We start from the raw sequence: 72089 nt of genomic DNA, 5'->3' as shown, positions 1-72089 counted from the left end.
TGACACTTCAGAGGATGCTAGGGGCTCTCCCAGAGACTGACAACAACACTTCAGAGGATGCTAGGGGCTCACCCAGAGACTGACAACAACACTTCAGAGAATGCTAAGGGCTCACCCAGAGACTGACAGTGACACTTCAGAGGATGCTAGGGGCTCACCCAGAGACTGACAGCGACACACTTCAGTGGATGCTAAGGGCTCACCCAGAGACTGACAATGACACTTCAGAGGATGCTAGGGGCTCACCCAGAGACTGACAGCGACACACTTCAGAGGATGCTAAGGGCTCTCCCAGAGACTGATGGTGACACTTCAGAGGATGCTAGGGGCTCTCCCACAGACTGACAACAACACTTCAGAGGATGCTTCGGGCTCACCCAGAGACTGACAGCGACACTTCAGGGGATGTTAAGGGCTTACCCAGAGACTGACAGCGACACTTCAGAGGATGCTAGGGGCTCACCCAGAGACTGAAAACGACACATCAGAGGATGCTAGGGGCTCCTCAGAGACTGACAGCGACACCTCAGAGGATGCTAGGGGCTCACCCAGAGACTGACAACAACCCTTTAGAGGATGCTAAGGGCTCTTCCAGAGACTGACAACGACACTCTTCAGAAGATGCTAAGGGTTCACCCAGAGTCTGACAGCGACACACTTCAGAAGATGCTAAGGGCTCACCCAGAGTCAGACGACGACACACTTCAGAGTATGCTAGGGGCTCTCCCAGAGACTGACAACAACCCTTCAGAGGATGCTAAGGTCTAACCCAGAGACTGACAGTGACACTTCAGGGGATGTTAAGGGCTTACCCAGAGACTGACAGCGACACTTCAGAGGATGCTAGGGGCTCTCCCAGAGACTGACAGTGACACTTCAGAGGATGCTAGGGGCTCACCCAGAGACTGACAGCGACACACTTCAGTGGATGCTAAGGGCTCACCCAGAGACTGACAGTGACACTTCAGAGGATGCTAGGGGCTCACCCAGAGACTGACAGCGACACACTTCAGAGGATGCTAAGGGCTCTCCCAGAGACTGATAGTGACACTTCAGAGGATGCTAGGGGCTCTCCCACAGACTGACAATAACACTTCAGAGGATGCTTCGGGCTCACCCAGAGACTGACAGCGACACTTCAGAGGATGCTTTTGGCTCACCCAGAGACTGACAACGACACATCAGAGGATGCTAAGGGCTTTCCCAGAGACTGACAACAACCCTTCAGAGGATGCTAAGGGCTCACCTAGAGACTGACAGCGACACTTCAGAGGATGCTAGTGGCTCACCCAGAGACTGACAACAACACACTTCAGAGGATGCTAAGGGCTCACCCAGAGGCTGACAGTGACACACTTCAGGGGATGCTAAGGGCTCAACCAGAGACTGACAGCGACACTTCAGAGGATGCTAGGGGCTCTCCCAGAGACTGATAACAACCCTTCAGAGGATGGTAAGGGCTCACCCAGAGACTGACAACAACACTTCAGAGGATGCCAACGGCTCACCCAGAGACTGACAACAACACACTTCAGAGAATGCTAGGGGCTCACCCAGAGGCTGACAACAACACTTCAGAGGATGCTAAGGGCTCACCCAGAGACTGACAGAGACACTTCAGAGGATGCTAGGGGCTCTCCCAGAGACTGACAGCGACACACTTCAGGGTATGCTAAGGGCTCACCCAGAGACTGACAGTGACACTTCAGAGGATGCTATGGGCTCACCCAGAGACTGACAACAACCCTTCAGAGGATGCTAAGGGCTCTCCCAGAGACTGACAACGACACACTTCAGAAGATGCTAAGGGTTCACCCAGAGTCTGACAGCGACACACTTAAGAAGATGCTAAGGGCTCACCCAGAGTCTGACGGCGACAAACTTCAGAGGATGCTTGGGGCTCTCCCAGAGACTGACAACAACCCTTCAGAGGATGCTAAGGGGCTAAACCCAGAGACTGACAACAACCCTTCAGAGGATGCTAAGGGCTCACCCAGAGACTGACAGTGACACTTCAGGGGATGTTAAGGGCTCACCCAGAGACTGACAGCGACACTTCAGAGGATGCTAGGGGCTCTCCCAGAGACTGACAACAACACTTCAGAGGATGCTAGGGGCTCTCCCAGAGACTGACAACAACACTTCAGAGGACGCTAAGGGCTCACCCAGAGACTGACAGCGACACACTTCAGAGGATGCTAAGGGCTCACCCAGAGACTGACAATGACACTTCAGAGGATGCTAGGGGCTCACCCAGAGACTGACAGCGACACACTTCAGTAGATGCTAAGGGCTTACCCAGAGACTGACAGTGACACTTCAGAGGATGCTAGGGGCTCCCCCAGAGACTGACAGCAACACACTTCAGAGGATGCTAAGGGTTCTCCCAGAGACTGACAGTGACACTTCAGAGGATGCTAGGGGCGCTCCCAGAGACTGACAACAACACTTCAGAGGATGCTAGGGGCTCACCCAGAGACTGACAACGACACTTCAGGGGATGCTAAGGGCTCACCCAGAGACTGATAGTGACACTTCAGAGGATGCTAGGTGCTCTCCCAGAGACTGACAACAACCCTTCAGAGAATGCTAGGGGCTCACCCAGAGACTGACAGCGACACACTTCAGAGGATGCCGAGGGCTCACCCAGAGACTGAGAGCGACACACTTCAGAGGATGCTAAAGGCTCACCCAGAGACTGACAACAACACACTTCAAAGAATGCTAAGGGCTCACCCAGAGACTGACAGCGACACACTTCAGGGGATGCTAAGGGATCACCCAGAGACTGACAGAGACACTTCAGAGGATGCTAGGGGCTCTCCCAGAGACTGACAACAACACTTCAGAGGATGCTAGGGGCTCACCCAGAGACTGACAGCGACACACTTCAGAGGATGCTAAGGGCTCACCCAGAGACTGACAGAGACACTTCAGAGGATGCTAGGGGCTCTCCCAGAGACTGACAACAACACTTCAGAGGATGCTAGGGGCTCTCTCAGAGACTAACAACAACACTTCAGAGGATGCTAAGGGCTCACCCAGAGACTGACAGCGACACTCTTCAGAGGATGCTAAGGGCTCACCCAGAGACTGACAGTGACACTTCAGAGGATGCTAGGGGCTCACCCAGCGACTGACAGCGACACACTTCAGAGGATGCTATGGGCTCTCCCAGAGACTGACAGTGACACTTCAGAGGATGCTAGGGGCTCTCCCAGAGACTGACAACAACACTTCAGAGGATGCTATGGGCTCGCCCAGAGACTGACAGCGACACTTCAGAGGATGCTAGGGGCTCACCCAGAGACTGAAAACGACACATCGGAGGATGCTAGGGGCTCCTCAGAGACTGACAGCGACACTTCAGAGGATGCTAGGGGCTCACCCAGAGACTGACAACAACCCTTTAGAGGATGCTAAGGGCTCTTCCAGAGACTGACAACGACACACTTCAGAAGATGCTAAGGGTTCACCCAGAGTCTGACAGCGACACACTTCAGAAGATGCTAAGGGCTCACCCAGAGTCAGACGACGACACACTTCAGAGTATGCTAGGGGCTCTCCCAGAGACTGACAACAACCCTTCAGAGGATGCTAAGGTCTAACCCAGAGACTGACAGTGACACTTCAGGGGATGTTAAGGGCTTACCCAGAGACTGACAGCGACACTTCAGAGGATGCTAGGGGCTCACCCAGAGACTGACAGCGACACACTTCAGAGGATGCTAAGGGCTCACCCAGAGACTGACAGTGACACTTCAGAGGATGCTAGAGGCTCACCCAGAGACTGACAGCGACACGCTTCAGTAGATGCTAAGGGCTTACCCAGAGACTGACAGTGACACTTCAGAGGATGCTAGGGGCTCACCCAGAGACTGACAGCGACACACTTCAGAGGATGCTAAGGGTTCTCCCAGAGACTGACAGTGACACTTCAGAGGATGCTAGGGGCGCTCCCAGAGATTGACAACAACACTTCAGAGGATGCTAGGGGCTCACCCAGAGACTGACAACGACAATTCAGAGGATGCTAAGGGCTCTCCCAGAGACTGACAGTGACACTTCAGAGGATGCTAGGGGCTCTCCCAGAGACTGACGACAACACTTCAGAGGATGCTAAGGGGCTCACCCAGAGACTAACAGCGACACACTTCAGAGGATGCTACGGGCTCTCCCAGAGACTGACAGCAACGCTTCAGAGGATGCTAAGGGCTCACCCAGAGACTGACAACAACACTTCGGAGGATGCCAAGGGCTCACCAAGAGACTGACAACAACACACTTCAGAGGATGCTAAGGGCTCACCCAGAGACTGACAACAACACTTCAGGGGATGCTAAGGGCTCAAACAGAGACTGATAGTGACACTTCAGAGGATGCTAGGGGCTCTCCCAGAGACTGACAACAACCCTTCAGAGGATGCTAGGTGCTCACCCAGAGACTGACACCGACACATTTCAGAGGATGCCGAGGGCTCACCCAGAGACTGACAGCGACACACTTCAGGGGATGCTAAGGGCTCAAGCAGAGACTGACAGCGACACTTCAGAGGATGCTAGGGGCTCTCCCAGAGACTGACAACAACACTTCAGAGGATGCTAGGGGCTCTCCCAGAGACTGACAACAACACTTCAGAGGACGCTAAGGGCTCACCCAGAGACTGACAGCTACACACTTCAGAGGATGCTAAGGGCTCACCCAGAGACTGACAGTGACACTTCAGAGGATGCTAGGGGCTCAACCAGAGACTGACAGCGACACACTTCAGTGGATGCTAAGGGCTTACCCAGAGACTGACAGTGACACTTCAGAGGATGCTAGGGGCTCATCCAGAGACTGACAGCGACACACTTCAGAGGATGCTAAGGGCTTACCCAGAGACTGACAGTGACACTTCAGAGGATGCTAGCGGCTCACCCAGAGACTGACAGCGACACACTTCAGAGGATGCTAAGGGCTCACCCAGAGACTGCCAGTGACACGTCAGAGGATGCTAGGGCCTCACCCAGAGACTGACAGTGACACCCTTCAGTGGATGCTAAACGCTCACCCAGAGACTGACAGTGACACTTCAGAGGATGTTAGGGGCTCCCCCAGAGACTGACAGCGACTCACTTCAGAGGATGCTAAGGGCTCTCCCAGAGACTGACAGTGACACTTCAGAGGATGCTAGGGGCTCTCCCAGAGACTGACAACAACACTTCAGAGGATGCTAGGGGCTCACCCAGAGACTGACAGCGACACTTCAGAGAATTCTAAGGGCTCTCCCAGGGACTGACAGTGACTCTTCAGAGGAGGCTAGGGGCTCTCCCAGAGACTGACAACAACACTTCAGAGGATGCTAAGGGGCTCACCCAGAGACTGACAGCGACACACTTCAGAGGATGATATGGGCTCACCCAGAGACTGACAGTGATACTTCAGAGGATGCTAGGGGCTCTCCCAGAGACTGACAACAACACTTCAGAGGATGCTACGGGCTCTCCCAGAGACTGACAACAACACTTCAGAGAATGCTAAGGGCTCACCCAGAGACTGACAGTGACACTTCAGAGGATGCTAGGGGCTCACCCAGAGACTGACAGCGACACACTTCAGTGGATGCTAAGGGCTCACCCAGAGACTGACAGTGACACTTCAGAGGATGCTAGGAGCTCACCCAGAGACTGACAGCGACACACTTCAGAGGATGCTAAGGGCTCTCCCAGAGACTGATAGTGACACTTCAGAGGATGCTAGGGGCTCTCCCACAGACTGACAACAACACTTCAGAGGATGCTTCGGGCTCACCCAGAGACTGACAGCGACACTTCAGAGGATGCTTTGGGCTCACCCAGAGACTGACAACGACACATCAGAGGATGCTAAGGGCTTTCCCAGAGACTGACAACAACCCTTCAGAGGATGCTAAGGGCTCACCCAGAGACTGACAGCGACACTTCAGAGGATGCTAGTGGCTCACCCAGAGACTGACAACAACACACTTCAGAGGATGCTAAGGGCTCACCCAGAGGCTGACAGTGGCACACTTCAGGGGATGCTAAGGGCTCACCCAGAGACTGACAGTGACACTTCAGAGGATGCTAGGGGCTCTCCCAGAGACTGATAACAACCCTTCAGAGGATGGTAAGGGCTCACCCAGAGACTGACAACAACACTTCAGAGGATGCCAACGGCTCACCCAGAGACTGACAACAACACACTTCAGAGGATGCTAAGGGCTCACCCAGAGGCTGACAACAACACTTCAGAGGATGCTAAAGGCTCACCCAGAGACTGACAGAGACACTTCAGAGGATGCTAGGGGCTCTCCCAGAGACTGACAACAACACTTCAGAGGATGCTAAGGGCTCACCCAGAGACTGACAGCGACATACTTCAGGGTATGCTAAGGGCTCACCCAGATACTGACAGTGACACTTCAGAGGATGCTATGGGCTCACCCAGAGACTGACAACAACCCTTCAGAGGATGCTAAGGGCTCTCCCAGAGACTGACAACGACACACTTCAGAAGATGCTAAGGGTTCACCCAGAGTCTGACAGCGACACACTTAAGAAGATGCTAAGGGCTCACACAGAGTCTGACGGCGACAAACTTTAGAGGATGCTTGGGGCTCTCCCAGAGACTGACAACAACCCTTCAGAGGATGCTAAGGGGCTAAACCCAGAGACTGACAACAACCCTTCAGAGGATGCTAAGGGCTCACCCAGAGACTGACAGTGACACTTCAGGGGATGTTAAGGGCTCACCCAGAGACTGACAGCGACACTTCAGAGGATGCTAGGGGCTCTCCCAGAGACTGACAACAACACTTCAGAGGATGCTAGGGGCTCTCCCAGAGACTGACAACAACACTTCAGAGGACGCTAAGAGCTCACCCAGAGACTGACAGCGACACACTTCAGAGGATGCTAAAGGCTCACCCAGAGACTGACAGTGATACTTCAGAGGATGCTAGGGGCTCACCCAGAGACTGACAGCGACACACTTCAGAGGATGCTGCGGGCTCTCCCAGACACTGACAACAACCCTTCAGAGGATGCTAAGGGCTCACCCAGAGACTGACAACAACACTTCGGAGGATGCCAAGGGCTCACCAAGAGACTGACAACAACACACTTCAGAGGATGCTAAGGGCTCACCCAGAGACTGACAGCAACACTTCAGGGGATGCTAAGGGCTCACCCAGAGACTGATAGTGACACTTCAGAGGATGCTAGGGGCTCTCCCAGAGACTGACAACAACCCTTCAGAGGATGCTAGGTGGTCACCTAGAGACTGACACTGACACATTTCAGAGGATGCCGAGGGCTCACCCAGAGACTGACAGCGACACACTTCAGGGGATGCTAAGGGCTCAAGCAGAGACTGACAGCTACACTTCAGAGGATGCTAGGGGCTCTCACAGAGACTGACAACAACACTTCAGAGGATGCTAGGGGCTCTCCCAGAGACTGACAACAACACTTCAGAGGACGCTAAGGGCTCACCCAGAGACTGACAGCTACACACTTCAGAGGATGCTAAGGGCTCACCCAGAGACTGACAGTGACACTTCAGAGGATGCTAGGGGCTCACCCAGAGACTGACAGCGACACACTTCAGTGGATGCTAAGGGCTTACCCAGAGACTGACAGTGACACTTCAGAGGATGCTAGGGGCTCATCCAGAGACTGACAGCGACACACTTCAGAGGATGCTAAGGGCTTACTCAGAGACTGACAGTGACACTTCAGAGGATGCTAGCGGCTCACCCAGAGACTGACAGCGACACACTTCAGATGATGCTAAGGGCTCACCCAGAGACTGACAGTGACACGTCAGAGGATGCTAGGGGCTCACCCAGAGACTGACAGTGACACCCTTCAGTGGATGCTAAACGATCACCCAGAGACTGACAGTGACACTTCAGAGGATGTTAGGGGCTCCCCCAGAGACTGACAGCGACTCACTTCAGAGGATGCTAAGGGCTCTCCCAGAGACTGACAGTGACACTTCAGAGGATGCTAGGGGCTCTCCCAGAGACTGACAACAACACTTCAGAGGATGCTAGGGGCTCACCCAGAGACTGACAGCGACACTTCAGAGAATTCTAAGGGCTCGCCCAGGGACTGACAGTGACTCTTCAGAGGAGGCTAGGGGCTCTCCCAGAGACTGACAACAACACTTCAGAGGATGTTAAGGGGCTCACCCAGAGACTGACAGCGACACACTTCAGAGGATGATATGGGCTCACCCAGAGACTGACAGTGACACTTCAGAGGATGCTAGGGGCTCTCCCAGAGACTGACAACAACACTTCAGAGGATGCTACGGGCTCTCCCAGAGACTGACAACAACACTTCAGAGAATGCTAAGGGCTCACCCAGAGACTGACAGTGACACTTCAGAGGATGCTAGGGGCTCACCCAGAGACTGACAGCGACACACTTCAGTGGATGCTAAGGGCTCACCCAGAGACTGACAGTGACACTTCAGAGGATGCTAGGGGCTCACCCAGAGACTGACAGCGACACACTTCAGAGGATGCTAAGGGCTCTCCCAGAGACTGATAGTGACACTTCAGAGGATGCTAGGGGCTCTCCCACAGACTGACAACGACACATCAGAGGATGCTAAGGCTTTCCCAGAGACTGACAACAACCCTTCAGAGGATGCTAAGGGCTCACCCAGAGACTGACAGCGACACTTCAGAGGATGCTAGTGGCTCACCCAGAGACTGACAACAACACACTTCAGAGGATGCTATAGGCTCTCCCAGAGACTGACAGTGACACTTCAGAGGATGCTAGGGGCTCTCCCAGAGACTGACAACAACACTTCAGAGGATGCTAGGGGCTCGCCCAGAGACTGACAGCGACACTTCAGAGGATGCTAGGGGCTCACCCAGAGACTGAAAACGACACATCAGAGGATGCTAGGGGATCCTCAGAGACGGAGAGCGACACTTCAGAGGATGCTACGGGCTCTTCCAGAGACTGACAACGACACACTTCAGAAGATGCTAAGGGTTCACCCAGAGTCTGACAGCGACACACTTCAGAAGATGCTAAGGGCTCACCCAGAGTCAGACGACGACACACTTCAGAGTATGCTAGGGGCTCTCCCAGAGACTGACAACAACCCTTCAAAGGATGCTAAGGTCTAACCCAGAGACTGACAGTGACACTTCAGGGGATGTTAAGGGCTTACCCAGAGACTGACAGCGACACTTCAGAGGATGCTAGGGGCTCTCCCAGAGACTGACAACAACACTTCAGAGGATGCTAGGGGCTCTCCCACAGACTGACAACAACACTTCAGAGGACGCTAAGGGCTCACCCAGAGACTGACAGCGACACACTTCAGAGGATGCTAAGGGCTCACCCAGAGACTGACAGTGACACTTCAGAGGATGCTAGGGGCTCACCCAAAGACTGACAGCGACACACTTCAGTGGATGCTAAGGACTCACCCAGAGACTGACAGTGACTCTTCAGAGGATGCTAGGGGCTCACCCAGACACTGACAGCGACACACTTCAGAGGATGCTAAGGGCTCTACCAGAGACTGACAGTGACACTTCAGCGTATGCTAGGGGCTCTCCCACAGACTGACAACAACACTTCAGAGGATGCTTCGGGCTCACCCAGAGACTGACAGCGACACTTCAGAGGATGCTAGGGGCTCACCCAGAGACTGACAACAACACTTCAGAGGACGCTAAGGGCTCACCCAGAGACTGACGACAACACTTCAGAGGATGCTAAGGGGCTCACCCAGAAACTGACAGCGACACACTTCAGAGGATGCTAAGGGCTCACCCAGAGACTGACAGTGACACTTCAGAGGATGCTAGGGGCTCTCCCAGAAACTGACAACAACACTTCAGAGGATGCTACGGGCTCTCCCAGAGACTGACACCAACCCTTCAGAGGATGCTAAGGGCTCACCCAGAGACTGACAACAACCCTTCAGAGGATGCTAAGGGCTCACCCAGAGACTGACAGCGACACTTCAGAGGATGCTAGGGGCTCTCCCAGAGACTGACAACAACACTTCAGAGGACGCTAAGGGCTCACCCAGAGACTGACAGCGACACACTTCAGAGGATGCTAAGGGCTCACCCTGAGACTGACAGTGACACTTCAGAGGATGCTAGGGGCTCACCCAGAGACTGACAGCGACACACTTCAGTGGATGCTAAGGGCTTACCCAGAGACTGACAACAACCCTTCAGAGGATGCTAAGGGCTCACCCAGAGACTGACAACAACACTTCGGAGGATGCCAAGGGCTCACCAAGAGACTGACAACAACACACTTCAGAGGATGCTAAGGGCTCACCCAGAGACTGACAACAACACTTCAGGGGATGCTAAGGGCTCAAGCAGAGACTGACAGCTACACTTCAGAGGATGCTAGGGGCTCTCACAGAGACTGACAACAACACTTCAGAGGATGCTAGGGGCTCTCCCAGAGACTGACAACAACACTTCAGAGGACGCTAAGGGCTCACCCAGAGACTGACAGCTACACACTTCAGAGGATGCTAAGGGCTCACCCAGAGACTGACAGTGACACTTCAGAGGATGCTAGGGGCTCACCCAGAGACTGACAGCGACACACTTCAGTGGATGCTAAGGGCTTACCCAGAGACTGACAGTGACACTTCAGAGGATGCTAGGGGCTCATCCAGAGACTGACAGCGACACACTTCAGAGGATGCTAAGGGCTTACTCAGAGACTGACAGTGACACTTCAGAGGATGCTAGCGGCTCACCCAGAGACTGACAGCGACACACTTCAGATGATGCTAAGGGCTCACCCAGAGACTGACAGTGACACGTCAGAGGATGCTAGGGGCTCACCCAGAGACTGACAGTGACACCCTTCAGTGGATGCTAAACGATCACCCAGAGACTGACAGTGACACTTCAGAGGATGTTAGGGGCTCCCCCAGAGACTGACAGCGACTCACTTCAGAGGATGCTAAGGGCTCTCCCAGAGACTGACAGTGACACTTCAGAGGATGCTAGGGGCTCTCCCAGAGACTGACAACAACACTTCAGAGGATGCTAGGGGCTCACCCAGAGACTGACAACAACACTTCAGAGAATGCTAAGGGCTCACCCAGAGACTGACAGTGACACTTCAGAGGATGCTAGGGGCTCACCCAGAGACTGACAGCGACACACTTCAGTGGATGCTAAGGGCTCACCCAGAGACTGACAGTGACACTTCAGAGGATGCTAGGGGCTCACCCAGAGACTGACAGTGACACACTTCAGAGGATGCTAAGGGCTCTCCCAGAGACTGATAGTGACACTTCAGAGGATGCTAGGGGCTCTCCCACAGACTGACAACAACACTTCAGAGGATGCTTCGGGCTCACCCAGAGACTGACAGCGACACTTCAGGGGATGTTAAGGGCTTACCCAGAGACTGACAGCGACACTTCAGAGGATGCTAGGGGCTCACCCAGAGACTGAAAACGACACATCAGAGGATGCTAGGGGCTCCTCAGAGACTGACAGCGACACCTCAGAGGATGCTAGGGGCTCACCCAGAGACTGACAACAACCCTTTAGAGGATGCTAAGGGCTCTTCCAGAGACTGACAACGACACTCTTCAGAAGATGCTAAGGGTTCACCCAGAGTCTGACAGCGACACACTTCAGAAGATGCTAAGGGCTCACCCAGAGTCAGACGACGACACACTTCAGAGTATGCTAGTGGCTCTCCCAGAGACTGACAACAACCCTTCAGAGGATGCTAAGGTCTAACCCAGAGACTGACAGTGACACTTCAGGGGATGTTAAGGGCTTACCCAGAGACTGACAGCGACACTTCAGAGGATGCTAGGGGCTCTCCCAGAGACTGACAGTGACACTTCAGAGGATGCTAGGGGCTCACCCAGAGACTGACAGCGACACACTTCAGTGGATGCTAAGGGCTCACCCAGAGACTGACAGTGACACTTCAGAGGATGCTAGGGGCTCACCCAGAGACTGACAGCGACACACTTCAGAGGATGCTAAGGGCTCTCCCAGAGACTGATAGTGACACTTCAGAGGATGCTAGGGGCTCTCCCACAGACTGACAACAACACTTCAGAGGATGCTTCGGGCTCACCCAGAGACTGACAGCGACACTTCAGAGGATGCTTTTGGCTCACCCAGAGACTGACAACGACACATCAGAGGATGCTAAGGGCTTTCCCAGAGACTGACAACAACCCTTCAGAGGATGCTAAGGGCTCACCCAGAGACTGACAGCGACACTTCAGAGGATGCTAGTGGCTCACCCAGAGACTGACAACAACACACTTCAGAGGATGCTAAGGGCTCACCCAGAGGCTGACAGTGACACACTTCAGGGGATGCTAAGGGCTCACCCAGAGACTGACAGCGACACTTCAGAGGATGCTAAGGGCTCTCCCAGAGACTGATAACAACCCTTCAGAGGATGGTAAGGGCTCACCCAGAGACTGACAACAACACTTCAGAGGATGCCAACGGCTCACCCAGAGACTGACAACAACACACTTCAGAGAATGCTAGGGGCTCACCCAGAGGCTGACAACAACACTTCAGAGGATGCTAAGGGCTCACCCAGAGACTGACAGAGACACTTCAGAGGATGCTAGGGGCTCTCCCAGAGACTGACAGCGACACACTTCAGGGTATGCTAAGGGCTCACCCAGAGACTGACAGTGACACTTCAGAGGATGCTATGGGCTCACCCAGAGACTGACAACAACCCTTCAGAGGATGCTAAGGGCTCTCCCAGAGACTGACAACGACACACTTCAGAAGATGCTAAGGGTTCACCCAGAGTCTGACAGCGACACACTTAAGAAGATGCTAAGGGCTCACCCAGAGTCTGACGGCGACAAACTTCAGAGGATGCTTGGGGCTCTCCCAGAGACTGACAACAACCCTTCAGAGGATGCTAAGGGGCTAAACCCAGAGACTGACAACAACCCTTCAGAGGATGCTAAGGGCTCACCCAGAGACTGACAGTGACACTTCAGGGGATGTTAAGGGCTCACCCAGAGACTGACAGCGACACTTCAGAGGATGCTAGGGGCTCTCCCAGAGACTGACAACAACACTTCGGAGGATGCTAGGGGCTCTCCCAGAGACTGACAACAACACTTCAGAGGACGCTAAGGGCTCACCCAGAGACTGACAGCGACACACTTCAGAGGATGCTAAGGGCTCACCCAGAGACTGACAATGACACTTCAGAGGATGCTAGGGGCTCACCCAGAGACTGACAGCGACACACTTCAGTAGATGCTAAGGGCTTACCCAGAGACTGACAGTGACACTTCAGAGGATGCTAGGGGCTCCCCCAGAGACTGACAGCAACACACTTCAGAGGATGCTAAGGGTTCTCCCAGAGACTGACAGTGACACTTCAGAGGATGCTAGGGGCGCTCCCAGAGACTGACAACAACACTTCAGAGGATGCTAGGGGCTCACCCAGAGACTGACAACGACACTTCAGGGGATGCTAAGGGCTCACCCAGAGACTGACAGTGACACTTCAGAGGATGCTAGGTGCTCTCCCAGAGACTGACAACAACCCTTCAGAGAATGCTAGGGGCTCACCCAGAGACTGACAGCGACACACTTCAGAGGATGCCGAGGGCTCACCCAGAGACTGAGAGCGACACACTTCAGAGGATGCTAAAGGCTCACCCAGAGACTGACAACAACACACTTCAAAGAATGCTAAGGGCTCACCCAGAGACTGACAGCGACACACTTCAGGGGATGCTAAGGGATCACCCAGAGACTGACAGAGACACTTCAGAGGATGCTAGGGGCTCTCCCAGAGACTGACAACAACACTTCAGAGGATGCTAGGGGCTCACCCAGAGACTGACAGCGACACACTTCAGAGGATGCTAAGGGCTCACCCAGAGACTGACAGAGACACTTCAGAGGATGCTAGGGGCTCTCCCAGAGACTGACAACAACACTTCAGAGGATGCTAGGGGCTCTCTCAGAGACTAACAACAACACTTCAGAGGATGCTAAGGGCTCACCCAGAGACTGACAGCGACACTCTTCAGAGGATGCTAAGGGCTCACCCAGAGACTGACAGTGACACTTCAGAGGATGCTAGGGGCTCACCCAGCGACTGACAGCGACACACTTCAGAGGATGCTATGGGCTCTCCCAGAGACTGACAGTGACACTTCAGAGGATGCTAGGGGCTCTCCCAGAGACTGACAACAACACTTCAGAGGATGCTATGGGCTCGCCCAGAGACTGACAGCGACACTTCAGAGGATGCTAGGGGCTCACCCAGAGACTGAAAACGACACATCGGAGGATGCTAGGGGCTCCTCAGAGACTGACAGCGACACTTCAGAGGATGCTAGGGGCTCACCCAGAGACTGACAACAACCCTTTAGAGGATGCTAAGGGCTCTTCCAGAGACTGACAACGACACACTTCAGAAGATGCTAAGGGTTCACCCAGAGTCTGACAGCGACACACTTCAGAAGATGCTAAGGGCTCACCCAGAGTCAGACGACGACACACTTCAGAGTATGCTAGGGGCTCTCCCAGAGACTGACAACAACCCTTCAGAGGATGCTAAGGTCTAACCCAGAGACTGACAGTGACACTTCAGGGGATGTTAAGGGCTTACCCAGAGACTGACAGCGACACTTCAGAGGATGCTAGGGGCTCTCCCAGAGACTGACAGTGACACTTCAGAGGATGCTAGGGGCTCACCCAGAGACTGACAGCGACACACTTCAGTGGATGCTAAGGGCTCACCCAGAGACTGACAGTGACACTTCAGAGGATGCTAGGGGCTCACCCAGAGACTGACAGCGACACACTTCAGAGGATGCTAAGGGCTCTCCCAGAGACTGATAGTGACACTTCAGAGGATGCTAGGGGCTCTCCCACAGACTGACAACAACACTTCAGAGGATGCTTCGGGCTCACCCAGAGACTGACAGCGACACTTCAGAGGATGCTTTTGGCTCACCCAGAGACTGACAACGACACATCAGAGGATGCTAAGGGCTTTCCCAGAGACTGACAACAACCCTTCAGAGGATGCTAAGGGCTCACCCAGAGACTGACAGCGACACTTCAGAGGATGCTAGTGGCTCACCCAGAGACTGACAACAACACACTTCAGAGGATGCTAAGGGCTCACCCAGAGGCTGACAGTGACACACTTCAGGGGATGCTAAGGGCTCACCCAGAGACTGACAGCGACACTTCAGAGGATGCTAAGGGCTCTCCCAGAGACTGATAACAACCCTTCAGAGGATGGTAAGGGCTCACCCAGAGACTGACAACAACACTTCAGAGGATGCCAACGGCTCACCCAGAGACTGACAACAACACACTTCAGAGAATGCTAGGGGCTCACCCAGAGGCTGACAACAACACTTCAGAGGATGCTAAGGGCTCACCCAGAGACTGACAGAGACACTTCAGAGGATGCTAGGGGCTCTCCCAGAGACTGACAGCGACACACTTCAGGGTATGCTAAGGGCTCACCCAGAGACTGACAGTGACACTTCAGAGGATGCTATGGGCTCACCCAGAGACTGACAACAACCCTTCAGAGGATGCTAAGGGCTCTCCCAGAGACTGACAACGACACACTTCAGAAGATGCTAAGGGTTCACCCAGAGTCTGACAGCGACACACTTAAGAAGATGCTAAGGGCTCACCCAGAGTCTGACGGCGACAAACTTCAGAGGATGCTTGGGGCTCTCCCAGAGACTGACAACAACCCTTCAGAGGATGCTAAGGGGCTAAACCCAGAGACTGACAACAACCCTTCAGAGGATGCTAAGGGCTCACCCAGAGACTGACAGTGACACTTCAGGGGATGTTAAGGGCTCACCCAGAGACTGACAGCGACACTTCAGAGGATGCTAGGGGCTCTCCCAGAGACTGACAACAACACTTCGGAGGATGCTAGGGGCTCTCCCAGAGACTGACAACAACACTTCAGAGGACGCTAAGGGCTCACCCAGAGACTGACAGCGACACACTTCAGAGGATGCTAAGGGCTCACCCAGAGACTGACAATGACACTTCAGAGGATGCTAGGGGCTCACCCAGAGACTGACAGCGACACACTTCAGTAGATGCTAAGGGCTTACCCAGAGACTGACAGTGACACTTCAGAGGATGCTAGGGGCTCCCCCAGAGACTGACAGCAACACACTTCAGAGGATGCTAAGGGTTCTCCCAGAGACTGACAGTGACACTTCAGAGGATGCTAGGGGCGCTCCCAGAGACTGACAACAACACTTCAGAGGATGCTAGGGGCTCACCCAGAGACTGACAACGACACTTCAGGGGATGCTAAGGGCTCACCCAGAGACTGACAGTGACACTTCAGAGGATGCTAGGTGCTCTCCCAGAGACTGACAACAACCCTTCAGAGAATGCTAGGGGCTCACCCAGAGACTGACAGCGACACACTTCAGAGGATGCCGAGGGCTCACCCAGAGACTGAGAGCGACACACTTCAGAGGATGCTAAAGGCTCACCCAGAGACTGACAACAACACACTTCAAAGAATGCTAAGGGCTCACCCAGAGACTGACAGCGACACACTTCAGGGGATGCTAAGGGATCACCCAGAGACTGACAGAGACACTTCAGAGGATGCTAGGGGCTCTCCCAGAGACTGACAACAACACTTCAGAGGATGCTAGGGGCTCACCCAGAGACTGACAGCGACACACTTCAGAGGATGCTAAGGGCTCACCCAGAGACTGACAGAGACACTTCAGAGGATGCTAGGGGCTCTCCCAGAGACTGACAACAACACTTCAGAGGATGCTAGGGGCTCTCTCAGAGACTAACAACAACACTTCAGAGGATGCTAAGGGCTCACCCAGAGACTGACAGCGACACTCTTCAGAGGATGCTAAGGGCTCACCCAGAGACTGACAGTGACACTTCAGAGGATGCTAGGGGCTCACCCAGCGACTGACAGCGACACACTTCAGAGGATGCTATGGGCTCTCCCAGAGACTGACAGTGACACTTCAGAGGATGCTAGGGGCTCTCCCAGAGACTGACAACAACACTTCAGAGGATGCTATGGGCTCGCCCAGAGACTGACAGCGACACTTCAGAGGATGCTAGGGGCTCACCCAGAGACTGAAAACGACACATCGGAGGATGCTAGGGGCTCCTCAGAGACTGACAGCGACACTTCAGAGGATGCTAGGGGCTCACCCAGAGACTGACAACAACCCTTTAGAGGATGCTAAGGGCTCTTCCAGAGACTGACAACGACACACTTCAGAAGATGCTAAGGGTTCACCCAGAGTCTGACAGCGACACACTTCAGAAGATGCTAAGGGCTCACCCAGAGTCAGACGACGACACACTTCAGAGTATGCTAGGGGCTCTCCCAGAGACTGACAACAACCCTTCAGAGGATGCTAAGGTCTAACCCAGAGACTGACAGTGACACTTCAGGGGATGTTAAGGGCTTACCCAGAGACTGACAGCGACACTTCAGAGGATGCTAGGGGCTCACCCAGAGACTGACAGCGACACACTTCAGAGGATGCTAAGGGCTCACCCAGAGACTGACAGTGACACTTCAGAGGATGCTAGAGGCTCACCCAGAGACTGACAGCGACACGCTTCAGTAGATGCTAAGGGCTTACCCAGAGACTGACAGTGACACTTCAGAGGATGCTAGGGGCTCACCCAGAGACTGACAGCGACACACTTCAGAGGATGCTAAGGGTTCTCCCAGAGACTGACAGTGACACTTCAGAGGATGCTAGGGGCGCTCCCAGAGATTGACAACAACACTTCAGAGGATGCTAGGGGCTCACCCAGAGACTGACAACGACAATTCAGAGGATGCTAAGGGCTCTCCCAGAGACTGACAGTGACACTTCAGAGGATGCTAGGGGCTCTCCCAGAGACTGACGACAACACTTCAGAGGATGCTAAGGGGCTCACCCAGAGACTAACAGCGACACACTTCAGAGGATGCTACGGGCTCTCCCAGAGACTGACAACAACCCTTCAGAGGATGCTAAGGGCTCACCCAGAGACTGACAACAACACTTCGGAGGATGCCAAGGGCTCACCAAGAGACTGACAACAACACACTTCAGAGGATGCTAAGGGCTCACCCAGAGACTGACAACAACACTTCAGGGGATGCTAAGGGCTCAAACAGAGACTGATAGTGACACTTCAGAGGATGCTAGGGGCTCTCCCAGAGACTGACAACAACGCTTCAGAGGATGCTAGGTGCTCACCCAGAGACTGACACCGACACATTTCAGAGGATGCCGAGGGCTCACCCAGAGACTGACAGCGACACACTTCAGGGGATGCTAAGGGCTCAAGCAGAGACTAACAGCGACACTTCAGAGGATGCTAGGGGCTCTCCCAGAGACTGACAACAACACTTCAGAGGATGCTAGGGGCTCTCCCAGAGACTGACAACAACACTTCAGAGGACGCTAAGGGCTCACCCAGAGACTGACAGCTACACACTTCAGAGGATGCTAAGGGCTCACCCAGAGACTGACAGTGACACTTCAGAGGATGCTAGGGGCTCAACCAGAGACTGACAGCGACACACTTCAGTGGATGCTAAGGGCTTACCCAGAGACTGACAGTGACACTTCAGAGGATGCTAGGGGCTCATCCAGAGACTGACAGCGACACACTTCAGAGGATGCTAAGGGCTTACCCAGAGACTGACAGTGACACTTCAGAGGATGCTAGCGGCTCACCCAGAGACTGACAGCGACACACTTCAGAGGATGCTAAGGGCTCACCCAGAGACTGCCAGTGACACGTCAGAGGATGCTAGGGCCTCACCCAGAGACTGACAGTGACACCCTTCAGTGGATGCTAAACGCTCACCCAGAGACTGACAGTGACACTTCAGAGGATGTTAGGGGCTCCCCCAGAGACTGACAGCGACTCACTTCAGAGGATGCTAAGGGCTCTCCCAGAGACTGACAGTGACACTTCAGAGGATGCTAGGGGCTCTCCCAGAGACTGACAACAACACTTCAGAGGATGCTAGGGGCTCACCCAGAGACTGACAGCGACACTTCAGAGAATTCTAAGGGCTCTCCCAGGGACTGACAGTGACTCTTCAGAGGAGGCTAGGGGCTCTCCCAGAGACTGACAACAACACTTCAGAGGATGCTAAGGGGCTCACCCAGAGACTGACAGCGACACACTTCAGAGGATGATATGGGCTCACCCAGAGACTGACAGTGATACTTCAGAGGATGCTAGGGGCTCTCCCAGAGACTGACAACAACACTTCAGAGGATGCTACGGGCTCTCCCAGAGACTGACAACAACACTTCAGAGAATGCTAAGGGCTCACCCAGAGACTGACAGTGACACTTCAGAGGATGCTAGGGGCTCACCCAGAGACTGACAGCGACACACTTCAGTGGATGCTAAGGGCTCACCCAGAGACTGACAGTGACACTTCAGAGGATGCTAGGGGCTCACCCAGAGACTGACAGCGACACACTTCAGAGGATGCTAAGGGCTCTCCCAGAGACTGATAGTGACACTTCAGAGGATGCTAGGGGCTCTCCCACAGACTGACAACAACACTTCAGAGGATGCTTCGGGCTCACCCAGAGACTGACAGCGACACTTCAGAGGATGCTTTGGGCTCACCCAGAGACTGACAACGACATATCAGAGGATGCTAAGGGCTTTCCCAGAGACTGACAACAACCCTTCAGAGGATGCTAAGGGCTCACCCAGAGACTGACAGCGACACTTCAGAGGATGCTAGTGGCTCACCCAGAGACTGACAACAACACACTTCAGAGGATGCTAAGGGCTCACCCAGAGGCTGACAGTGGCACACTTCAGGGGATGCTAAGGGCTCACCCAGAGACTGACAGTGACACTTCAGAGGATGCTAGGGGCTCTCCCAGAGACTGATAACAACCCTTCAGAGGATGGTAAGGGCTCACCCAGAGACTGACAACAACACTTCAGAAGATGCCAACGGCTCACCCAGAGACTGACAACAACACACTTCAGAGGATGCTAAGGGCTCACCCAGAGGCTGACAACAACACTTCAGAGGATGCTAAAGGCTCACCCAGAGACTGACAGAGACACTTCAGAGGATGCTAGGGGCTCTCCCAGAGACTGACAACAACACTTCAGAGGATGCTAAGGGCTCACCCAGAGACTGACAGCGACATACTTCAGGGTATGCTAAGGGCTCACCCAGAGACTGACAGTGACACTTCAGAGGATGCTATGGGCTCACCCAGAGACTGACAACAACCCTTCAGAGGATGCTAAGGGCTCTCCCAGAGACTGACAACGACACACTTCAGAAGATGCTAAGGGTTCACCCAGAGTCTGACAGCGACACACTTAAGAAGATGCTAAGGGCTCACACAGAGTCTGACGGCGACAAACTTTAGAGGATGCTTGGGGCTCTCCCAGAGACTGACAACAACCGTTCAGAGGATGCTAAGGGGCTAAACCCAGAGACTGACAACAACCCTTCAGAGGATGCTAAGGGCTCACCCAGAGACTGACAGTGACACTTCAGGGGATGTTAAGGGCTCACCCAGAGACTGACAGCGACACACTTCAGAGGATGCTGCGGGCTCTCCCAGACACTGACAACAACCCTTCAGAGGATGCTAAGGGCTCACCCAGAGACTGACAACAACACTTCGGAGGATGCCAAGGGCTCACCAAGAGACTGACAACAACACACTTCAGAGGATGCTAAGGGCTCACCCAGAGACTGACAGCAACACTTCAGGGGATGCTAAGGGCTCACCCAGAGACTGATAGTGACACTTCAGAGGATGCTAGGGGCTCTCCCAGAGACTGACAACAACCCTTCAGAGGATGCTAGGTGGTCACCTAGAGACTGACACTGACACATTTCAGAGGATGCCGAGGGCTCACCCAGAGACTGACAGCGACACACTTCAGGGGATGCTAAGGGCTCAAGCAGAGACTGACAGCTACACTTCAGAGGATGCTAGGGGCTCTCACAGAGACTGACAACAACACTTCAGAGGATGCTAGGGGCTCTCCCAGAGACTGACAACAACACTTCAGAGGACGCTAAGGGCTCACCCAGAGACTGACAGCTACACACTTCAGAGGATGCTAAGGGCTCACCCAGAGACTGACAGTGACACTTCAGAGGATGCTAGGGGCTCACCCAGAGACTGACAGCGACACACTTCAGTGGATGCTAAGGGCTTACCCAGAGACTGACAGTGACACTTCAGAGGATGCTAGGGGCTCATCCAGAGACTGACAGCGACACACTTCAGAGGATGCTAAGGGCTTACTCAGAGACTGACAGTGACACTTCAGAGGATGCTAGCGGCTCACCCAGAGACTGACAGCGACACACTTCAGATGATGCTAAGGGCTCACCCAGAGACTGACAGTGACACGTCAGAGGATGCTAGGGGCTCACCCAGAGACTGACAGTGACACCCTTCAGTGGATGCTAAACGATCACCCAGAGACTGACAGTGACACTTCAGAGGATGTTAGGGGCTCCCCCAGAGACTGACAGCGACTCACTTCAGAGGATGCTAAGGGCTCTCCCAGAGACTGACAGTGACACTTCAGAGGATGCTAGGGGCTCTCCCAGAGACTGACAACAACACTTCAGAGGATGCTAGGGGCTCACCCAGAGACTGACAGCGACACTTCAGAGAATTCTAAGGGCTCGCCCAGGGACTGACAGTGACTCTTCAGAGGAGGCTAGGGGCTCTCCCAGAGACTGACAACAACACTTCAGAGGATGCTAAGGGGCTCACCCAGAGACTGACAGCGACACACTTCAGAGGATGATATGGGCTCACCCAGAGACTGACAGTGACACTTCAGAGGATGCTAGGGGCTCTCCCAGAGACTGACAACAACACTTCAGAGGATGCTACGGGCTCTCCCAGAGACTGACAACAACACTTCAGAGAATGCTAAGGGCTCACCCAGAGACTGACAGTGACACTTCAGAGGATGCTAGGGGCTCACCCAGAGACTGACAGCGACACACTTCAGTGGATGCTAAGGGCTCACCCAGAGACTGACAGTGACACTTCAGAGGATGCTAGGGGCTCACCCAGAGACTGACAGCGACACACTTCAGAGGATGCTAAGGGCTCTCCCAGAGACTGATAGTGACACTTCAGAGGATGCTAGGGGCTCTCCCACAGACTGACAACGACACATCAGAGGATGCTAAGGCTTTCCCAGAGACTGACAACAACCCTTCAGAGGATGCTAAGGGCTCACCCAGAGACTGACAGCGACACTTCAGAGGATGCTAGTGGCTCACCCAGAGACTGACAACAACACACTTCAGAGGATGCTATAGGCTCTCCCAGAGACTGACAGTGACACTTCAGAGGATGCTAGGGGCTCTCCCAGAGACTGACAACAACACTTCAGAGGATGCTAGGGGCTCGCCCAGAGACTGACAGCGACACTTCAGAGGATGCTAGGGGCTCACCCAGAGACTGAAAACGACACATCAGAGGATGCTAGGGGATCCTCAGAGACTGAGAGCGACACTTCAGAGGATGCTACGGGCTCTTCCAGAGACTGACAACGACACACTTCAGAAGATGCTAAGGGTTCACCCAGAGTCTGACAGCGACACACTTCAGAAGATGCTAAGGGCTCACCCAGAGTCAGACGACGACACACTTCAGAGTATGCTAGGGGCTCTCCCAGAGACTGACAACAACCCTTCAAAGGATGCTAAGGTCTAACCCAGAGACTGACAGTGACACTTCAGGGGATGTTAAGGGCTTACCCAGAGACTGACAGCGACACTTCAGAGGATGCTAGGGGCTCTCCCAGAGACTGACAACAACACTTCAGAGGATGCTAGGGGCTCTCCCACAGACTGACAACAACACTTCAGAGGACGCTAAGGGCTCACCCAGAGACTGACAGCGACACACTTCAGAGGATGCTAAGGGCTCACCCAGAGACTGACACTGACACTTCAGAGGATGCTAGGGGCTCACCCAAAGACTGACAGCGACACACTTCAGTGGATGCTAAGGGCTCACCCAGAGACTGACAGTGACTCTTCAGAGGATGCTAGGGGCTCACCCAGACACTGACAGCGACACACTTCAGAGGATGCTAAGGGCTCTACCAGAGACTGACAGTGACACTTCAGCGTATGCTAGGGGCTCTCCCACAGACTGACAACAACACTTCAGAGGATGCTTCGGGCTCACCCAGAGACTGACAGCGACACTTCAGAGGATGCTAGGGGCTCACCCAGAGACTGACAACAACACTTCAGAGGACGCTAAGGGCTCACCCAGAGACTGACGACAACACTTCAGAGGATGCTAAGGGGCTCACCCAGAAACTGACAGCGACACACTTCAGAGGATGCTAAGGGCTCACCCAGAGACTGACAGTGACACTTCAGAGGATGCTAGGGGCTCTCCCAGAAACTGACAACAACACTTCAGAGGATGCTACGGGCTCTCCCAGAGACTGACACCAACCCTTCAGAGGATGCTAAGGGCTCAACCAGAGACTGACAACAACCCTTCAGAGGATGCTAAGGGCTCACCCAGAGACTGACAGCGACACTTCAGAGGATGCTAGGGGCTCTCCCAGAGACTGACAACAACACTTCAGAGGACGCTAAGGGCTCACCCAGAGACTGACAGCGACACACTTCAGAGGATGCTAAGGGCTCACCCTGAGACTGACAGTGACACTTCAGAGGATGCTAGGGGCTCACCCAGAGACTGACAGCGACACACTTCAGTGGATGCTAAGGGCTTACCCAGAGACTGACAGTGACACTTCAGAGGATGCTAAGGGCTCACCCAGAGACTGACAGCGACACACTTCAGAGGATGCTGCGGGCTCTCCCAGAGACTGACAACAACCCTTCAGAGGATGCTAAGGGCTCACCCAGAGACTGACAACAACACTTCGGAGGATGCCAAGGGCTCACCAAGAGACTGACAACAACACACTTCAGAGGATGCTAAGGGCTCACCCAGAGACTGACAACAACACTTCAGGGGATGCTAAGGGCTCACCCAGAGACTGATAGTAACACTTCAGAGGATGCTAGGGGCTCTCCCAGAGACTGACAACAACCCTTCAGAGGATGCTAGGTGGTCACCCAGAGACTGACACCGACACATTTCAGAGGATGCCGAGGGCTCACCCAGAGACTGACAGCGACACACTTCAGGGGATGCTAAGGGCTCAAGCAGAGACTGACAGCTACACTTCAAAGGATGCTAGGGGCTCTCACAGAGACTGACAACAACACTTCAGAGGATGCTAGGGGCTCTCCCAGAGACTGACAACAACACTTCAGAGGACGCTAAGGGCTCACCCAGAGACTGACAGCTACACACTTCAGAGGATGCTAAGGGCTCACCCAGAGACTGACAGTGACACTTCAGAGGATGCTAGGGGCTCACCCAGAGACTGACAGCGACACACTTCAGTGGATGCTAAGGGCTTACCCAGAGACTGACAGTGACACTTCAGAGGATGCTAGGGGCTCATCCAGAGACTGACAGCGACACACTTCAGAGGATGCTAAGGGCTTACTCAGAGACTGACAGTGACACTTCAGAGGATGCTAGCGGCTCACCCAGAGACTGACAGCGACACACTTCAGATGATGCTAAGGGCTCACCCAGAGACTGACAGTGACACGTCAGAGGATGCTAGGGGCTCACCCAGAGACTGACAGTGACACCCTTCAGTGGATGCTAAACGATCACCCAGAGACTGACAGTGACACTTCAGAGGATGTTAGGGGCTCCCCCAGAGACTGACAGCGACTCACTTCAGAGGATGCTAAGGGCTCTCCCAGAGACTGACAGTGACACTTCAGAGGATGCTAGGGGCTCTCCCAGAGACTGACAACAACACTTCAGAGGATGCTAGGGGCTCACCCAGAGACTGACAACAACACTTCAGAGAATGCTAAGGGCTCACCCAGAGACTGACAGTGACACTTCAGAGGATGCTAGGGGCTCACCCAGAGACTGACAGCGACACACTTCAGTGGATGCTAAGGGCTCACCCAGAGACTGACAGTGACACTTCAGAGGATGCTAGGGGCTCACCCAGAGACTGACAGCGACACACTTCAGAGGATGCTAAGGGCTCTCCCAGAGACTGATAGTGACACTTCAGAGGATGCTAGGGGCTCTCCCACAGACTGACAACAACACTTCAGAGGATGCTTCGGGCTCACCCAGAGACTGACAGCGACACTTCAGAGGATGCTTTGGGCTCACCCAGAGACTGACAACGACACATCAGAGGATGCTAAGGCTTTCCCAGAGACTGACAACAACCCTTCAGAGGATGCTAAGGGCTCACCCAGAGACTGACAGCGACACTTCAGAGGATGCTAGTGGCTCACCCAGAGACTGACAACAACACACTTCAGAGGATGCTATAGGCTCTCCCAGAGACTGACAGTGACACTTCAGAGGATGCTAGGGGCTCTCCCAGAGACTGACAACAACACTTCAGAGGATGCTAGGGGCTCGCCCAGAGACTGACAGCGACACTTCAGAGGATGCTAGGGGCTCACCCAGAGACTGAAAACGACACATCAGAGGATGCTAGGGGCTCCTCAGAGACTGACAGCGACACTTCAGAGGATGCTAGGGGCTCACCCAGAGACTGACAACAACCCTTTAGAGGATGCTACGGGCTCTTCCAGAGACTGACAACGACACACTTCAGAAGATGCTAAGGGTTCACCCAGAGTCTGACAGCGACACACTTCAGAAGATGCTAAGGGCTCACCCAGAGTCAGACGACGACACACTTCAGAGTATGCTAGGGGCTCTCCCAGAGACTGACAACAACCCTTCAAAGGATGCTAAGGTCTAACCCAGAGACTGATAGTGACACTTCAGGGGATGTTAAGGGCTTACCCAGAGACTGACAGCGACACTTCAGAGGATGCTAGTGGCTCTCCCAGAGACTGACAACAACACTTCAGAGGATGCTAGGGGCTCTCCCACAGACTGACAACAACACTTCAGAGGACGCTAAGGGCTCACCCAGAGACTGACAGCGACACACTTCAGAGGATGCTAAGGGCTCACCCAGAGACTGACAGTGACACTTCAGAGGATGCTAGGGGCTCACCCAAAGACTGACAGCGACACACTTCAGTGGATGCTAAGGGCTCACCCAGAGACTGACAGTGACTCTTCAGAGGATGCTAGGGGCTCACCCAGACACTGACAGCGACACACTTCAGAGGATGCTAAGGGCTCTCCCAGAGACTGACAGTGACACTTCAGCGTATGCTAGGGGCTCTCCCACAGACTGACAACAACACTTCAGAGGATGCTTCGGGCTCACCCAGAGACTGACAGCGACACTTCAGAGGATGCTAGGGGCTCACCCAGAGACTGACAACAACACTTCAGAGGACGCTAAGGGCTCACCCAGAGACTGACGACAACACTTCACAGGATGCTAAGGGGCTCACCCAGAAACTGACAGCGACACACTTCAGAGGATGCTAAGGGCTCACCCAGAGACTGACAGTGACACTTCAGAGGATGCTAGGGGCTCTCCCAGAAACTGACAACAACACTTCAGAGGATGCTACGGGCTCTCCCAGAGACTGACACCAACCCTTCAGAGGATGCTAAGGGCTCACCCAGAGACTGACAACAACCCTTCAGAGGATGCTAAGGGCTCACCCAGAGACTGACAGCGACACTTCAGAGGATGCTAGGGGCTCTCCCAGAGACTGACAACAACACTTCAGAGGACGCTAAGGGCTCACCCAGAGACTGACAGCGACACACTTCAGAGGATGCTAAGGGCTCACCCTGAGACTGACAGTGACACTTCAGAGGATGCTAGGGCCTCACCCAGAGACTGACAGCGACACACTTCAGTGGATGCTAAGGGCTTACCCAGAGACTGACAGTGACACTTCAGAGGATGCTAAGGGCTCACCCAGAGACTGACAGCGACACACTTCAGAGGATGCTGCGGGCTCTCCCAGAGACTGACAACAACCCTTCAGAGGATGCTAAGGGCTCACCCAGAGACTGACAACAACACTTCGGAGGATGCCAAGGGCTCACCAAGAGACTGACAACAACACACTTCAGAGGATGCTAAGGGCTCACCCAGAGACTGACAACAACACTTCAGGGGATGCTAAGGGCTCACCCAGAGACTGATAGTAACACTTCAGAGGATGCTAGGGGCTCTCCCAGAGACTGACAACAACCCTTCAGAGGATGCTAGGTGGTCACCCAGAGACTGACACCGACACATTTCAGAGGATGCCGAGGGCTCACCCAGAGACTGACAGCGACACACTTCAGGGGATGCTAAGGGCTCAAGCAGAGACTGACAGCTACACTTCAGAGGATGCTAGGGGCTCTCACAGAGACTGACAACAACACTTCAGAGGATGCTAGGGGCTCTCCCAGAGACTGACAACAACACTTCAGAGGACGCTAAGGGCTCACCCAGAGACTGACAGCTACACACTTCAGAGGATGCTAAGGGCTCACCCAGAGACTGACAGTGACACTTCAGAGGATGCTAGGGGCTCACCCAGAGACTGACAGCGACACACTTCAGTGGATGCTAAGGGCTTACCCAGAGACTGACAGTGACACTTCAGAGGATGCTAGGGGCTCATCCAGAGACTGACAGCGACACACTTCAGAGGATGCTAAGGGCTTACTCAGAGACTGACAGTGACACTTCAGAGGATGCTAGCGGCTCACCCAGAGACTGACAGCGACACACTTCAGATGATGCTAAGGGCTCACCCAGAGACTGACAGTGACACGTCAGAGGATGCTAGGGGCTCACCCAGAGACTGACAGTGACACCCTTCAGTGGATGCTAAACGATCACCCAGAGACTGACAGTGACACTTCAGAGGATGTTAGGGGCTCCCCCAGAGACTGACAGCGACTCACTTCAGAGGATGCTAAGGGCTCTCCCAGAGACTGACAGTGACACTTCAGAGGATGCTAGGGGCTCTCCCAGAGACTGACAACAACACTTCAGAGGATGCTAGGGGCTCACCCAGAGACTGACAGCGACACTTCAGAGAATTCTAAGGGCTCTCCCAGGGACTGACAGTGACTCTTCAGAGGAGGCTAGGGGCTCTCCCAGAGACTGACAACAACACTTCAGAGGATGCTAAGGGGCTCACCCAGAGACTGACAGCGACACACTTCAGAGGATGATATGGGCTCACCCAGAGACTGACAGTGACACTTCTGAGGATGCTAGGGGCTCTCCCAGAGACTGACAACAACACTTCAAAGGATGCTACGGGCTCTCCCAGAGACTGACAACAACACTTCAGAGAATGCTAAGGGCTCACCCAGAGACTGACAGTGACACTTCAGAGGATGCAAGGGGCTCACCCAGAGACTGACAGCGACACACTTCAGTGGATGCTAAGGGCTCACCCAGAGACTGACAGTGACACTTCAGAGGATGCTAGGGGCTCACCCAGAGACTGACAGCGACACACTTCAGAGGATGCTAAGGGCTCTCCCAGAGACTGATAGTGACACTTCAGAGGATGCTAGGGGCTCTCCCACAGACTGACAACAACACTTCAGAGGATGCTTCGGGCTCACCCAGAGACTGACAGCGACACTTCAGAGGATGCTTTGGGCTCACCCAGAGACTGACAACGACACATCAGAGGATGCTAAGGGCTTTCCCAGAGACTGACAACAACCCTTCAGAGGATGCTAAGGGCTCACCCAGAGACTGACAGCGACACTTCAGAGGATGCTAGTGGCTCACCCAGAGACTGACAACAACACACTTCAGAGGATGCTATAGGCTCTCCCAGAGACTGACAGTGACACTTCAGAGGATGCTAGGGGCTCTCCCAGAGACTGACAACAACACTTCAGAGGATGCTAGGGGCTCGCCCAGAGACTGACAGCGACACTTCAGAGGATGCTAGGGGCTCACCCAGAGACTGAAAACGACACATCAGAGGATGCTAGGGGCTCCTCAGAGACTGACAGCGACACTTCAGAGGATGCTAGGGGCTCACCCAGAGACTGACAACAAACCTTTAGAGGATGCTACGGGCTCTTCCAGAGACTGACAACGACACACTTCAGAAGATGCTAAGGGTTCACCCAGAGTCTGACAGCGACACACTTCAGAAGATGCTAAGGGCTCACCCAGAGTCAGACGACGACACACTTCAGAGTATGCTAGGGGCTCTCCCAGAGACTGACAACAACCCTTCAAAGGATGCTAAGGTCTAACCCAGAGACTGACAGTGACACTTCAGGGGATGTTAAGGGCTTACCCAGAGACTGACAGCGACACTTCAGAGGATGCTAGGGGCTCTCCCAGAGACTGACAACAACACTTCAGAGGATGCTAGGGGCTCTCCCACAGACTGACAACAACACTTCAGAGGACGCTAAGGGCTGACACAGAGACTGACAGCGACACACTTCAGAGGATGCTAAGGGCTCACCCAGAGACTGACAGTGACACTTCAGAGGATGCTAGGGGCTCACCCAGAGACTGACAGCGACACACTTCAGTGGATGCTAAGGGCTCACCCAGAGACTGACAGTGACTCTTCAGAGGATGCTAGGGGCTCACCCAGACACTGACAGCGACACACTTCAGAGGATGCTAAGGGCTCTCCCAGAGACTGACAGTGACACTTCAGCGTATGCTAGGGGCTCTCCCACAGACTGACAACAACACTTCAGAGGATGCTTCGGGCTCACCCAGAGACTGACAGCGACACTTCAGAGGATGCTAGGGGCTCACCCAGAGACTGACAACAACACTTCAGAGGACGCTAAGGGCTCACCCAGAGACTGACGACAACACTTCAGAGGATGCTAAGGGGCTCACCCAGAAACTGACAGCGACACACTTTAGAGGATGCTAAGGGCTCACCCAGAGACTGACAGTGACACTTCAGAGGATGCTAGGGGCTCTCCCAGAAACTGACAACAACACTTCAGAGGATGCTACGGGCTCTCCCAGAGACTGACACCAACCCTTCAGAGGATGCTAAGGGCTCACCCAGAGACTGACAACAACCCTTCAGAGGATGCTAAGGGCTCACCCAGAGACTGACAGCAACACTTCAGAGGATGCTAGGGGCTCTCCCAGAGACTGACAACAACACTTCAGAGGACGCTAAGGGCTCACCCAGAGACTGACAGCGACACACTTCAGAGGATGCTAAGGGCTCACCCTGAGACTGACAGTGACACTTCAGAGGATGCTAGGGGCTCACCCAGAGACTGACAGCGACACACTTCAGTGGATGCTAAGGGCTTACCCAGAGACTGACAGTGACACTTCAGAGGATGCTAGGGGCTCACCCAGAGACTGACAGCGACACACTTCAGAGGATGCTAAGGGCTTACCCAGAGACTGACAGTGACACTTCAGAGGATGCTAGCGGCTCACCCAGACACTGACAGCGACACACTTCAGAGGATGCCGAGGGCTCACCCAGAGACTGAGAGCGACACACTTCAGAGGATGCTAAAGGCTCACCCAGAGACTGACAACAACACACTTCAAAGGATGCTAAGGGCTCACCCAGAGACTGACAGCGACACACTTCAGGGGATGCTAAGGGCTCAAGCAGAGACTGACAGCGACACTTCAGAGGATGCTAGGGGCTCTCCCAGAGACTGACAACAACACTTCAGAGGATGCTAGGGGCTCTCCCAGAGACTGACAGCGACACACTTCAGTGGATGCTAAGGGCTTACCCAGAGACTGACAGTGACACTTCAGAGGATGCTAGCGGCTCACCCAGAGACTGACAGAGACACACTTCAGAGGATGCTAAGGGTTCTCCCAGAGACTGACAGTGACACTTCAGAGGATGCTAGCGGCGCTCCCAGAGACTGACAACAACAATTCAGAGGATGCTAGGGGCTCACCCAGAGACTGACAGCGACACACTTCAGAGGATGCTAAGGGCTCACCCAGAGACTGACAGTGACACTTCAGAGGATGCTAGGGGCTCACCCAGAGACTGACAGCGACACACTTCAGTGGATGCTAAGGGCTTACCCAGAGACTGACAGTGACACTTCAGAGGATGCTAGGGGCTCACCCAGAGACTGACAGCGACACACTTCAGAGGATGCTAAGGGCTTACCCAGAGACTGACAGTGACACTTCAGAGGATGCTAGCGGCTCACCCAGAGACTGACAGAGACACACTTCAGAGGATGCTAAGGGTTCTCCCAGAGACTGACAGTGACACTTCAGAGGATGCTAGCGGCGCTCCCAGAGACTGACAACAACACTTCAGAGGATGCTAGGGGCTCACCCAGAGACTGACAACGACACTTCAGAGGATGCTAAGGGCTCTCCCAGAGACTGACAGTGACACTTCAGAGGATGCTAGGGGCTCTCCCAGAGACTGACAACAACACTTCAGAGGATGATGAGGGGCTCACCCAGAGACTGACAGCGACACACTTCAGAGGATGCTAAGGGCTCACCCAGAGACTGACAGTGACACTTCAGAGGATGCTAGGGGCTCTCCCAGAAACTGACAACAACACTTCAGAGGATGCTACGGGCTCTCCCAGAGACTGACAACAACCCTTCAGAGGATGCTAAGGGGTCACCCAGAGACTGACAACAACACTTCGGAGGATGCCAAGGGCTCACCAAGAGACTGACAACAACACACTTCAGAGGATGCTAAGGGCTCACCCAGAGACTGACAACAACACTTCAGAGGATGCTAAGGGCTCACCCAGATACTGATAACAACACACTTCAGAGGATGCTAAGGGCTCACCCAGAGACTGACAACGACACACTTCAGGGGATGCTAAGGGATCACCCAGAGACTGACAGCGACACACTTCAGAGGATGCTAAGGGCTCACCCAGAGACTGACAGTGACACTTCAGAGGATGCTAGGGGCTCACCCAGAGACTGACAGCGACACACTTCAGTTGGTGCTAAGGGCTCACCCAGAGACTGACAGTGACACTTCAGAGGATGCTAGGGGCTCACCCAGCGACTGACAGCGACACACTTCAGAGGATGCTAAGGGCTCTCCCAGAGACTGACAGTGACACTTCAGAGGATGCTAGGGGCTCTCCCAGAGACTGACTACAACACTTCAGAGGATGCTAGGGGCTCGCCCAGAGACTGACACCGACACTTCAGAGGATGCTAGCGGCTCACCCAGAGACTGAAAACGACACATCAGAGGATGCTAGGGGCTCCCCAGAGACTGACAGCGACACTTCAGAGGATGCTAGGGGCTCACCCAGAGACTGACAACAACCCTTTAGAGGATGCTAAGGGCTCTCCCAGAGACTGACAACGACACACTTCAGAAGATGCTAAGGGTTCACCCAGAGTCTGACAGCGACACACTTCAGAAGATGCTAAGGGCCCACCCAGAGTCAGACGACGACACACTTCAGAGTATGCTAGGGGCTCTCCCAGAGACTGACAACAACCCTTCAGAGGATGCTAAGGTCTCACACAGAGACTGACAGTGACACTTCAGGGGATGTTAAGGGCTCACCCAGAGACTGACAGTGACACTTCAGAGGATGCTAGGGGCTCTCCCAGAGACTGACAACAACACTTCAGAGGATGCTAGGGGCTCTCCCAGAGACTGACAGCGACACACTTTAGAGGATGCTAAGGGCTCACCCAGAGACTGACAGTGACACTTCAGAGGATGCTAGGGGCTCACCCAGAGACTGACAGCGACACACTTCAGTGGATGCTAAGGGCTTACCCAGAGACTGACAGTGACACTTCAGAGGATGCTAGGGGCTCACCCAGAAACTGACAGCGACACACTTCAGAGGATGCTAAGGGCTCTCCCAGAGACTGACAGTGACACTTCAGAGGATGCTATGGGCTCACCCAGAGACTGACAACAACCCTTCAGAGGATGCTAAGGGCTCTCCCAGAGACTGACAACGACACACTTCAGAAGATGCTAAGGGTTCACCCAGAGTCTGACAGCGACGCACTTAAGAAGATGCTAAGGGCTCACCCAGAGTCTGACGGCGACAAACTTCAGAGGATGCTTGGGGCTCTCCCAGAGACTGACAACAACCCCTCAGAGGATGCTAAGGGGCTAAACCCAGAGACTGACAACAACCCTTCAGAGGATGCTAAGGGCTCACCCAGAGACTGACAGCGACACACTTCAGAGGATGCAGCGGGCTCTCCCAGAGACTGACAACAACCCTTCAGAGGATGCTAAGGGCTCACCCAGAGACTGACAACAACACTTCGGAGGATGCCAAGGGCTCACCAAGAGACTGACAACAACACACTTCAGAGGATGCTAAGGGCTCACCCAGAGACTGACAACAACACTTCAGGGGATGCTAAGGGCTCACCCAGAGACTGATAGTAACACTTCAGAGGATGCTAGGGGCTCTCCCAGAGACTGACAGTGACACTTCCGAGGATGTTAGGGGCTCCCCCAGAGACTGACAGCGACTCACTTCAGAGGATGCTAAGGGCTCTCCCAGAGACTGACAGTGACACTTCAGAGGATGCTAGGGGCTCTCCCAGAGACTGACAACAACACTTCAGAGGATGCTAGGGGCTCACCCAGAGACTGACAGCGACACTTCAGAGAATTCTAAGGGCTCTCCCAGGGACTGACAGTGACTCTTCAGAGGAGGCTAGGGGCTCTCCCAGAGACTGACAACAACACTTCAGAGGATGCTAAGGGGCTCACCCAGAGACTGACAGCGACACACTTCAGAGGATGATATGGGCTCACCCAGAGACTGACAGTGACACTTCAGAGGATGCTAGGGGCTCTCCCAGAGACTGACAACAACACTTCAAAGGATGCTACGGGCTCTCCCAGAGACTGACAACAACACTTCAGAGAATGCTAAGGGCTCACCCAGAGACTGACAGTGACACTTCAGAGGATGCAAGGGGCTCACCCAGAGACTGACAGCGACACACTTCAGTGGATGCTAAGGGCTCACCCAGAGACTGACAGTGACACTTCAGAGGATGCTAGGGGCTCACCCAGAGACTGACAGCGACACACTTCAGAGGATGCTAAGGGCTCTCCCAGAGACTGATAGTGACACTTCAGAGGATGCTAGGGGCTCTCCCACAGACTGACAACAACACTTCAGAGGATGCTTCGGGCTCACCCAGAGACTGACAGCGACACTTCAGAGGATGCTTTGGGCTCACCCAGAGACTGACAACGACACATCAGAGGATGCTAAGGGCTTTCCCAGAGACTGACAACAACCCTTCAGAGGATGCTAAGGGCTCACCCAGAGACTGACAGCGACACTTCAGAGGATGCTAGTGGCTCACCCAGAGACTGACAACAACACACTTCAGAGGATGCTATAGGCTCTCCCAGAGACTGACAGTGACACTTCAGAGGATGCTAGGGGCTCTCCCAGAGACTGACAACAACACTTCAGAGGATGCTAGGGGCTCGCCCAGAGACTGACAGCGACACTTCAGAGGATGCTAGGGGCCCACCCAGAGACTGAAAACGACACATCAGAGGATGCTAGGGGCTCCTCAGAGACTGACAGCGACACTTCAGAGGATGCTAGGGGCTCACCCAGAGACTGACAACAAACCTTTAGAGGATGCTACGGGCTCTTCCAGAGACTGACAACGACACACTTCAGAAGATGCTAAGGGTTCACCGAGAGTCTGACAGCGACACACTTCAGAAGATGCTAAGGGCTCACCCAGAGTCAGACGACGACACACTTCAGAGTATGCTAGGGGCTCTCCCAGAGACTGACAACAACCCTTCAAAGGATGCTAAGGTCTAACCCAGAGACTGACAGTGACACTTCAGGGGATGTTAAGGGCTTACCCAGAGACTGACAGCGACACTTCAGAGGATGCTAGGGGCTCTCCCAGAGACTGACAACAACACTTCAGAGGATGCTAGGGGCTCTCCCACAGACTGACAACAACACTTCAGAGGACGCTAAGGGCTCACCCAGAGACTGACAGCGACACACTTCAGAGGATGCTAAGGGCTCACCCAGAGACTGACAGTGACACTTCAGAGGATGCTAGGGGCTCACCCAGAGACTGACAGCGACACACTTCAGTGGATGCTAAGGGCTCACCCAGAGACTGACAGTGACTCTTCAGAGGATGCTAGGGGCTCACCCAGACACTGACAGCGACACACTTCAGAGGATGCTAAGGGCTCTCCCAGAGACTGACAGTGACACTTCAGCGTATGCTAGGGGCTCTCCCACAGACTGACAACAACACTTCAGAGGATGCTTCGGGCTCACCCAGAGACTGACAGCGACACTTCAGAGGATGCTAGGGGCTCACCCAGAGACTGACAACAACACTTCAGAGGACGCTAAGGGCTCACCCAGAGACTGACGACAACACTTCAGAGGATGCTAAGGGGCTCACCCAGAAACTGACAGCGACACACTTCAGAGGATGCTAAGGGCTCACCCAGAGACTGACAGTGACACTTCAGAGGATGCTAGGGGCTCTCCCAGAAACTGACAACAACACTTCAGAGGATGCTACGGGCTCTCCCAGAGACTGACACCAACCCTTCAGAGGATGCTAAGGGCTCACCCAGAGACTGACAACAACCCTTCAGAGGATGCTAAGGGCTCACCCAGAGACTGACAGCGACACTTCAGAGGATGCTAGTGGCTCACCCAGAGACTGACAACAACACACTTCAGAGGATGCTATAGGCTCTCCCAGAGACTGACAGTGACACTTCAGAGGATGCTAGGGGCTCTCCCAGAGACTGACAACAACACTTCAGAGGATGCTAGGGGCTCGCCCAGAGACTGACAGCGACACTTCAGAGGATGCTAGGGGCCCACCTAGAGACTGAAAACGACACATCAGAGGATGCTAGGGGCTCCTCAGAGACTGACAGCGACACTTCAGAGGATGCTAGGGGCTCACCCAGAGACTGACAACAAACCTTTAGAGGATGCTACGGGCTCTTCCAGAGACTGACAACGACACACTTCAGAAGATGCTAAGGGTTCACCCAGAGTCTGACAGCGACACACTTCAGAAGATGCTAAGGGCTCACCCAGAGTCAGACGACGACACACTTCAGAGTATGCTAGGTGCTCTCCCAGAGACTGACAACAACCCTTCAAAGGATGCTAAGGTCTAACCCAGAGACTGACAGTGACACTTCAGGGGATGTTAAGGGCTTACCCAGAGACTGACAGCGACACTTCAGAGGATGCTAGGGGCTCTCCCAGAGACTGACAACAACACTTCAGAGGATGCTAGGGGCTCTCCCACAGACTGACAACAACACTTCAGAGGACGCTAAGGGCTCACCCAGAGACTGACAGCGACACACTTCAGAGGATGCTAAGGGCTCACCCAGAGACTGACAGTGACACTTCAGAGGATGCTAGGGGCTCACCCAGAGACTGACAGCGACACACTTCAGTGGATGCTAAGGGCTCACCCAGAGACTGACAGTGACTCTTCAGAGGATGCTAGGAGCTCACCCAGACACTGACAGTGACACACTTCAGAGGATGCTAAGGGCTCTCCCAGAGACTGACAGTGACACTTCAGCGTATGCTAGGGGCTCTCCCACAGACTGACAACAACACTTCAGAGGATGCTTCGGGCTCACCCAGAGACTGACAGCGACACTTCAGAGGATGCTAGGGGCTCACCCAGAGACTGACAACAACACTTCAGAGGACGCTAAGGGCTCACCCAGAGACTGACGACAACACTTCAGAGGATGCTAAGGGGCTCACCCAGAAACTGACAGCGACACACTTCAGAGGATGCTAAGGGCTCACCCAGAGACTGACAGTTACACTTCAGAGGATGCTAGGGGCTCTCCCAGAAACTGACAACAACACTTCAGAGGATGCTACGGGCTCTCCCAGAGACTGACACCAACCCTTCAGAGGATGCTAAGGGCTCACCCAGAGACTGACAACAACCCTTCAGAGGATGCTAAGGGCTCACCCAGAGACTGACAGCGACACTTCAGAGGATGCTAGGGGCTCTCCCAGAGACTGACAACAACACTTCAGAGGACGCTAAGGGCTCACCCAGAGACTGACAGCGACACACTTCAGAGGATGCTAAGGGCTCACCCTGAGACTGACAGTGACACTTCAGAGGATGCTAGGGGCTCACCCAGAGACTGACAGCGACACACTTCAGTGGATGCTAAGGGCTTACCCAGAGACTGACAGTGACACTTCAGAGGATGCTAGGGGCTCACCCAGAGACTGACAGCGACACACTTCAGAGGATGCTAAGGGCTTACCCAGAGACTGACAGTGACACTTCAGAGGATGCTAGCGGCTCACCCAGACACTGACAGCGACACACTTCAGAGGATGCCGAGGGCTCACCCAGAGACTGAGAGCGACACACTTCAGAGGATGCTAAAGGCTCACCCAGAGACTGACAACAACACACTTCAAAGGATGCTAAGGGCTCACCCAGAGACTGACAGCGACACACTTCAGGGGATGCTAAGGGCTCAAGCAGAGACTGACAGCGACACTTCAGAGGATGCTAGGGGCTCTCCCAGAGACTGACAACAACACTTCAGAGGATGCTAGGGGCTCTCCCAGAGACTGACAGCGACACACTTCAGTGGATGCTAAGGGCTTACCCAGAGACTGACAGTGACACTTCAGAGGATGCTAGCGGCTCACCCAGAGACTGACAGAGACACACTTCAGAGGATGCTAAGGGTTCTCCCAGAGACTGACAGTGACACTTCAGAGGATGCTAGCGGCGCTCCCAGAGACTGACAACAACACTTCAGAGGATGCTAGGGGCTCACCCAGAGACTGACAGCGACACACTTCAGAGGATGCTAAGGGCTCACCCAGAGACTGACAGTGACACTTCAGAGGATGCTAGGGGCTCACCCAGAGACTGACAGCGACACACTTCAGTGGATGCTAAGGGCTTACCCAGAGACTGACAGTGACACTTCAGAGGATGCTAGGGGCTCACCCAGAGACTGACAGCGACACACTTCAGAGGATGCTAAGGGCTTACCCAGAGACTGACAGTGACACTTCAGAGGATGCTAGCGGCTCACCCAGAGACTGACAGAGACACACTTCAGAGGATGCTAAGGGTTCTCCCAGAGACTGACAGTGACACTTCAGAGGATGCTAGCGGCGCTCCCAGAGACTGACAACAACACTTCAGAGGATGCTAGGGGCTCACCCAGAGACTGACAACGACACTTCAGAGGATGCTAAGGGCTCTCCCAGAGACTGACAGTGACACTTCAGAGGATGCTAGGGGCTCTCCCAGAGACTGACAACAACACTTCAGAGGATGATGAGGGGCTCACCCAGAGACTGACAGCGACACACTTCAGAGGATGCTAAGGGCTCACCCAGAGACTGACAGTGACACTTCAGAGGATGCTAGGGGCTCTCCCAGAAACTGACAACAACACTTCAGAGGATGCTACGGGCTCTCCCAGAGACTGACAACAACCCTTCAGAGGATGCTAAGGGGTCACCCAGAGACTGACAACAACACTTCGGAGGATGCCAAGGGCTCACCAAGAGACTGACAACAACACACTTCAGAGGATGCTAAGGGCTCACCCAGAGACTGACAACAACACTTCAGAGGATGCTAAGGGCTCACCCAGATACTGATAACAACACACTTCAGAGGATGCTAAGGGCTCACCCAGAGACTGAAACAACACTTCAGGGGATGCTAAGGGCTCACCCAGAGACTGACAGTGACACTTCAGAGGATGCTAGGGGCTCTCCCAGAGACTGACAACAACCCTTCAGAGGATGCTAGGGGCTCACCCAGAGACTGACAGCGACACACTTCAGAGGATGCCGAGGGCTTACCCAGAGACTGAGAGCGACACACTTCAGAGGATGCTAAAGGCTCACCCAGAGACTGACAACAACACACTTCAAAGGATGCTAAGGGCTCACCCAGAGACTGACAGCGACACACTTCAGGGGATGCTAAGGGATCACCCAGAGACTGACAGAAACACTTCAGAGGATGCTAGGGGCTCTCCCAAAGACTGATAACAACCCTTCAGAGGATGCTAAGGGGCTCACCCAGAGACTGACAGCGATACACTTCAGAGGGTGCTAAGGGCTCACCCAGAGACTGACAGAGACACTTCAGAGGATGCTAGGGGCTCTCCCAGAGACTGACAACAACACTTCAGCGGATGCTAGGGGCTCTCCCAGAGACTAACAACAACACTTCAGAGGATGCTAAGGGCTCACCCAGAGACTGACAGCGACACACTTCAGAGGATGCTAAGGGCTCACCCAGAGACTGACAGTGACACTTCAGAGGATGCTAGGGGCTCACCCAGAGACTGACAGCGACACACTTCAGTTGGTGCTAAGGGCTCACCCAGAGACTGACAGTGACACTTCAGAGGATGCTAGGGGCTCACCCAGCGACTGACAGCGACACACTTCAGAGGATGCTAAGGGCTCTCCCAGAGACTGACAGTGACACTTCAGAGGATGCTAGGGGCTCTCCCAGAGACTGACAACAACACTTCAGAGGATGCTAGGGGCTCACCCAGAGACTGACAGCGACACTTCAGAGAATTCTAAGGGCTCTCCCAGGGACTGACAGTGACTCTTCAGAGGAGGCTAGGGGCTCTCCCAGAGACTGACAACAACACTTCAGAGGATGCTAAGGGGCTCACCCAGAGACTGACAGCGACACACTTCAGAGGATGATATGGGCTCACCCAGAGACTGACAGTGACACTTCAGAGGATGCTAGGGGCTCTCCCAGAGACTGACAACAACACTTCAGAGGATGCTACGGGCTCTCCCAGAGACTGACAACAACACTTCAGAGAATGCTAAGGGCTCGCCCAGAGACTGACAGTGACACTTCAGAGGATGCTAGGGGCTCACCCAGAGACTGACAGCGACACACTTCAGTGGATGCTAAGGGCTCACCCAGAGACTGACAGTGACACTTCAGAGGATGCTAGGGGCTCACCCAGAGACTGACAGCGACACACTTCAGAGGATGCTAAGGGCTCTCCCAGAGACTGATAGTGACACTTCAGAGGATGCTAGGGGCTCTCCGACAGACTGACAACAACACTTCAGAGGATGCTTCGGGCTCACCCAGAGACTGACAGCGACACTTCAGAGGATGTTTTGGGCTCACCCAGAGACTGACAACGACACATCAGAGGATGCTAAGGGCTTTCCCAGAGACTGACAACGACCCTTCAGAGGATGCTAAGGGCTCACCCAGAGACTGACAGCGACACTTCAGAGGATGCTAGTGGCTCACCCAGAGACTGACAACAACACACTTCAGAGGATGCTAAGGGCTCACCCAGAGGCTGACAGTGACACACTTCAGGGGATGCTAAGGGCTCACCCAGAGACTGACAGCGACACTTCAGAGGATGCTAGGGGCTCACCGAGAGACTGACAGCGACACACTTCAGAGGATGCTAAGGGTTCTCCCAGAGACTGACAGTGACACTTCAGAGGATGCTAGGGGCGCTCCCAGAGATTGACAACAACACTTCAGAGGATGCTAGGGGCTCACCCAGAGACTGACAACGACACTTCAGAGGATGCTAAGGGCTCACCCAGAGACTGACAGCGACATACTTCAGGGTATGCTAAGGGCTCACCCAGAGACTGACAGTGACACTTCAGAGGATGCTATGGGCTCACCCAGAGACTGACAACAACCCTTCAGAGGATGCTAAGGGCTCTCCCAGAGACTGACAACGACACACTTCAGAAGATGCTAAGGGTTCACCCAGAGTCTGACAGCGACACTCTTAAGAAGATGCTAAGGGCTCACCCAGAGACTGACAACAACCCTTCAGAGGATGCTAAGGGCTCACCCAGAGACTGACAGTGACACTTCAGGGGATGTTAAGGGCTCACCCAGAGACTGACAGCGACACTTCAGAGGATGCTTGGGGCTCTCCCAGAGACTGACAACAACACTTCAGAGGATGCTAGGGGCTCTCCCAGAGACTGACAACAACACTTCAGAGGACGCTAAGAGCTCACCCAGAGACTGACAGCGACACACTTCAGAGGATGCTAAAGGCTCACCCAGAGACTGACAGTGACACTTCAGAGGATACTAGGGGCTCACCCAGAGACTGACAGCGACACACTTCAGTGGATGCTAAGGGCTTACCCAGAGACTGACAGTGACACTTCAGAGGATGCTAGGGGCTCACCCAGGGACTGACAGCAACACACTTCAGAGGATGCTAAGGGTTCTCCCAGAGACTGACAGTGACACTTCAGAGGATGCTAGGGGCGCTCCCAGAGACTGACAACAACACTTCAGAGGATGCTAGGGGCTCACCCAGAGACTGACAACGACACTTCATGGGGATGCTAAGGGCTCACCCAGAGACTGACAGTGACACTTCAGAGGATGCTAGGTGCTCTCCCAGAGACTGACAACAACCCTTCAGAGAATGCTAGGGGCTCACCCAGAGACTGACAGCGACACACTTCAGAGGATGCCGAGGGCTCACCCAGAGACTGAGAGCGACACACTTCAGAGGATGCTAAAGGCTCACCCAGAGACTGACAACAACACACTTCAAAGAATGCTAAGGGCTCACCCAGAGACTGACAGCGACACACTTCAGGGGATGCTAAGGGATCACCCAGAGACTGACAGAGACACTTCAGAGGATGCTAGGGGCTCTCCCAGAGACTGACAACAACACTTCAGAGGATGCTAGGGGCTCACCCAGAGACTGACAGCGACACACTTCAGAGGATGCTAAGGGCTCACCCAGAGACTGACAGAGACACTTCAGAGGATGCTAGGGGCTCTCCCAGAGACTGACAACAACACTTCAGAGGACGCTAAGAGCTCACCCGGAGACTGACAGCGACACTCTTCAGAGGATGCTAAAGGCTCACCCAGAGACTGACAGTGACACTTCAGAGGATGCTAGGGGCTCACCCAGAGACTGACAGCGACACACTTCAGTGGATGCTAAGGGCTTACCCAGAGACTGACAGTGACACTTCAGAGGATGCTAGGGGCTCACCCAGGGACTGACAGCAACACACTTCAGAGGATGCTAAGGGTTCTCCCAGAGACTGACAGTGACACTTCAGAGGATGCTAGGGGCGCTCCAAGAGACTGACAACAACACTTCAGAGGATGCTAGGGGCTCACCCAGAGACTGACAACGACACTTCATGGGGATGCTAAGGGCTCACCCAGAGACTGACAGTGACACTTCAGAGGATGCTAGGTGCTCTCCCAGAGACTGACAACAACCCTTCAGAGAATGCTAGGGGCTCACCCAGAGACTGACAGCGACACACTTCAGAGGATGCCGAGGGCTCACCCAGAGACTGAGAGCGACACACTTCAGAGGATGCTAAAGGCTCACCCAGAGACTGACAACAACACACTTCAAAGAATGCTAAGGGCTCACCCAGAGACTGACAGCGACACACTTCAGGGGATGCTAAGGGATCACCCAGAGACTGACAGAGACACTTCAGAGGATGCTAGGGGCTCTCCCAGAGACTGACAACAACAATTCAGAGGATGCTAGGGGCTCACCCAGAGACTGACAGCGACACACTTCAGAGGATGCTAAGGGCTCACCCAGAGACTGACAGAGACACTTCAGAGGATGCTAGGGGCTCTCCCAGAGACTGACAACAACACTTCAGAGGATGCTAGGGGCTCTCCCAGAGACTAACAACAACACTTCAGAGGATGCTAAGGGCTCACCCAGAGACTGACAGCGGCACACTTCAGAGGATGCTGAGGGCTCACCCAGAGACTGACAGTGACACTTCATAGGATGCTAGGGGCTCTCCCAGTGACTGACAACAACACTTCAGAGGATGCTAGGGGCTCACCCAGAGACTGACAGCGACACACTTCAGAGGATGCTATAGGCTCTCCCAGAGACTGACAGTGACACTTCAGAGGATGCTAGGGGCTCTCCCAGAGACTGACAACAACACTTCAGAGGATGCTAGGGGCTCGCCCAGAGACTGACAGCGACACTTCAGAGGATGCTAGGGGCTCACCCAGAGACTGAAAACGACACATCAGAGGATGCTAGGGGCTCCTCAGAGACTGACAGCGACACTTCAGAGGATGCTAGGGGCTCACCCAGAGACTGACAACAACCCTTTAGAGGATGCTAAGGGCTCTTCCAGAGACTGACAACGACACACTTCAGAAGATGCTAAGGGTTCACCCAGAGTCTGACAGCGACACACTTCAGAAGATGCTAAGGGCTCACCCAGAGTCAGACGACGACACACTTCAGAGTATGCTAGGGGCTCTCCCAGAGACTGACAACAACCCTTCAGAGGATGCTAAGGTCTAACCCAGAGACTGACAGTGACACTTCAGGGGATGTTAAGGGCTTACCCAGAGACTGACAGCGACACTTCAGAGGATGCTAGGGGCTCTCCCAGAGACTGACAACAACACTTCAGAGGATGCTAGGGGCTCTCCCACAGACTGACAACAACACTTCAGAGGACGCTAAGGGCTCACCCAGAGACTGACAGCGACACACTTCAGTGGATGCTAAGGGCTCACCCAGAGACTGACAGTGACTCTTCAGAGGATGCTAGGGGCTCACCCAGACACTGACAGCGACACACTTCAGAGGATGCTAAGGGCTCTCCCAGAGACTGACAGTGACACTTCAGAGGATGCTAGGGGCTCACCGAGAGACTGACAGCGACACACTTCAGAGGATGCTAAGGGTTCTCCCAGAGACTGACAGTGACACTTCAGAGGATGCTAGGGGCGCTCCCAGAGATTGACAACAACACTTCAGAGGATGCTAGGGGCTCACCCAGAGACTGACAACGACACTTCAGAGGATGCTAAGGGCTCACCCAGAGACTGACAGCGACATACTTCAGGGTATGCTAAGGTCTCACCCAGAGACTGACAGTGACACTTCAGAGGATGCTATGGGCTCACCCAGAGACTGACAACAACCCTTCAGAGGATGCTAAGGGCTCTCCCAGAGACTGACAACGACACACTTCAGAAGATGCTAAGGGTTCACCCAGAGTCTGACAGCGACACACTTAAGAAGATGCTAAGGGCTCACCCAGAGTCTGACGGCGACAAACTTTAGAGGATGCTTGGGGCTCTCCCAGAGACTGACAACAACCCTTCAGAGGATGCTAAGGGGCTAAACCCAGAGACTGACAACAACCCTTCAGAGGATGCTAAGGGCTCACCCAGAGACTGACAGTGACACTTCAGGGGATGTTAAGGGCTCACCCAGAGACTGACAGCGACACTTCAGAGGATGCTAGGGGCTCTCCCAGAGACTGACAACAACACTTCAGAGGATGCTAGGGGCTCTCCCAGAGACTGACAACAACACTTCAGAGGACGCTAAGAGCTCACCCAGAGACTGAACGCGACACACTTCAGAGGATGCTAAAGGCTCACCCAGAGACTGACAGTGACACTTCAGAGGATGCTAGGGGCTCACCCAGAGACTGACAGCGACACACTTCAGTGGATGCTAAGGGCTTACCCAGAGACTGACAGTGACACTTCAGAGGATGCTAGGGGCTCACCCAGGGACTGACAGCAACACACTTCAGAGGATGCTAAGGGTTCTCCCAGAGACTGACAGTGACACTTCAGAGGATGCTAGGGGCGCTCCCAGAGACTGACAACAACACTTCAGAGGATGCTAGGGGCTCACCCAGAGACTGACAACGACACTTCATGGGGATGCTAAGGGCTCACCCAGAGACTGACAGTGACACTTCAGAGGATGCTAGGTGCTCTCCCAGAGACTGACAACAACCCTTCAGAGAATGCTAGGGGCTCACCCAGAGACTGACAGCGACACACTTCAGAGGATGCCGAGGGCTCACCCAGAGACTGAGAGCGACACACTTCAGAGGATGCTAAAGGCTCACCCAGAGACTGACAACAACACACTTCAAAGAATGCTAAGGGCTCACCCAGAGACTGACAGCGACACACTTCAGGGGATGCTAAGGGATCACCCAGAGACTGACAGAGACACTTCAGAGGATGCTAGGGGCTCTCCCAGAGACTGACAACAACACTTCAGAGGATGCTAGGGGCTCACCCAGAGACTGACAGCGACACACTTCAGAGGATGCTAAGGGCTCACCCAGAGACTGACAGAGACACTTCAGAGGATGCTAGGGGCTCTCCCAGAGACTGACAACAACACTTCAGAGGACGCTAAGAGCTCACCCAGAGACTGACAGCGACACACTTCAGAGGATGCTAAAGGCTCACCCAGAGACTGACAGTGACACTTCAGAGGATGCTAGGGGCTCACCCAGAGACTGACAGCGACACACTTCAGTGGATGCTAAGGGCTTACCCAGAGACTGACAGTGACACTTCAGAGGATGCTAGGGGCTCACCCAGGGACTGACAGCAACACACTTCAGAGGATGCTAAGGGTTCTCCCAGAGACTGACAGTGACACTTCAGAGGATGCTAGGGGCGCTCCCAGAGACTGACAACAACACTTCAGAGGATGCTAGGGGCTCACCCAGAGACTGACAACGACACTTCATGGGGATGCTAAGGGCTCACCCAGAGACTGACAGTGACACTTCAGAGGATGCTAGGTGCTCTCCCAGAGACTGACAACAACCCTTCAGAGAATGCTAGGGGCTCACCCAGAGACTGACAGCGACACACTTCAGAGGATGCCGAGGGCTCACCCAGAGACTGAGAGCGACACCCTTCAGAGGATGCTAAAGGCTCACCCAGAGACTGACAACAACACACTTCAAAGAATGCTAAGGGCTCACCCAGAGACTGACAGCGACACACTTCAGGGGATGCTAAGGGATCACCCAGAGACTGACAGAGACACTTCAGAGGATGCTAGGGGCTCTCCCAGAGACCGACAACAACACTTCAGAGGATGCTAGGGGCTCACCCAGAGACTGACAGCGACACACTTCAGAGGATGCTAAGGGCTCACACAGAGACTGACAGAGACACTTCAGAGGATGCTAGGGGCTCTCCCAGAGACTGACAACAACACTTCAGAGGATGCTAGGGGCTCTCCCAGAGACTAACAACAACACTTCAGAGGATGCTAAGGGCTCACCCAGAGACTGACAGTGACACACTTGAGAGGATGCTAAGGGCTCACCCAGAGACTGACAGTGACACTTCATAGGATGCTAGGGGCTCTCCCAGTGACTGACAACAACACTTCAGAGGATGCTAGGGGCTCACACAGAGACTGACAGCGACACACTTCAGAGGATGCTATAGGCTGTCCCAGAGACTGACAGTGACACTTCAGAGGATGCTAGGGGCTCTCCCAGAGACTGACAACAACACTTCAGAGGATTCTAGGGGCTCGCCCAGAGACTGACAGCGACACTTCAGAGGATGCTAGGGGCTCACCCAGAGACTGAAAACGACACATCAGAGGATGCTAGGGGCTCCTCAGAGACTGACAGCGACACTTCAGAGGATGCTAGGGGCTCACCCAGAGACTGACAACAACCCTTTAGAGGATGCTAAGGGCTCTTCCAGAGACTGACAACGACACACTTCAGAAGATGCTAAGGGTTCACCCAGAGTCTGACAGCGACACACTTCAGAGGATGCTAAGGGCTCACCCAGAGACTGACAGAGACACTTCAGAGTATGCTAGGGGCTCTCCCAGAGACTGACAACAACCCTTCAGAGGATGCTAAGGTCTAACCCAGAGACTGACAGTGACACTTCAGGGGATGTTACGGGCTTACCCAGAGACTGACAGCGACACTTCAGAGGATGCTAGGGGCTCTCCCAGAGACTGACAACAACACTTCAGAGGATGCTAGGGGCTCTCCCACAGACTGACAACAACACTTCAGAGGACGCTAAGGGCTCACCCAGAGACTGACAGCGACACACTTCAGAGGATGCTAAGGGCTCACCCAGAGACTGACAGTGACACTTCAGAGGATGCTAGGGGCTCACCCAGAGACTGACAGCGACACACTTCAGTGGATGCTAAGGGCTCACCCAGAGACTGACAGTGACTCTTCAGAGGATGCTAGGGGCTCACCCAGACACTGACAGCGACACACTTCAGAGGATGCTAAGGGCTCTCCCAGAGACTGACAGTGACACTTCAGCGTATGCTAGGGGCTCTCCCACAGACTGACAACAACACTTCAGAGGATGCTTCGGGCTCACCCAGAGACTGACAGCGACACTTCAGAGGATGCTAGGGGCTCACCCAGAGACTGACAACAACACTTCAGAGGACGCTAAGGGCTCACCCAGAGACTGACGACAACACTTCAGAGGATGCTAAGGGGCTCACCCAGAAACTGACAGCGACACACTTCAGAGGATGCTAAGGGCTCACCCAGAGACTGACAGTGACACTTCAGAGGATGCTAGGGGCTCTCCCAGAAACTGACAACAACACTTCAGAGGATGCTACTGGCTCTCCCAGAGACTGACACCAACCCTTCAGAGGATGCTTAGGGCTCACCCAGAGACTGACAACAACCCTTCAGAGGATGCTAAGGGCTCACCCAGAGACTGACAGCGACACTTCAGAGGATGCTAGGGGCTCTCCCAGAGACTGACAACAACACTTCAGAGGGCGCTAAGGGCTCACCCAGAGACTGACAGCGACACACTTCAGAGGATGCTAAGGGCTCACCCTGAGACTGACAGTGACACTTCAGAGGATGCTAGGGGCTCACCCAGAGACTGACAGCGACACACTTCAGTGGATGCTAAGGGCTTACCCAGAGACTGACAGTGACACTTCAGAGGATGCTAGGGGCTCACCCAGAGACTGACAGCGACACACTTCAGAGGATTCTAAGGGCTTACCCAGAGACTGACAGTGACACTTCAGAGGATGCTAGCGGCTCACCCAGACACTGACAGCGACACACTTCAGAGGATGCTAAGGGTTCTCCCAGAGACTGACAGTGACACTTCAGAGGATGCTAGGGGCTCACCCAGAGACTGACAATGACACTTCAGAGGATGCTAAGGGCTCTCCCAGAGACTGACAGTGACACTTCAGAGGATGCTAGGGGCTCTCCCAGAGACTGACGACAACACTTCAGAGGATGCTAAGGGGCTCACCCAGAAACTGACAGCGACACACTTCAGAGGATGCTAAGGGCTCACCCAGAGACTGACAGTGACACTTCAGAGGATGCTAGGGGCTCTCCCAGAAACTGACAACAACACTTCAGAGGATGCTACGGGCTCTCCCAGAGACTGACACCAACCCTTCAGAGGATGCTAAGGGCTCACCCAGAGACTGACTACAACACTTCGGAGGATGCCAAGGGCTCTCCAAGAGACTGACAACAACACACTTCAGAGGATGCTAAGGGCTCACCCAGAGACTGACAACAACACTTCAGAGGATGCTAAGGGCTCACCCAGATACTGATAACAACACACTTCAGAGGATGCTAAGGGCTCACCCAGAGACTGACAACAACACTTCAGGGGATGCTAACAGCTCACCCAGAGACTGACAGTGACACTTCAGAGGAAGCTAGGGGCTCTCCCAGAGACTGGCAACAACCCTTCAGAGGATGCTAGGGGCTCACCCAGAGACTGACAGCGACACACTTCAGAGGATGCCGAGGGCTCACCCAGAGACTGAGAGCGACACACTTCAGAGGATGCTAAAGGCTCACCCAGAGACTGACAACAACACACTTCAAAGGATGCTAAGGGCTCACCCAGAGACTGACAGCGACACACTTCAGGGGATGCTAAGGGCTCAAGCAGAGACTGACAGCGACACTTCAGAGGATGCTAGGGGCTCTCCCAGAGACTGACAACAACACTTCAGAGGACGCTAAGGGCTCACCCAGAGACTGACAGCGTCACACTTCAGAGGATGCTAAGGGCTCACCCAGAGACTGACAGTGACACTTCAGAGGATGCTAGGGGCTCACCCAGAGACTGACAGCGACACACTTCAGTGGATGCTAAGGGCTTACCCAGAGACTGACAGTGACACTTCAGAGGATGCTAGGGGCTCACCCAGAGACTGACAGCGACACACTTCAGAGGATGCTAAGGGCTTACCCAGAGACTGACAGTGACACTTCAGAGGATGCTAGCGGCTCACCCAGAGACTGACAGCGACACACTTCAGAGGATGCTAAGGGTTCTCCCAGAGACTGACAGTGACACTTCAGAGGATGCTAGGGGCTCTCCCAGAAACTGACAACAACACTTCAGAGGATGCTACGGGCTCTCCCAGAGACTGACACCAACCCTTCAGAGGATGCTTAGGGCTCACCCAGAGACTGACAACAACCCTTCAGAGGATGCTAAGGGCTCACCCAGAGACTGACAGCGACACTTCAGAGGATGCTAGGGGCTCTCCCAGAGACTGACAACAACACTTCAGAGGACGCTAAGGGCTCACCCAGAGACTGACAGCGACACACTTCAGAGGATGCTAAGGACTCACCCTGAGACTGACAGTGACACTTCAGAGGATGCTAGGGGCTCACCCAGAGACTGACAGCGACACACTTCAGTGGATGCTAAGGGCTTACCCAGAGACTGACAGTGACACTTCAGAGGATGCTAGGGGCTCACCCAGAGGCTGACAGCGACACACTTCAGAGGATGCTAAGGGCTTACCCAGAGACTGACAGTGACACTTCAGAGGATGCTAGCGGCTCACCCAGACACTGACAGCGACACACTTCAGAGGATGCTAAGGGTTCTCCCAGAGACTGACAGTGACACTTCAGAGGATGCTAGGGGCGCTCCCAGAGACTGACAACAACACTTCAGAGGATGCTAGGGGCTCACCCAGAGACTGACAATGACACTTCAGAGGATGCTAAGGGCTCTCCCAGAGACTGACAGTGACACTTCAGAGGATGCTAGGGGCTCTCCCAGAGACTGACGACAACACTTCCGAGGATGCTAAGGGGCTCACCCAGAAACTGACAGCGACACACTTCAGAGGATGCTAAGGGCTCACCCAGAGACTGACAGTGACACTTCAGAGGATGCTAGGGGCTCTCCCAGAAACTGACAACAACACTTCAGAGGATGCTACGGGATCTCCCAGAGACTGACACCAACCCTTCAGAGGATGCTAAGGGCTCACCCAGAGACTGACAACAACACTTCGGAGGATGCCAAGGGCTCTCCAAGAGACTGACAACAACACACTTCAGAGGATGCTAAGGGCTCACCCAGAGACTGACAACAACACTTCAGAGGATGCTAAGGGCTCACCCAGATACTGATAACAACACACTTCAGAGGATGCTAAGGGCTCACCCAGAGACTGACAACAACACTTCAGGGGATGCTAAGAGCTCACCCAGAGACTGACAGTGACACTTCAGAGGATGCTAGGGGCTCTCCCAGAGACTGGCAACAACCCTTCAGAGGATGCTAGGGGCTCTCCCAGAGACTGACAGCGACACACTTCAGAGGATGCCGAGGGCTCACCCAGAGACTGAGAGCGACACACTTCAGAGGATTCTAAAGGCTCACCCAGAGACTGACAACAACACACTTCAAAGGATGCTAAGGGCTCACCCAGAGACTGACAGCGACACACTTCAGGGGATGCTAAGGGCTCAAGCAGAGACTGACAGCGACACTTCAGAGGATGCTAGGGGCTCTCCCAGAGACTGACAACAACACTTCAGAGGATACTAGGGGCTCTCCCAGAGACTGACAACAACACTTCAGAGGACGCTAAGGGCTCACCCAGAGACTGACAGCGACACACTTCAGAGGATGCTAAGGGCTCACCCAGAGACTGACAGTGACACTTCAGAGGATGCTAGCGGCTCACCCAGAGACTGACAGCGACACACTTCAGTGGATGCTAAGGGCTTACCCAGAGACTGACAGTGACACTTCAGAGGATGCTAGGGGCTCACCCAGAGACTGACAGCGACACACTTCAGAGGATGCTAAGGGCTTACCCAGAGACTGACAGTGACACTTCAGAGGATGCTAGCGGCTCACCCAGAGACTGACAGCGACACACTTCAGAGGATGCTAAGGGTTCTCCCAGAGACTGACAGTGACACTTCAGATGATGCTAGGGGCGCTCCCAGAGACTGACAACAACACTTCAGAGGATGCTAGGGGCTCACCCAGAGACTGACAACGACACTTCAGAGGATGCTAAGGGCTCTCCCAGAGACTGACAGTGACACTTCAGAGGATGCTAGGGGCTCTCCCAGAGACTGACAACAACACTTCAGAGGATGATAAGGAACTCACCCAGAGACTGACAGCGACACACTTCAGAGGATGCTAAGGGCTCACCCAGAGACTGACAGTGACACTTCAGAGGATGCTAGGGGCTCTCCCAGAAACTGACAACAAAACTTCAGAGGATGCTACGGGCTCTCCCAGAGACTGACAACAACCCTTCAGAGGATGCTAAGGGCTCACCCAGAGACTGACAACAACACTTCGGAGGATGCCAAGGGCTCACCAAGAGACTGACAACAACACACTTCAGAGGATGCTAAGGGCTCACCCAGAGACTGACAACAACAATTCAGAGGATGCTAAGGGCTCACCCAGATACTGATAACAACACACTTCAGAGGATGCTAAGGGCTCACCCAGAGACTGACAACAACACTTCAGGGGATGCTAAGGGCTCACCCAGAGACTGACAGTGACACTTCAGAGGATGCTAGGGGCTCTCCCAGAGACTGACAACAACCCTTCAGAGGATGCTAGGGGCTCACCCAGAGACTGACAGCGACACACTTCAGAGGATGCCGAGGGCTCACCCAGAGACTGAGAGCGACACACTTCAGAGGATGCTAAAGGCTCACCCAGAGACTGACAACAACACACTTCAAAGGATGCTAAGGGCTCACCCAGAGACTGACAGCGACACACTTCAGCGGATGCTAAGGGATCACCCAGAGACTGACAGAAACACTTCAGAGGATTCTAGGGTCTCTCCCAGAGACTGATAACAACCCTTCAGAGGATGCTAAGGGGCTCACCCAGAGACTGACAGCGACACACTTCAGAGGATGCTAAGGGCTCACCCAGAGACTGACAGAGACACTTCAGAGGATGCTAGGGGCTCTCCCAGAGACTGACAACAACACTTCAGAGGATGCTAAGAGCTAACCCGGAGACTGACAGCGACACTCTTCAGAGGATGCTAAAGGCTCACCCAGAGACTGACAGTGACACTTCAGAGGATGCTAGGGGCTCACCCAGAGACTGACAGCGACACACTTCAGTGGATGCTAAGGGCTTACCCAGAGACTGACAGTGACACTTCAGAGGATGCTAGGGGCTCACCCAGGGACTGACAGCAACACACTTCAGAGGATGCTAAGGGTTCTCCCAGAGACTGACAGTGACACTTCAGAGGATGCTAGGGGCGCTCCAAGAGACTGACAACAACACTTCAGAGGATGCTAGGGGCTCACCCAGAGACTGACAACGACACTTCATGGGGATGCTAAGGGCTCACCCAGAGACTGACAGTGACACTTCAGAGGATGCTAGGTGCTCTCCCAGAGACTGACAACAACCCTTCAGAGAATGCTAGGGGCTCACCCAGAGACTGACAGCGACACACTTCAGAGGATGCCGAGGGCTCACCCAGACACTGAGAGCGACACACTTCAGAGGATGCTAAAGGCTCACCCAGAGACTGACAACAACACACTTCAATGAATGCTAAGGGCTCACCCAGAGACTGACAGCGACACACTTCAGGGGATGCTAAGGGATCACCCAGAGACTGACAGAGACACTTCAGAGGATGCTAGGGGCTCTCCCAGAGACTGACAACAACACTTCAGAGGATGCTAGGGGCTCACCCAGAGACTGACAGCGACACACTTCAGAGGATGCTAAGGGCTCACCCAGAGACTGACAGAGACACTTCAGAGGATGCTAGGGGCTCTCCCAGAGACTGACAACAACACTTCAGAGGATGCTAGGGGCTCTCCCAGAGACTAACAACAGCACTTCAGAGGATGCTAAGGGCTCACCCAGAGACTGACAGCGGCACACTTCAGAGGATGCTAAGGGCTCACCCAGAGACTGACAGTGACACTTCATAGGATGCTAGGGGCTCTCCCAGTGACTGACAACAACACTTCAGAGGATGCTAGGGGCTCACCCAGAGACTGACAGCGACACACTTCAGAGGATGCTATAGGCTCTCCCAGAGACTGACAGTGACACTTCAGAGGATGCTAGGGGCTCGCCCAGAGACTGACAGCGACACTTCAGAAGATGCTAGGGGCTCACCCAGAGACTGAAAACGACACATCAGAGGATGCTAGGGGCTCCTCAGAGACTGAGAGCGACACTTCAGAGGATGCTAGGGGCTCACCCAGAGACTGACAACAACCCTTTAGAGGATAGTTTACGTAGTGGGTCGCGACACTGCTCGTCATACTAGCAAATAGCCCCAAAGAATTCTGGATAATGTAGTGGCAGCGGTGAGTACGCCTATGCCACGAGTATGTGAAATAATGCCATCCCTGGACACGTGTTTCGAGGTAATTGCCTCTCGTCAGCAGGGAGCAGGTAGGTATGCGGGGTGCCAAGTAGACTGCCAAAATATATAGGTAAAGTACCTTTCAAGGCGCGCAGGTGCAGACACCAGGCTCGTCAGCCCAAAGTCGCTCGAAAGAGCTTTAAATAGTTTACGTAGTGGGTCGCGACACTGCTCGTCATACTAGCAAATAGCCCCAAAGAATTCTGGATAATGTAGTGGCAGCGGTGAGTACGCCTATGCCACGAGTATGTGAAATAATGCCATCCCTGGACACGTGTTTCGAGGTAATTGCCTCTCGTCAGCAGGGAGCAGGTAGGTATGCGGGGTGCCAAGTAGACTGCCAAAATATATAGGTAAAGTACCTTTCAAGGCGCGCAGGTGCAGACACCAGGCTCGTCAGCCCAAAGTCGCTCGAAAGAGCTTTAAATAGTTTACGTAGTGGGTCGCGACACTGCTCGTCATACTAGCAAATAGCCCCAAAGAATTCTGGATAATGTAGTGGCAGCGGTGAGTACGCCTATGCCACGAGTATGTGAAATAATGCCATCCCTGGACACGTGTTTCGAGGTAATTGCCTCTCGTCAGCAGGGAGCAGGTAGGTATGCGGGGTGCCAAGTAGACTGCCAAAATATATAGGTAAAGTACCTTTCAAGGCGCGCAGGTGCAGACACCAGGCTCGTCAGCCCAAAGTCGCTCGAAAGAGCTTTAAATAGTTTACGTAGTGGGTCGCGACACTGCTCGTCATACTAGCAAATAGCCCCAAAGAATTCTGGATAATGTAGTGGCAGCGGTGAGTACGCCTATGCCACGAGTATGTGAAATAATGCCATCCCTGGACACGTGTTTCGAGGTAATTGCCTCTCGTCAGCAGGGAGCAGGTAGGTATGCGGGGTGCCAAGTAGACTGCCAAAATATATAGGTAAAGTACCTTTCAAGGCGCGCAGGTGCAGACACCAGGCTCGTCAGCCCAAAGTCGCTCGAAAGAGCTTTAAATAGTTTACGTAGTGGGTCGCGACACTGCTCGTCATACTAGCAAATAGCCCCAAAGAATTCTGGATAATGTAGTGGCAGCGGTGAGTACGCCTATGCCACGAGTATGTGAAATAATGCCATCCCTGGACACGTGTTTCGAGGTAATTGCCTCTCGTCAGCAGGGAGCAGGTAGGTATGCGGGGTGCCAAGTAGACTGCCAAAATATATAGGTAAAGTACCTTTCAAGGCGCGCAGGTGCAGACACCAGGCTCGTCAGCCCAAAGTCGCTCGAAAGAGCTTTAAATAGTTTACGTAGTGGGTCGCGACACTGCTCGTCATACTAGCAAATAGCCCCAAAGAATTCTGGATAATGTAGTGGCAGCGGTGAGTACGCCTATGCCACGAGTATGTGAAATAATGCCATCCCTGGACACGTGTTTCGAGGTAATTGCCTCTCGTCAGCAGGGAGCAGGTAGGTATGCGGGGTGCCAAGTAGACTGCCAAAATATATAGGTAAAGTACCTTTCAAGGCGCGCAGGTGCAGACACCAGGCTCATCAGCCCAAAGTCGCTCGAAAGAGCTTTAAATAGTTTACGTAGTGGGTCGCGACACTGCTCGTCATACTAGCAAATAGCCCCAAAGAATTCTGGATAATGTAGTGGCAGCGGTGAGTACGCCTATGCCACGAGTATGTGAAATAATGCCATCCCTGGACACGTGTTTCGAGGTAATTGCCTCTCGTCAGCAGGGAGCAGGTAGGTATGCGGGGTGCCAAGTAGACTGCCAAAATATATAGGTAAAGTACCTTTCAAGGCGCGCAGGTGCAGACACCAGGCTCGTCAGCCCAAAGTCGCTCGAAAGAGCTTTAAATAGTTTACGTAGTGGGTCGCGACACTGCTCGTCATACTAGCAAATAGCCCCAAAGAATTCTGGATAATGTAGTGGCAGCGGTGAGTACGCCTATGCCACGAGTATGTGAAATAATGCCATCCCTGGACACGTGTTTCGAGGTAATTGCCTCTCGTCAGCAGGGAGCAGGTAGGTATGCGGGGTGCCAAGTAGACTGCCAAAATATATAGGTAAAGTACCTTTCAAGGCGCGCAGGTGCAGACACCAGGCTCGTCAGCCCAAAGTCGCTCGAAAGAGCTTTAAATAGTTTACGTAGTGGGTCGCGACACTGCTCGTCATACTAGCAAATAGCCCCAAAGAATTCTGGATAATGTAGTGGCAGCGGTGAGTACGCCTATGCCACGAGTATGTGAAATAATGCCATCCCTGGACACGTGTTTCGAGGTAATTGCCTCTCGTCAGCAGGGAGCAGGTAGGTATGCGGGGTGCCAAGTAGACTGCCAAAATATATAGGTAAAGTACCTTTCAAGGCGCGCAGGTGCAGACACCAGGCTCGTCAGCCCAAAGTCGCTCGAAAGAGCTTTAAATAGTTTACGTAGTGGGTCGCGACACTGCTCGTCATACTAGCAAATAGCCCCAAAGAATTCTGGATAATGTAGTGGCAGCGGTGAGTACGCCTATGCCACGAGTATGTGAAATAATGCCATCCCTGGACACGTGTTTCGAGGTAATTGCCTCTCGTCAGCAGGGAGCAGGTAGGTATGCGGGGTGCCAAGTAGACTGCCAAAATATATAGGTAAAGTACCTTTCAAGGCGCGCAGGTGCAGACACCAGGCTCGTCAGCCCAAAGTCGCTCGAAAGAGCTTTAAATAGTTTACGTAGTGGGTCGCGACACTGCTCGTCATACTAGCAAATAGCCCCAAAGAATTCTGGATAATGTAGTGGCAGCGGTGAGTACGCCTATGCCACGAGTATGTGAAATAATGCCATCCCTGGACACGTGTTTCGAGGTAATTGCCTCTCGTCAGCAGGGAGCAGGTAGGTATGCGGGGTGCCAAGTAGACTGCCAAAATATATAGGTAAAGTACCTTTCAAGGCGCGCAGGTGCAGACACCAGGCTCGTCAGCCCAAAGTCGCTCGAAAGAGCTTTAAATAGTTTACGTAGTGGGTCGCGACACTGCTCGTCATACTAGCAAATAGCCCCAAAGAATTCTGGATAATGTAGTGGCAGCGGTGAGTACGCCTATGCCACGAGTATGTGAAATAATGCCATCCCTGGACACGTGTTTCGAGGTAATTGCCTCTCGTCAGCAGGGAGCAGGTAGGTATGCGGGGTGCCAAGTAGACTGCCAAAATATATAGGTAAAGTACCTTTCAAGGCGCGCAGGTGCAGACACCAGGCTCGTCAGCCCAAAGTCGCTCGAAAGAGCTTTAAATAGTTTACGTAGTGGGTCGCGACACTGCTCGTCATACTAGCAAATAGCCCCAAAGAATTCTGGATAATGTAGTGGCAGCGGTGAGTACGCCTATGCCACGAGTATGTGAAATAATGCCATCCCTGGACACGTGTTTCGAGGTAATTGCCTCTCGTCAGCAGGGAGCAGGTAGGTATGCGGGGTGCCAAGTAGACTGCCAAAATATATAGGTAAAGTACCTTTCAAGGCGCGCAGGTGCGACCCACGTGAAAATAATGTTTGAAGCTCCCTGAGCGATTGGCTGACGAGCCTGGAGTCTGCACCCGCGCGCCGCCACGAAAGGTACTTAAACCTCATATTTTTTGGCAGTCTACGGCACCCCCCACACAGTCCTGCTCCCTGCTGACGAGAGGCAACTACCTCGAAACACGTGTCCAGGGATGGCATTTATTATTACACTTTGTAGCATAGGTGTACTCGCCGCTGCTACTCTATCATCCAGAATCCTATGGGGCTACTTGCTAAAGACCAGCGGAGTGCGACCCACGTGAAAATAATGTTTGAAGCTCCCTGAGCGATTGGCTGACGAGCCTGGAGTCTGCACCCGCGCGCCGCCACGAAAGGTACTTAAACCTCATATTTTTTGGCAGTCTACGGCACCCCCCACACAGTCCTGCTCCCTGCTGACGAGAGGCAACTACCTCGAAACACGTGTCCAGGGATGGCATTTATTATTACACTTTGTAGCATAGGTGTACTCGCCGCTGCTACTCTATCATCCAGAATCCTATGGGGCTACTTGCTAAAGACCAGCGGAGTGCGACCCACGTGAAAATAATGTTTGAAGCTCCCTGAGCGATTGGCTGACGAGCCTGGAGTCTGCACCCGCGCGCCGCCACGAAAGGTACTTAAACCTCATATTTTTTGGCAGTCTACGGCACCCCCCACACAGTCCTGCTCCCTGCTGACGAGAGGCAACTACCTCGAAACACGTGTCCAGGGATGGCATTTATTATTACACTTTGTAGCATAGGTGTACTCGCCGCTGCTACTCTATCATCCAGAATCCTATGGGGCTACTTGCTAAAGACCAGCGGAGTGCGACCCACGTGAAAATAACCCTTTAGAGGATGCTAAGGGCTCTTCCAGAGACTGACAACGACACACTTCAGAAGATGCTAAGGGTTCACCCAGAGTCTGACAGCGACACACTTCAGAAGATGCTAAGGGCTCACCCAGAGTCAGACGACGACACACTTCAGAGTATGCTAGGGGCTCTCCCAGAGACTGACAACAACCCTTCAGAGGATGCTAAGGTCTAACCCAGAGACTGACAGTGACACTTCAGGGGATGTTAAGGGCTTACCCAGAGACTGACAGCGACACTTCAGAGGATGCTAGGGGCTCTCCCAGAGACTGACAACAACACTTCAGAGGATGCTAGGGGCTCTCCCACAGACTGACAACAACACTTCAGAGGACGCTAAGGGCTCACCCAGAGACTGACAGCGACACACTTCAGAGGATGCTAAGGGCTCACCCAGAGACTGACAGTGACACTTCAGAGGATGCTAGGGGCTCACCCAGAGACTGACAGCGACACACTTCAGTGGATGCTAAGGGCTCACCCAGAGACTGACAGTGACTCTTCAGAGGATGCTAGGGGCTCACCCAGACACTGACAGCGACACACTTCAGAGGATGCTAAGGGCTCTCCCAGAGACTGACAGTGACACTTCAGAGGATGCTAGGGGCTCACCGAGAGACTGACAGCGACACACTTCAGAGGATGCTAAGGGTTCTCCCAGAGACTGACAGTGACACTTCAGAGGATGCTAGGGGCGCTCCCAGAGATTGACAACAACACTTCAGAGGATGCTAGGGGCTCACCCAGAGACTGACAACGACACTTCAGAGGATGCTAAGGGCTCACCCAGAGACTGACAGCGACATACTTCAGGGTATGCTAAGGGCTCACCCAGAGACTGACAGTGACACTTCAGAGGATGCTATGGGCTCACCCAGAGACTGACAACAACCCTTCAGAGGATGCTAAGGGCTCTCCCAGAGACTGACAACGACACACTTCAGAAGATGCTAAGGGTTCACCCAGAGTCTGACAGCGACACACTTAAGAAGATGCTAAGGGCTCACCCAGAGTCTGACGGCGACAAACTTTAGAGGATGCTTGGGGCTCTCCCAGAGACTGACAACAACCCTTCAGAGGATGCTAAGGGGCTAAACCCAGAGACTGACAACAACCCTTCAGAGGATGCTAAGGGCTCACCCAGAGACTGACAGTGACACTTCAGGGGATGTTAAGGGATCACCCAGAGACTGACAGCGACACTTCAGAGGATGCTAGGGGCTCTCCCAGAGACTGACAACAACACTTCAGAGGATGCTAGGGGCTCTCCCAGAGACTGACAACAACACTTCAGAGGACGCTAAGAGCTCACCCAGAGACTGAACGTGACACACTTCAGAGGATGCTAAAGGCTCACCCAGAGACTGACAGTGACACTTCAGAGGATGCTAGGGGCTCACCCAGAGACTGACAGCGACACACTTCAGTGGATGCTAAGGGCTTACCCAGAGACTGACAGTGACACTTCAGAGGATGCTAGGGGCTCACCCAGGGACTGACAGCAACACACTTCAGAGGATGCTAAGGGTTCTCCCAGAGACTGACAGTGACACTTCAGAGGATGCTAGGGGCGCTCCCAGAGACTGACAACAACACTTCAGAGGATGCTAGGGGCTCACCCAGAGACTGACAACGACACTTCATGGGGATGCTAAGGGCTCACCCAGAGACTGACAGTGACACTTCAGAGGATGCTAGGTGCTCTCCCAGAGACTGACAACAACCCTTCAGAGAATGCTAGGGGCTCACCCAGAGACTGACAGCGACACACTTCAGAGGATGCCGAGGGCTCACCCAGAGACTGAGAGCGACACACTTCAGAGGATGCTAAAGGCTCAACCAGAGACTGACAACAACACACTTCAAAGAATGCTAAGGGCTCACCCAGAGACTGACAGCGACACACTTCAGGGGATGCTAAGGGATCACCCAGTGACTGACAGAGACACTTCAGAGGATGCTAGGGGCTCTCCCAGAGACCGACAACAACACTTCAGAGGATGCTAGGGGCTCACCCAGAGACTGACAGCGACACACTTCAGAGGATGCTAAGGGCTCACCCAGAGACTGACAGAGACACTTCAGAGGATGCTAGGGGCTCTCCCAGAGACTGACAACAACACTTCAGAGGATGCTAGGGGCTCTCCCAGAGACTAACAACAACACTTCAGAGGATGCTAAGGGCTCACCCAGAGACTGACAGTGACACACTTCAGAGGATGCTAAGGGCTCACCCAGAGACTGACAGTGACACTTCATAGGATGCTAGGGGCTCTCCCAGTGACTGACAACAACACATCAGAGGATGCTAGGGGCTCACCCAGAGACTGACAGCGACACACTTCAGAGGATGCTATAGGCTCTCCCAGAGACTGACAGTGACACTTCAGAGGATGCTAGGGGCTCTCCCAGAGACTGACAACAACACTTCAGAGGATTCTAGGGGCTCGCCCAGAGACTGACAGCGACACTTCAGAGGATGCTAGGGGCTCACCCAGAGACTGAAAACGACACATCAGAGGATGCTAGGGGCTCCTCAGAGACTGACAGCGACACTTCAGAGGATGCTAGGGGCTCACCCAGAGACTGACAACAACCCTTTAGAGGATGCTAAGGGCTCTTCCAGAGACTGACAACGACACACTTCAGAAGATGCTAAGGGTTCACCCAGAGTCTGACAGCGACACACTTCAGAGGATGCTAAGGGCTCACCCAGAGACTGACAGAGACACTTCAGAGTATGCTAGGGGCTCTCCCAGAGACTGACAACAACCCTTCAGAGGATGCTAAGGTCTAACCCAGAGACTGACAGTGACACTTCAGGGGATGTTAAGGGCTAACCCAGAGACTGACAGCGACACTTCAGAGGATGCTAGGGGCTCTTCCAGAGACTGACAACAACACTTCAGAGGATGCTAGGGGCTCTCCCACAGACTGACAACAACACTTCAGAGGACGCTAAGGGCTCACCCAGAGACTGACAGCGACACACTTCAGAGGATGCTAAGGGCTCACCCAGAGACTGACAGTGACACTTCAGAGGATGCTAGGGGCTCACCCAGAGACTGACAGCGACACACTTCAGTGGATGCTAAGGGCTCACCCAGAGACTGACAGTGACTCTTCAGAGGATGCTAGGGGCTCACCCAGACACTGACAGCGACACACTTCAGAGGATGCTAAGGGCTCTCCCAGAGACTGACAGTGACACTTCAGCGTATGCTAGGGGCTCTCCCACAGACTGACAACAACACTTCAGAGGATGCTTCGGGCTCACCCAGAGACTGACAGCGACACTTCAGAGGATGCTAGGGGCTCACCCAGAGACTGACAACAACACTTCAGAGGACGCTAAGGGCTCACCCAGAGACTGACGACAACACTTCAGAGGATGCTAAGGGGCTCACCCAGAAACTGACAGCGACACACTTCAGAGGATGCTACTGGCTCTCCCAGAGACTGACACCAACCCTTCAGAGGATGCTTAGGGCTCACCCAGAGACTGACAACAACCCTTCAGAGGATGCTAAGGGCTCCAGAGACTGACAGCGACACTTCAGAGGATGCTAGGGGCTCTCCCAGAGACTGACAACAACACTTCAGAGGGCGCTAAGGGCTCACCCAGAGACTGACAGCGACACACTTCAGAGGATGCTAAGGGCTCACCCTGAGACTGACAGTGACACTTCAGAGGATGCTAGGGGCTCACCCAGAGACTGACAGCGACACACTTCAGTGGATGCTAAGGGCTTACCCAGAGACTGACAGTGACACTTCAGAGGATGCTAGGGGCTCACCCAGAGACTGACAGTGACACTTCAGAGGATGCTAGGGGCTCTCCCAGAAACTGACAACAACACTTCAGAGGATGCTACTGGCTCTCCCAGAGACTGACACCAACCCTTCAGAGGATGCTTAGGGCTCACCCAGAGACTGACAACAACCCTTCAGAGGATGCTAAGGGCTCCAGAGACTGACAGCGACACTTCAGAGGATGCTAGGGGCTCTCCCAGAGACTGACAACAACACTTCAGAGGGCGCTAAGGGCTCACCCAGAGACTGACAGCGACACACTTCAGAGGATGCTAAGGGCTCACCCTGAGACTGACAGTGACACTTCAGAGGATGCTAGGGGCTCACCCAGAGACTGACAGCGACACACTTCAGTGGATGCTAAGGGCTTACCCAGAGACTGACAGTGACACTTCAGAGGATGCTAGGGGCTCACCCAGAGACTGACAGCGACACACTTCAGAGGATGCTAAGGGCTTACCCAGAGACTGACAGTGACACTTCAGAGGATGCTAGCGGCTCACCCAGACACTGACAGCGACACACTTCAGAGGATGCTAAGGGTTCTCCCAGAGACTGACAGTGACACTTCAGAGGATGCTAGGGGCGCTCCCAGAGACTGACGACAACACTTCAGAGGATGCTAAGGGGCTCACCCAGAAACTGACAGCGACACACTTCAGAGGATGCTAAGGGCTCACCCAGAGACTGACAGTGACACTTCAGAGGATGCTAGGGGCTCTCCCAGAAACTGACAACAACACTTCAGAGGATGCTACGGGCTCTCCCAGAGACTGACACCAACCCTTCAGAGGATGCTAAGGGCTCACCCAGAGACTGACTACAACACTTCGGAGGATGCCAAGGGCTCTCCAAGAGACTGACAACAACACACTTCAGAGGATGCTAAGGGCTCACCCAGAGACTGACAACAACACTTCAGAGGATGCTAGGGGCTCACCCAGAGACTGACAATGACACTTCAGAGGATGCTAAGGGCTCTCCCAGAGACTGACAGTGACACTTCAGAGGATGCTAGGGGCTCTCCCAGAGACTGACGACAACACTTCAGAGGATGCTAAGGGGCTCACCCAGAAACTGACAGCGACACACTTCAGAGGATGCTAAGGGCTCACCCAGAGACTGACAGTGACACTTCAGAGGATGCTAGGGGCTCTCCCAGAAACTGACAACAACACTTCAGAGGATGCTACGGGCTCTCCCAGAGACTGACAGCGACACACTTCAGAGGATGCTAAGGGCTCACCCAGAGACTGACAGAGACACTTCAGAGGATGCTAGGGGCTCTCCCAGAGACTGACAACAACACTTCAGAGGATGCTAGGGGCTCTCCCAGAGACTAACAACAACACTTCAGAGGATGCTAAGGGCTCACCCAGAGACTGACAGTGACACACTTCAGAGGATGCTAAGGGCTCACCCAGAGACTGACAGTGACACTTCATAGGATGCTAGGGGCTCTCCCAGTGACTGACAACAACACTTCAGAGGATGCTAGGGGCTCACCCAGAGACTGACAGCGACACACTTCAGAGGATGCTATAGGCTCTCCCAGAGACTGACAGTGACACTTCAGAGGATGCTAGGGGCTCTCCCAGAGACTGACAACAACACTTCAGAGGATTCTAGGGGCTCGCCCAGAGACTGACAGCGACACTTCAGAGGATGCTAGGGGCTCACCCAGAGACTGAAAACGACACATCAGAGGATGCTAGGGGCTCCTCAGAGACTGACAGCGACACTTCAGAGGATGCTAGGGGCTCACCCAGAGACTGACAACAACCCTTTAGAGGATGCTAAGGGCTCTTCCAGAGACTGACAACGACACACTTCAGAAGATGCTAAGGGTTCACCCAGAGTCTGACAGCGACACACTTCAGAGGATGCTAAGGGCTCACCCAGAGACTGACAGAGACACTTCAGAGTATGCTAGGGGCTCTCCCAGAGACTGACAACAACCCTTCAGAGGATGCTAAGGTCTAACCCAGAGACTGACAGTGACACTTCAGGGGATGTTAAGGGCTAACCCAGAGACTGACAGCGACACTTCAGAGGATGCTAGGGGCTCTCCCAGAGACTGACAACAACACTTCAGAGGATGCTAGGGGCTCTCCCACAGACTGACAACAACACTTCAGAGGACGCTAAGGGCTCACCCAGAGACTGACAGCGACACACTTCAGAGGATGCTAAGGGCTCACCCAGAGACTGACAGTGACACTTCAGAGGATGCTAGGGGCTCACCCAGAGACTGACAGCGACACACTTCAGTGGATGCTAAGGGCTCACCCAGAGACTGACAGTGACTCTTCAGAGGATGCTAGGGGCTCATCCAGACACTGACAGCGACACACTTCAGAGGATGCTAAGGGCTCTCCCAGAGACTGACAGTGACACTTCAGCGTATGCTAGGGGCTCTCCCACAGACTGACAACAACACTTCAGAGGACGCTAAGGGCTCACCCAGAGACTGACGACAACACTTCAGAGGATGCTAAGGGGCTCACCCAGAAACTGACAGCGACACACTTCAGAGGATGCTACTGGCTCTCCCAGAGACTGACACCAACCCTTCAGAGGATGCTTAGGGCTCACCCAGAGACTGACAACAACCCTTCAGAGGATGCTAAGGGCTCCAGAGACTGACAGCGACACTTCAGAGGATGCTAGGGGCTCTCCCAGAGACTGACAACAACACTTCAGAGGGCGCTAAGGGCTCACCCAGAGACTGACAGCGACACACTTCAGAGGATGCTAAGGGCTCACCCTGAGACTGACAGTGACACTTCAGAGGATGCTAGGGGCTCACCCAGAGACTGACAGCGACACACTTCAGTGGATGCTAAGGGCTTACCCAGAGACTGACAGTGACACTTCAGAGGATGCTAGGGGCTCACCCAGAGACTGACAGTGACACTTCAGAGGATGCTAGGGGCTCTCCCAGAAACTGACAACAACACTTCAGAGGATGCTACTGGCTCTCCCAGAGACTGACACCAACCCTTCAGAGGATGCTTAGGGCTCACCCAGAGACTGACAACAACCCTTCAGAGGATGCTAAGGGCTCCAGAGACTGACAGCGACACTTCAGAGGATGCTAGGGGCTCTCCCAGAGACTGACAACAACACTTCAGAGGGCGCTAAGGGCTCACCCAGAGACTGACAGCGACACACTTCAGAGGATGCTAAGGGCTCACCCTGAGACTGACAGTGACACTTCAGAGGATGCTAGGGGCTCACCCAGAGACTGACAGCGACACACTTCAGTGGATGCTAAGGGCTTACCCAGAGACTGACAGTGACACTTCAGAGGATGCTAGGGGCTCACCCAGAGACTGACAGCGACACACTTCAGAGGATGCTAAGGGCTTACCCAGAGACTGACAGTGACACTTCAGAGGATGCTAGCGGCTCACCCAGACACTGACAGCGACACACTTCAGAGGATGCTAAGGGTTCTCCCAGAGACTGACAGTGACACTTCAGAGGATGCTAGGGGCGCTCCCAGAGACTGACGACAACACTTCAGAGGATGCTAAGGGGCTCACCCAGAAACTGACAGCGACACACTTCAGAGGATGCTAAGGGCTCACCCAGAGACTGACAGTGACACTTCAGAGGATGCTAGGGGCTCTCCCAGAAACTGACAACAACACTTCAGAGGATGCTACGGGCTCTCCCAGAGACTGACACCAACCCTTCAGAGGATGCTAAGGGCTCACCCAGAGACTGACCACAACACTTCGGAGGATGCCAAGGGCTCTCCAAGAGACTGACAACAACACACTTCAGAGGATGCTAAGGGCTCACCCAGAGACTGACAACAACACTTCAGAGGATGCTAGGGGCTCACCCAGAGACTGACAATGACACTTCAGAGGATGCTAAGGGCTCTCCCAGAGACTGACAGTGACACTTCAGAGGATGCTAGGGGCTCTCCCAGAGACTGACGACAACACTTCAGAGGATGCTAAGGGGCTCACCCAGAAACTGACAGCGACACACTTCAGAGGATGCTAAGGGCTCACCCAGAGACTGACAGTGACACTTCAGAGGATGCTAGGGGCTCTCCCAGAAACTGACAACAACACTTCAGAGGATGCTACGGGCTCTCCCAGAGACTGACACCAACCCTTCAGAGGATGCTAAGGGCTCACCCAGAGACTGACTACAACACTTCGGAGGATGCCAAGGGCTCTCCAAGAGACTGACAACAACACACTTCAGAGGATGCTAAGGGCTCACCCAGAGACTGACAACAACACTTCAGAGGATGCTAAGGGCTCAACCAGATACTGATAACAACACACTTCAGAGGATGCTAAGGGCTCACCCAGAGACTGACAACAACACTTCAGGGGATGCTAAGAGCTCACCCAGAGACTGACAGTGACACTTCAGAGGATGCTAGGGGCTCTCCCAGAGACTGGCAACAACTCTTCAGAGGATGCTAGGGGCTCACCCAGAGACTGACAGCGACACACTTCAGAGGATGCCGAGGGCTCACCCAGAGACTGAGAGCGACACACTTCAGAGGATGCTAAAGGCTCACCCAGAGACTGACAACAACACACTTCAAAGGATGCTAAGGGCTCACCCAGAGACTGACAGCGACACACTTCAGGGGATGCTAAGGGCTCAAGCAGAGACTGACAGCGACACTTCAGAGGATGCTAGGGGCTCTCCCAGAGACTGACAACAACACTTCAGAGGACGCTAAGGGCTCACCCAGAGACTGACAGCGACACACTTCAGAGGATGCTAAGGGCTCACCCAGAGACTGACAGTGACACTTCAGAGGATGCTAGGGGCTCACCCAGAGACTGACAGCGACACACTTCAGTGGATGCTAAGGGCTTACCCAGAGACTGACAGTGACACTTCAGAGGATGCTAGGGGCTCACCCAGAGACTGACAGCGACACACTTCAGAGGATGCTAAGGGCTTACCCAGAGACTGACAGTGACACTTCAGAGGATGCTAGCGGCTCACCCAGAGACTGACAGCGACACACTTCAGAGGATGCTAAGGGTTCTCCCAGAGACTGACAGTGACACTTCAGAGGATGCTAGGGGCTCTCCCAGAAACTGACAACAACACTTCAGAGGATGCTACGGGCTCTCCCAGAGACTGACACCAACCCTTCAGAGGATGCTTAGGGCTCACCCAGAGACTGACAACAACCCTTCAGAGGATGCTAAGGGCTCACCCAGAGACTGACAGCGACACTTCAGAGGATGCTAGGGGCTCTCCCAGAGACTGACAACAACACTTCAGAGGACGCTAAGGGCTCACCCAGAGACTGACAGCGACACACTTCAGAGGATGCTAAGGGCTCACCCTGAGACTGACAGTGACACTTCAGAGGATGCTAGGGGCTCACCCAGAGACTGACAGCGACACACTTCAGTGGATGCTAAGGGCTTACCCAGAGACTGACAGTGACACTTCAGAGGATGCTAGGGGCTCACCCAGAGGCTGACAGCGACACACTTCAGAGGATGCTAAGGGCTTACCCAGAGACTGACAGTGACACTTCAGAGGATGCTAGCGGCTCACCCAGACACTGACAGCGACACACTTCAGAGGATGCTAAGGGTTCTCCCAGAGACTGACAGTGACACTTCAGAGGATGCTAGGGGCGCTCCCAGAGACTGACAACAACACTTCAGAGGATGCTAGGGGCTCACCCAGAGACTGACAATGACACTTCAGAGGATGCTAAGGGCTCTCCCAGAGACTGACAGTGACACTTCAGAGGATGCTAGGGGCTCTCCCAGAGACTGACGACAACACTTCAGAGGATGCTAAGGGGCTCACCCAGAAACTGACAGCGACACACTTCAGAGGATGCTAAGGGCTCACCCAGAGACTGACAGTGACACTTCAGAGGATGCTAGGGGCTCTCCCAGAAACTGACAACAACACTTCAGAGGATGCTACGGGCTCTCCCAGAGACTGACACCAACCCTTCAGAGGATGCTAAGGGCTCACCCAGAGACTGACAACAACACTTCGGAGGATGCCAAGGGCTCTCCAAGAGACTGACAACTACACACTTCAGAGGATGCTAAGGGCTCACCCAGAGACTGACAACAACACTTCAGAGGATGCTAAGGGCTCACCCAGATACTGATAACAACACACTTCAGAGGATGCTAAGGGCTCACCCAGAGACTGACAACAACACTTCAGGGGATGCTAAGAGCTCACCCAGAGACTGACAGTGACACTTCAGAGGATGCTAGGGGCTCTCCCAGAGACTGGCAACAACCCTTCAGAGGATGCTAGGGGCTCACCCAGAGACTGACAGCGACACACTTCAGAGGATGCCGAGGGCTCACCCAGAGACTGAGAGCGACACACTTCAGAGGATTCTAAAGGCTCACCCAGAGACTGACAACAACACACTTCAAAGGATGCTAAGGGCTCACCCAGAGACTGACAGCGACACACTTCAGGGGATGCTAAGGGCTCAAGCAGAGACTGACAGCGACACTTCAGAGGATGCTAGCGGCTCACCCAGAGACTGACAGCGACACACTTCAGAGGATGCTAAGGGTTCTCCCAGAGACTGACAGTGACACTTCAGAGGATGCTAGGGGCTCTCCCAGAAACTGACAACAACACTTCAGAGGATGCTACGGGCTCTCCCAGAGACTGACACCAACCCTTCAGAGGATGCTTAGGGCTCACCCAGAGACTGACAACAACCCTTCAGAGGATGCTAAGGGCTCACCCAGAGACTGACAGCGACACTTCAGAGGATGCTAGGGGCTCTCCCAGAGACTGACAACAACACTTCAGAGGACGCTAAGGGCTCACCCAGAGACTGACAGCGACACACTTCAGAGGATGCTAAGGGCTCACCCTGAGACTGACAGTGACACTTCAGAGGATGCTAGGGGCTCACCCAGAGACTGACAGCGACACACTTCAGTGGATGCTAAGGGCTTACCCAGAGACTGACAGTGACACTTCAGAGGATGCTAGGGGCTCACCCAGAGGCTGACAGCGACACACTTCAGAGGATGCTAAGGGCTTACCCAGAGACTGACAGTGACACTTCAGAGGATGCTAGCGGCTCACCCAGACACTGACAGCGACACACTTCAGAGGATGCTAAGGGTTCTCCCAGAGACTGACAGTGACACTTCAGAGGATGCTAGGGGCGCTCCCAGAGACTGACAACAACACTTCAGAGGATGCTAGGGGCTCACCCAGAGACTGACAATGACACTTCAGAGGATGCTAAGGGCTCTCCCAGAGACTGACAGTGACACTTCAGAGGATGCTAGGGGCTCTCCCAGAGACTGACGACAACACTTCAGAGGATGCTAAGGGGCTCACCCAGAAACTGACAGCGACACACTTCAGAGGATGCTAAGGGCTCACCCAGAGACTGACAGTGACACTTCAGAGGATGCTAGGGGCTCTCCCAGAAACTGACAACAACACTTCAGAGGATGCTACGGGCTCTCCCAGAGACTGACACCAACCCTTCAGAGGATGCTAAGGGCTCACCCAGAGACTGACAACAACACTTCGGAGGATGCCAAGGGCTCTCCAAGAGACTGACAACTACACACTTCAGAGGATGCTAAGGGCTCACCCAGAGACTGACAACAACACTTCAGAGGATGCTAAGGGCTCACCCAGATACTGATAACAACACACTTCAGAGGATGCTAAGGGCTCACCCAGAGACTGACAACAACACTTCAGGGGATGCTAAGAGCTCACCCAGAGACTGACAGTGACACTTCAGAGGATGCTAGGGGCTCTCCCAGAGACTGGCAACAACCCTTCAGAGGATGCTAGGGGCTCACCCAGAGACTGACAGCGACACACTTCAGAGGATGCCGAGGGCTCACCCAGAGACTGAGAGCGACACACTTCAGAGGATTCTAAAGGCTCACCCAGAGACTGACAACAACACACTTCAAAGGATGCTAAGGGCTCACCCAGAGACTGACAGCGACACACTTCAGGGGATGCTAAGGGCTCAAGCAGAGACTGACAGCGACACTTCAGAGGATGCTAGGGGCTCTCCCAGAGACTGACAACAACACTTCAGAGGATACTAGGGGCTCACCCAGAGACTGACAGCGACACACTTCAGAGGATGCCGAGGGCTCACCCAGAGACTGAGAGCGACACACTTCAGAGGATGCTAAAGGCTCACCCAGAGACTGACAACAACACACTTCAGAGGATGCTAAGGGCTCACCCAGAGACTGACAGAGACACTTCAGAGGATGCTAGGGGCTCTCCCAGAGACTGACAACAACACTTCAGCGGATGCTAGGGTTCTCCCAGAGACTAACAACAACACTTCAGAGGATGCTAAGGGCTCACCCAGAGACTGACAGCGACACACTTCAGAGGATGCTAAGGGCTCACCCAGAGACTGACAGTGACACTTCAGAGGATGCTAGGGGCTCACCCAGAGACTGACAGCGACACACTTCAGTTGGTGCTAAGGGCTCACCCAGAGACTGACAGTGACACTTCAGAGGATGCTAGGGGCTCACCCAGCGACTGACAGTGACACACTTCAGAGGATGCTAAGGGCTCTCCCAGAGACTGACAGTGACACTTCAGAGGATGCTAGGGGCTCTCCCAGAGACTGACAACAACACTTCAGAGGATGCTAGGGGCTCGCCCAGAGACTGACACCGACACTTCAGAGGATGCTAGGGGCTCACCCAGAGACTGACACCGACACTTCAGAGGATGCTAGGGGCTCACCCAGAGACTGAAAACGACACATCAGAGGATGCTAGGGGCTCCCCAGAGACTGACAGCGACACTTCAGAGGATGCTAGGGGCTCACCCAGAGACTGACAACAACCCTTTAGAGGATGCTAAGGGCTCTCCCAGAGACTGACAACGACACACTTCAGAAGATGCTAAGGGTTCACCCAGAGTCTGACAGCGACACACTTCAGAAGATGCTAAGGGCCCACCCAGAGTCAGACGACGACACACTTCAGAGTATGCTAGGGGCTCTCCCAGAGACTGACAACAACCCTTCAGAGGATGCTAAGGTCTCACACAGAGACTGACAGTGACACTTCAGGGGATGTTAAGGGCTCACCCAGAGACTGACAGTGACACTTCAGAGGATGCTAGGGGCTCTCCCAGAGACTGACAACAACACTTCAGAGGATGCTAGGGGCTCTCCCAGAGACTGACAACAACACTTCAGAGGACGCTAAGGGCTCACCAAGAGACTGACAGCGACACACTTCAGAGGATGCTAAGGGCTCACCCAGAGACTGACAGTGACACTTCAGAGGATGCTAGGGGCTCACCCAGAGAATGACAGCGACACACTTCAGTGGATGCTAAGGGCTTACCCAGAGACTGACAGTGACACTTCAGAGGATGCTAGGGGCTCACCCAGAAACTGACAGCGATACACTTCAGAGGATGCTAAGGGCTCTCCCAGAGACTGACAGTGACACTTCAGAGGATGCTAGGGGCTCTCCCAGAGACTGACAACAACACTTCAGAGGATGCTAAGGGGCTCACCCAGAGACTGACAGCGACACACTTCAGAGGATGCTAAGGGCTCACCCAGAGACTGACAGTGACACTTCAGAGGATGCTAGGGGCTCTCCCAGAGACTGACAACAACACTTCAGAGGATGCTAAGGGCTCACCCAGAGATTGACAGCGACACACTTCAGAGGATGCTAAGGGCTCTCCCAGAGACTGACAGTGACACTTCAGAGTATGCTAGGGGCTCTCCCACAGACTGACAACAACACTTCAGAGGATGTTTCGGGCTCACCCAGAGACTGACAGCGACACTTCAGAGGATGCTAGGGCCTCACCCAGATACTGACAACGACACATCAGAGGATGCTAGGGGCTCACCCAGAGACTGACAGCGACACTTCAGAGGATGCTAGGGTCTCACCCAGAGACTGACAGTGACACTTCAGAGGATGCTAGGGGCTCTCCCAGAAACTGACAACAACACTTCAGAGGATGCTAGGGGCTCACCCAGAGACTGACAGCGACACACTTCAGAGGATGCTAAGGGCTCACCCAGAGACTGACAGTGACACTTCAGAGGATGCTAGGGGCTCTCCCAGAAACTGACAACAACACTTCAGAGGATGCTTCGGGCTCACCCAGAGACTGACAGCGACACTTCAGAGGAAGCTAGGGGCTCACCCAGAGACTGACAACGACACATCAGAGGATGCTAGGGGCTCACCCAGAGACTGACAGCGACACTTCAGAGGATGCTAGGGGCTCTCCCAG

The sequence above is a fragment of the Triturus cristatus genome, chromosome 1_1 (assembly GCF_964204655.1).
Source record: "Triturus cristatus chromosome 1_1, aTriCri1.1, whole genome shotgun sequence".
Taxonomy (NCBI): Eukaryota; Metazoa; Chordata; class Amphibia; order Caudata; family Salamandridae; genus Triturus; species Triturus cristatus.
The sequence above is the reverse complement of the archived record's forward strand: the minus strand, read 5'-3'. Positions refer to the sequence as shown.